The sequence below is a fragment of the Vulpes lagopus genome, chromosome 5, assembly GCF_018345385.1.
Source record: "Vulpes lagopus strain Blue_001 chromosome 5, ASM1834538v1, whole genome shotgun sequence".
Lineage (NCBI taxonomy): Eukaryota > Metazoa > Chordata > Mammalia > Carnivora > Canidae > Vulpes > Vulpes lagopus.
This window is the reverse complement of record NC_054828.1, coordinates 4,551,293-4,612,240: the sequence shown is the minus strand read 5'-3', so window position 1 is coordinate 4,612,240 and position 60,948 is coordinate 4,551,293. Positions and strand designations below refer to the sequence as shown.

The 60,948-nt window shown below is 57.2% G+C and overlaps 1 protein-coding gene and 1 pseudogene across 4 annotated transcripts; both read right to left on the bottom strand.

Moving 5' to 3' along the window:
* Window positions 1-454: 454 nt before the first annotated feature.
* Window positions 455-40,135, bottom strand: KIAA0930 (KIAA0930 ortholog). Of its 4 annotated transcripts, XR_005987788.1 has the most exons (11): window positions 39,992-40,135; window positions 16,272-16,423; window positions 12,155-12,280; window positions 11,971-12,048; window positions 11,325-11,426; window positions 10,294-10,434; window positions 9,575-9,769; window positions 6,711-6,873; window positions 5,401-5,559; window positions 4,016-4,846; window positions 455-3,918 (listed from the first exon to the last, which is right to left on the bottom strand). XR_005987788.1 is itself a non-coding variant. In XM_041754988.1 (10 exons), the coding sequence occupies exons 1-10, from the start codon at window positions 40,053-40,055 to the stop codon at window positions 4,806-4,808; spliced, it is 1,221 nt and encodes a 406-aa protein (XP_041610922.1). In that variant the 5' UTR covers window positions 40,056-40,135; the 3' UTR covers window positions 455-4,805. The 4 variants fall into 4 exon arrangements, 3 of the variants coding, with proteins under 3 accessions (XP_041610922.1, XP_041610924.1, XP_041610923.1); XM_041754988.1 differs by having other exon boundaries at window positions 455-4,846; XM_041754990.1 differs by lacking the exon at window positions 39,992-40,135 and adding an exon at window positions 16,919-16,946 and having other exon boundaries at window positions 455-4,846.
* A 14,919-nt stretch (window positions 40,136-55,054) lies between these two features.
* On the bottom strand, window positions 55,055-55,429 carry LOC121491003 (annotated as a pseudogene).
* Between the last annotated feature and the right edge of the window lie 5,519 nt (window positions 55,430-60,948).

Here is a 60,948-nt window from a genome sequence, read left to right as displayed (position 1 = left end):
GTCTACACTTGATCTCGGGACTCCTGACTCTGATCCTAGGCATTTTCCCATTGCCATGAGGCCTTTTTAGAGGTTTTCCAAAAAAAAGCTTGGGAAATCTGACTGTGACCAGGAGGCTTGTACTGCTTTACGAGGACTGGGAGCTAAACCTGAAATGCGTCCATATTGATCGGATTTTGCAAATACTGCCTCAGACCAAACCCCGGGCCTTGGGCCTCCCGACCCCGTGCCTGACTCCTAGTGTTTCCCTGGAGCCAGGGCCTGGGGTAGTTTCTGTCCATCTCCAGCATTTCTAGAAAGGAACTTGTGTGAAAAGCTCTAAAAACAGTCGAAGAAATCTTTGGGGGCAAATAAAGGTTCAATCACCACATTTATGCATTGCTGTAACATCTGTATTTGCTCTGAAATACCCAGTAAAGAAAAAACAACTAAGTACAGATTCATTAGAGGAAAACACGGAGGAAAAATAAATTTAATATCCAACATGCAAATCAACTTTCAACAGAAATGCAAAACCATAAAGCACAGCTCACAGCCAACCGAACGCTGCTCAGAAATGGTTTCTGTACGTGGAAGACGGTGAACCCAGAAGCTGCTTGTGTTTATGTAAATACCACCGACAATTAGATCTTGACGTGTTCAATTATGCCATCGTGGTGTTTCTGCTAAAATATATTTTGTAGAAATCACTTTAGTTAAGCCTCAAAGTCGTGAAAAATCTCAACAGGCTTTCTTTGCAGTTTGATTGTTCTCCCACGGAGAGTCCACTTGGAACCCGTGAGCGAGCGCTATGTACACCTCACCCACCCGGCCTTCTGACCGGATGCTTCCAGCTGCTCGGCGGGGTGGTTGGAGCGCCACCGTGACCTCTCCTCTCCTGAGCTCAAGGCCTGGGGCCGCAAAAATCAAGGTGCCTGCTTGCGTTGGGGACGGTAGAAAACTGTAAACACAAACTCTCTGCACATCTGCAGCTTCCTCTGCTGCGGGGGGGGGGGGGGGGGGGGGGTGTTTTACCCGTGATGGAGCCCCAAATCCAACACCGGGCCACTCGGTGACTTGGCTCCTGTGGTTGGGCATCCAAGGGGTTCTCCAGGCCCTTCGAGGCAGAGGCTTAGGGAAAGGGCCGTGGGTGCACCCCCTGGTCCTGGGACCTAGAAGCCCGTGCCTCCCCTCCTGCAGGAGCTGCTGCCGCCACTTCTGAAGGCCGCACAGGCTCACTGCCCTCCGGGAACCTGCGTCCTGTCGGGGTGGTGATGTGTCTTTAGAGAATCCTGCTTTCTGGTTACAAAGTGAGAAGCAGCCCGAACAGAAGAAATCCATGTCATGTCAACAGATACTTGGCTTTAGAGACTGGATATGAAACTACACTGTAGCTCAATCACAAAACCGACCAGCGTGCCTGCCAGAGTGAGACCCACCCGGGCTCCTGGAAACCCTGGCCTCTTGCACATGTGACATCTCTATGGGATCTTGGCCAAGGACTTCATGCCTCCACGAGGTGACGGGGTCAGATGCATTCCTCCAAGGCAGTCGTTCGAACTTACCAACCGCACGCGGCCTGCCTCCTGAGATGTCTTAGTGGGAAGGTTGGTTCTTACTGGACTTTTCAAGTCTACTGACTGACACTGTGTGATTCAAACAGCAACTTCCAGTTTACTTCTAGCTCAATTCTTTAAAAAAGCCCTCCCACCAGGCACAGGCCTTCGCGTCGCTGACCGCGTCTCCGAGGAGAATGGATGCCTGATCTGATGATCTGTTCACAGTCCTTGCAGAGTGGGACTCTCCGAAAGCCCAGCCATGGGCTGCCCAGGTGGCTCCGTGGTTGAGTGCCTGCCTTTGGCTCAGGTCATCGTCCTGGGGTGGGTCCTGGGATCGAGTCCCACATCGGGCTCCTTGCATGGAGCCTGCTTCTCCCTCTGCCCATGTCTGCCTCTTTCTGTGTCTCTTATGAATAAATAAATAAAATCTTTAAAAAAAAAAAAAAAAAAAACAGAAAGCCCGGCCATTTCCAGGTCGACTGGGTGGCGGGGTATTTCGTTCCCTGTTGACTCCTTCCCTGTCACTGATACATAGATGCCATTCTTCTGAGCTACTGGGCCTCCAATGTCTCTATAGGCAACTGGAAGTCCCCCGCCCCGCAAGACATCGGTGTGTGAGACCAGATGCCCCGTCAGCCTGCACGCGCTGGGAGGTGGACGAGAGGCCACACACCACCCATCAGACACTGGGACCGTGATGTTTTTCGTAAAAAGGGAGCTTGCTTTCTTATTTGTGTCCTAAAAAGTGACACCGTGGTTTCTTGACAGAAAAATTGTACTTGGATTCCAGTTCCCACTGAAGAAATGTGCGCGTGCTTTGGCCATCCCTGCATTACACGAGAGACAGGCACATTTCCAGAAAAACTGAAGATGGCCCGACGAGAAGAGAATGGTGTAGCAACGGCAGGACCCACCAGGAGCCCAGGGCGCTGTTTTTCTCTTAGTTACTGACGTCCTTTGTTACTCTGGAACAATAAACCTGGGGGGGCGGGGAACAGCTCACCGCCTAGTGACCAGGTGCCTCTCAGAAGAGCACGTTTGCTATTCAGTCTCAGGAGTGCCCTCCGGGAGAGAAAGACCAAGAAGGGTGGACTCCACCGCAGGTGGCCACTTGTCGCAGGGCAGCAGGGTCATGGCCCCTCAGGCAGGACTCCTGCCGTCGCTCGGGGAGGAGGACAGCATCCGTGGGGAGAGCAGAGCCGGCGCACCACTGCTGCCTGTGCGTGCCCCGCAGCCACGCCATCGTGTGCACCTGTTACAACCGGGGCTCATCCCTCAAATACCACCGTTGCACACGTTTCTAAGACCCGCAAAGCACATGCGCACGAGACTGCACCCGGCCCTGTTACCCTGTGACTTGTCATTTGACAGAGGAGGGGTGTGACGTGCACAGGGCACGCGGGGGACCCTCTCACGCTCCCCAGCCTCTGGGAACAGAGGGAGGGCCGCCGTCCTTCTGTGTTTCAACTGCCTCATCCTTCCATGGAAGATACACCGGGACCGTATTTCTCCCAAGACCTGAGTTCCAGAATCTTCAGACCCCAGATGACCAGGGAGAAAGAACACCTGAAGCAGCAGCTGTATTTTAGCCACCCTGGACGCAGGCCGGGCGCCAGCCCTGGGCTGCCCTGCAGGACACCCTTGGACACGGGGCCATGCTCAGGGACCTGAGGCTCTGCTCCATCGCTTTGCGGGGAGGCCGGACTCTGCGCAGTCCTAAAACACTGCTCTGGAAGGTGACCTTGTGCAGACAGCTGGGGTACAGCCGAGCACGAGCTGGGGCTGCCAAAGGACGTGAGAATGCTCCAGCCCAGCCCTCCCGCATGGGTGATGGGGCCGGGGATGCAGCCACAGAGGCCGTCCCCGGCCCGAGCTACGCTCAACGGCTGCCTGACCCAGTCATGCACTGGAGCCCTGGAAACATCGTGAGGTAGGTGGTATCAGCCCCATTTTACAGGTGGGCCAACTGAGGCAGAATGAAATGCAATAGCTTGCTTTAATAACAGCGTACAAAATCTAGAGAAAGCCCCAAAGTAGCCCCCGACCCCGGAGCCTGGCGCAAACCCTCGGAGCGCGCAGGATAAAACAGAAGGGAGAGCGAGCCCCTCCAATCCCCGTCCCCTGCGGAGAGGACCTCCGTGCACCACAGGAGACCCTCAGACAGCACAGGAGACCCTCAGACAGTCCTGGGACTTCTGACAAAACAACGTAGCAACAGAGGCCCAGCTGACAGTTTATTCCCAGGGGGCGGGGGGGCTGCTCCACTCTCGCTCTCAGGAAGGCTCGTGGTTCTGAGCACGATGTGTCCTCTGTCACAGGCGGGACCCTGCGGCCGGAACGAAGCCCCTGGAGGTCAGCGCCTCTGCCTCAGCGAGCTGGTCTGAGAAATGGGACCAGCGCCCCGAGTCAAAGGAAGCCAGCTCCTGGGAACCCCTGTCCCCTCCCCAGAGCCCCCGCGCCGAGAACGGCAGTTCTACCTCAAATCTTCCCCGGCTGAGGCCGGGTCCCCCCCGCCTGCCACCTGTCCCGGGTGGCCGCCAAGCTGTCCCACCCGCTGCAGGGTCCGAGTTCTGGGCTCAGGCCGCCGGGGCGCAGAGCAGGCTGTCTCTGGGTTGCTGTGTGTGTCGGTGGTGCTCTTTGGCTGGAAGCAAAGGCCATTCTGGCGGGATCGGGGCCGGTCTGCCCAGCTCGTGGCCCTTCTGGAGCCGGGCAGGGGTGAGGTATTCCCAGCCCAGGGCCAACCCTCCATCTCCCCACGGCGCCCCATTTGTAACCAAGCAGTAAACAAGGGAGGGCGGACTCGTGGGACCGATGCGGGCGCTGAAGGTCTCCGTTCAGCATTGCCAAGTCTCCAGCCAGCTTGCCTCGGGGAAGGGTTGACAATCGGACATAGGGCGCCACGGCCACGCGGGTCTGCAAGGCGGGTGGGCCTGGGCCCAGCCCGGACGCCCGCTGCTCCTCCATATTCCAGCCTCTGGGCGTCTCGGGGCCCCTCTGGGTGCAGGGGGCTCTCGGGACAGGAGCCGGGGGGGGGGTGCGGGCGGCGGGCAGGAGCGGAGCCAGCGGAGGAGGACAGAGAGGCACTTCAGTTTGGGCTGGTGTTCCTGGGGTCGGCCCTGGCCCGGGAGGGGAGCGGCCCCGCCTGGCTCCGGCTCCGGCTCCGGCGCGGGGCTGTCACAGAAGACGCCGGTAGCGGTGGACGGGTAGGCACTTGGCAGCACGCCAGGGCCGGGCAGGGCTGGGGCTCTGCGCAGGCTCTGCACACGGCTAGGTCATCAGGATGGGCTTCTGCCGCACTTCCAGGATGTCTAGGGCGGCGGGAGGGCAGCGGAGGTGAGGACCTGGCCCCCACAGGGCCTAGTACTGCCCGCGTCTCCACCAAGCCCTGACGCCGTTGTCACCCCCACCTGTGGACGGGGCGGCCCTGCCACTGCTGTCACCCCCACCTGCGGACGGGGAGGCCCTGCTGCTGCTGTCACCCCCACCTGCAGACAGGGTGGCCCTGCTGCTGCTGTCACCCCCACCTGCAGATGGGGGGTGGCCCCAGGGCCACTGCACAGCCCAGCCAAAGCAGGGGAAGTGGAGCTCCAGCGCGGGCTGGCCTGACTCCGGAGCCACTGCCCGGCACTGCATGCACACCCCGGTCAGTGAGAACCCCGAGAGCTTCGCCTCCACGCCCCCCAACCCAAGCCAGGGGTCTGCAGCCCCTCACGTGGACAGGCGGGCCCCTTGAGCTGCGAGATGGGGCCCTGGTTCCCCAGAGCCTCATCCCTGGTCCTGAAGGTGGGGACCAAGAGCCCTCCGCGGGTGTCCGCCAGGCTCCAGCCGGGCGAAAGGGGCTCGTCTCCCTCACCCGCATTACCTGTTAAAATCCGATGCAGCGGCAAAGTGACGTAGGTCAAGTGTGCATAGAGAAGGAAATTTCCATCTGCTCTGTTCAGCTTCAGCCAGGACCCGACAAGGGACCGCCCCGTGCCAGACAGGGACCGAGAGCGCAGGTTGGTGGCGTTGTGCAGATCCGCTGCAAGGGAGAGGACTGGGTCAGGGTGTTCTCCTGGGAGGACCGAGAACACCTCCCACCCCAGACCCCCCATGGGCCCTCTGCTGGCAGCCCCTCCACACCCCTGCCCCATCCCCGGCCTGTGACCCCCCCTCCCTCCTGCCTATCCAGCCCTGCCCCTCCAGCTGTCCCTGCCCCCTCTTCCTTGCCCTGGAGGGTCTCTTCCTTGGGGCCTGGTTGTTGCCACAGTTACTTCTCTGCTCCCTGTAACTCTGTCTCTCACTGGGCACCACGGTGAGCAGGGCCCGGGGCAAGGCAGGGAGGACCCATCACCGTGACCCCCTCTTATGGGTCAGCCAGGGAGCAGGCTGGGGGTTCTCAGCCCCTTCCTACTGGTCTGGAATGGAGCCCCAGTGGGGAAGGCACTCGCCCGAGTGCACACAAGAGCAGGTCAGGGCCAGGGCCGTCTGTCTCTGGGCCCCGGTGCTCAGATGAAGGACGGTGTGTCCTCCGTTCCAGGCCACGGTCCCAGCTCCGGCCAGGGCCTGTCCGTGCTGTCGCCGTCCCCTCAGCCCCGTGGCACACACACGTGGCACCCAGAGCCCAGTGTCCACACCTTGTCTCTGCCGGCAGCCCCCCTCCTACAGTCCCTTCTCCACAGGGACGGCTGAGTGGTATTTACATGCCCAGATCTGATTTTGTCACTCCCTTGCTTAGACGCCCCCCTCCCCCAAGGCTTCCTGCTGCTCAGATGCAGGTGCCTCCCGCCCTCACCACCTCACCAGCTGCAGGGCGGGCACCGTGCAGGGAGGAGCGGTGGGTTTGCTGGGAGGGCCTGCAGGGCAGGTGTGGGCTAGCCTGGGACCCCCAACCCCAGCTCCAGGCCGAGAGGCCCCAGGGACCACCAGCCGGAGGGCGCCCAGCAGGAGCCCAAGCAGCAGCCTCACGTCCTGAAAGGCAGCAATGAACCAGAGAGCTCATCTCCCACCAGGCGAGGATTTCTGGAACCCTCTGCGTGGAGCGGTTGGACCATCAAGGCCGGGAGACGTCTGCAAGCCTCCTATGCTGATAGCTGAGCTCACAGATCAGGGCCCCTCGAGGCCAGGATGTCCGTCTGCCCGACCACGGCTCCACCCTCAGGCCCTGCGGGCACCCAGCACCCAGTGGCTCACCCCCACCGTTGTCCTCGCGGAAGAACTCCTCGCTGTCGTTGGCCGAGTGAGACTTCTTCATCTCGGCGATCCGGTTGCGGGGCACCTTCCTCTTGAGAGAAGGGGAGAAGAAGGCGGGCCGGTTGTTGCGCTCCGGGGTGGGCGGCGTGCTGAAGGAGGTCACCTGCGGACAAGCAGCCGTAGTCACCAGCACAGCCCACCTACGCCGGGACCCCGATGCCACCCACTGGGGGCAGCCTCCCTGGGGCTGGGGGCCAGCAGGGGCCAGTGCCAGCCTGGGGCAGAGGTGATGGGCTTGCCAGCAGGTGCCCTCCGGGGGCCCCAGCTGCGGCCCCACCACAGCCCCCGCGTCCACAGAAGCCTCCCAACCACCGCACCAGACGGGAACTGGTGGGAAGCCCATCGGACCAACAGGGAAGGAACCACAGCTGGGACTGCAACCTTGACCTGCCCAAGGTCGTCACCCACAGGAGGGGGCAAAACCGGGATCCAGCCCAGGTCCTCTGCCTCCCCCGCCATGCTCCTCACCCAGGCTCCCCCCATGGCTGAGATGCCCCTGCCCACCCAGCACCCTCTCAGGGAAGTGCAATGGCGAAGCGGCCCCTCCTCTCTCGTAACCACACTGTTCACCAAAGGTTCTGCACAGCCACGCAGGGTCAGGCAGGAGTAGCACGAGGGACAGACAGGCACACGACACCGCACCCTGCCCTCAAGGAGCTCACAGTCTGCTGTGGGGCGACAGACGCGCAGAGTGACAAGCACAGACTGAAGGCCGGTGGCCAAGACAGAGAAAGGGAAGCACGGGGTACAGGGGAGCACAGAGCCAAAGGGGTCCACAGCCCGGGAACTCAGGGAAGGCTTCCTGGAGGAGATGCCGCTTGAGCTGGGTCTTGAAGGACGAGTAGGAGTTCGCCAGGTGAAGAAGGGGGGGAAGGGCGTTCCAGGCGGAGGGAACTTGGCCCCTCTCCTCCCTCCTCCCCATGCAAACAAGAATCTGAGGACAAGGCGAGCTGGGACTGGACTTCACGAGCCCTGTCAGCCTCCTCGTCACGGCTTCCGACATCCACCAGAGTCCCGGCGGCCGCTGGGCTCCTGACGGTCCTCCCACAAGCCAGGGAAGGTTTTTAGAAGATAGAAAAAAAACAAAACACCAGAAACCACAATACACACAGAGTCTGCATTTGTCATGAGCTGGTGACACGTGACCCCTCTGGAAAAGGGGGGACAAGCGACAGTAAACATGGAGGGGGGGGTGGTGGCGAGGGCCCGAGCAGCCCCGACAGGAGGAGGCCAGGCCCCGACACTGGCAGCTGCGTGACCCCGGCGGGTCCCTTCCCCTGACCCCGGGCCTCCCTGCGCCCTGAGCAGGGCACCCGGCTCCTTCACCCCCAACTCCACCCAGAGAGGGCGGGATGATCACCCCCGCCGGGCAGATGGGAAGAGCCAGCCCAGGCAGGACTGCTCATGTGTCTGCCATCGTTCTGCAGACATCGTTCCCTCCAGCCTGGAGCCCAGGCCACATCTTCACCGGGACTTCCACATACACATTCTGCGGGGCCTCGGTGAGCAACTGAGGCCAGGGAGGAGAAGGAGACTCCCTTCCTCGGAAATCTATAAGCAGCCACGACTTGGAAGACGAGAGAGGCCCCTGCTCGGAACCCTCGCCCACGTCTCTGCAAAAAGGTTGCACTGATCGCTTTTACTCAATCGCATTCATTGCAGAAGGAACAAAACCACAAAGGACATAAAGAAGAGGAAGGAGCGTGCTAGGGGACTACCTGCGGGGAGGCGGGGCTCACAGTTTTACACAACTGAGTCTAGCACACACCTGCTGCCTCGCCTGGGGCACATCAGCACTGCGGCGTGCGCATTACATCGTTCATAGCCTCTCCCCCAGCCCATCACAGCCCAGGGGGGCAAGTGGCCAGGGAAGCACCCTGAGGGGTACACCCACGCCAGGTGCTGGGTGCTAGCAGCCCCCCGGGCCTCCCAACACGGTGCTCCCCGTCTCTGGAGAACACAGGCTGACGCTTGTCCCAGGTCACACAAGCGGCAGCACCCAGACTCCCGCCTGCACGGCCTCACCCCCAGGCTCTTTCCTGTGGACAGATGGCCTGGCCAAGGCTGCTTCCCTGCCCCCAGCGTCCCCGCTCACCTGTCCCCTCCTGAGACCCCCAGGTCTGAGCAGCCCCTGGGCCGAGCCAAGCAGGGCAAAGCAGCCAGCGGGCTAGACACTTCTTCCCCTGGGAATAAAGCTGCCACTGACCTCAGCATCCCACCCCGGGGAAGGATGGTGGCCTAGAAGGAGCAGAGCTCAGAGGCTCGGGGCTGTCACACGACAGCCGTGGGACCTGGGGCAGCGCCGCTGAACCCAGGCAGCTTGGGTTTCCAGGTCAGCACACAGGAACGTCCTAGTCTCCCCATGGGGCTGCTGCGGGGACACCTTGTAAACCAGTGGGCCGGGCAGAGGGAAGAGCCAGGAAGGACCTCGTGTCTTCTCGCTGACCTCACAGGGCAGGAGGGGAGGCTAGCTCGTCGTCATCCCCGGGGCATGCCCAGGGAAGGCCGGACGTGTGTGCACTGTGCTCGGCCTACAGGCCCCCCGAGGAAGGTGCCAGGACCAGTGCGGGCTCCCCTTGGGCTCTGTGCAGCTGCGGCGGCAGCTCTGGGAAGCAGAAAGAGCCCCGGCCCTCGCAGACCTGCTGTGTGACCTTGGGCAAGTCACTGCCCTCTCTGAACCTTAGCCTCTCTCCAGAGGGTGGGGATGACGACACCTACCTCACGGGGGGACTGTAAGGATCAAGGAGGCGGTGGGAGGCGGATCCGAGGGACAGAGGCCCCTCCCCGAGCTGCACAGCCCTTACCCGCTCATGCATGGGTGAGGCCGGGCTGGAATCCTCTTCGGTCCCGCAGGGGGACGTGTCACCAGTAGACACACGGCTGACTGCCATCTCAGCGTGACCCTTGCCCTGCGGCCCCTTCATGCGCACAAACTCCATGTTGTTGTACTTGTAGAAGCCAAACGACATCTTCTGTGCCATGCGGGCGGCCACGCTCACCTGCGGGCAGGTGTCACATGGCCAGGGTCAGCACACGTAGGGCTGGCCTCTGCCTGGGTACATGAGTCGCTAGGGCTGCCCATGTCCCTCGGAGGGAGCAGACCTCGTTGACCGGGGCAGGGGCACCCCCAGGAGGCAGGGTAGTGCTGGGATGCCTAGGGCTCCGGAGGACGCTCCTCCCACTGCCCAATGATCCCCGCCTCCAGGCCCAGCAGCAGGCTGGGGACAGAGCCTGGCCCAGAGGAGCCCGAGGCCACCCCCACCCCTGTCCTCTCCTGGGAGGGGCCAGGGTCAGGAGGGTGCTGGGTGCAGGAGAGCGGTTCCTCCCCCTTCCCACCGCCAGGGTCAGTTTCGGGGGTGCTTGCTCAGGCTGGGGCCTCCTGTCCCTCAGGTCAGGTGTGCCCAGACGAGCGAGATCACATGTAGGGCAGGCCCAGGGGCCGCAGGTGCTCTGGGGATGGGGGGTTGCGGCATGGAGCTGGGCAAGGACAGAGGGGCCGTGGGGGGCCCAGCCTTGCGCTTACTCGGTTGTCGTACACCTTCTTCAGTGCCTCGTAGCGGATGGAGCCCTGAAAAATGACTCCCTGGAACATGTTGGTTTTGTCACTGGCCACCAGCTCCACACAGACCATCTCTCCTTCCCCCACCGTCATGTCGCTGAACACCTGGGAAGGGGAACAAGGGGGAAACGGGGAAAGTGTCAGCGACCCAGCACCCAAATGGCAGCCAGGCTCCCAGGCTCCACGTCCTGCCACCTACCAGGGTCACCTACCAAGTCACCACTCCAGAGCCTGGCGTTCAGACCCAAATACAAGGTCCCGCAGATTTGGGTTCAAATCTCGGCTCTGCCATGACCGGGCTGTGCCAGCCTGGGGATGGCACTCAGTCCCCTGAGCCTAACGTGCTTCGAAGCACCATCAAATCGAGAGGAGACCCTGAAACACAGGCTCCCTTGTTTGTGAGTCTTCCCTGGGGTCGTGACAGCCTCTAGGTGGGGACAAGCACCACTAGGGGGATCTCAGAGAGCAGCCAGGCAGGAGCTGGCAGGGGGTGGGGGGAGGGTGCCCCACGTTGCTGTTGCTGGGGTGAGTCACTTTCTGCGGTGAGTCCCATTTTCCCAGCCTGAAAACAGAAGCTTGGCCAAGAAACTTCCACAGCCCCACCCCCAACACCCCAGCATCCCATGGCGTGGAGGCACTTGTTTGGAGTTTAATGGCCATACTAATGACTCCTCCTGCCCAGGCAGCACTTTTTATAGGAATTTATGACACACTCTCCTGTTCACGAGCTCATGTGATCTTCGACCCGGATGGGTAAGTAGGACACATGATCATGACGCTCGTTTTACAGATGAGAAAACAGGCTCAGAGCTAGGGAACACCATTGGCCCCAGCCCAGCACCAGGAAGAGTGGGAGACACGAGGGTAGGAGTTGGGAGCACCCCATTCCCCCCAGCCCTCGCCAGTCTGCAAGGGTGTGAGGCCAGAGGGGGGCCAGGTTCTCGCACCCCCGAGGAGGGTCCTCGGGAACACACAGCTGGGCACGAGCTGCTCACCTCCTCAAAGCTGTCGATCATGAAGAAGATGTTAGGGTAGCTGATCTTGGACTCTTCCCCCTTGCTGTCCATGGGGTGTTTACTGGGGGACGCAAACACTTGCTGAAAGGAAGATAGATTGGAAAGACTGAATGAGGCCCTACCCTGCACCCAGGCCCACAGCGACTCTAGGGACAGGTCACGGTGCTCCCACTGCTCAGAGCCAGGCCAGAGCCTCAGGGAACCGCTCAGCAAGGAGCTGCTTGGGATGACCTGGTTCAGTGCTCCCTGCAGGCGACACAGGACCCCACGAGTAGGATGGGCTTCTGCTCAGACTGGCACCTCAAGGCAGGGAAGTGAGGAGGAGGAGGGTGGGGAGGAGGAGGGGGATGGGAGGGATTGAGGAGGAGGAGGGGGAAGGAGGAGGAGGAAGAGGCAGGAAGGGGAGGAGGGGGGGAAGAGGCAGGAAGGGAGCGGAGGAGGGAGGGAGGAGGAGGAGGGAAGGAGGAGGAGGAGGGAGGGAGGAGGAGGAGGAAGGAGCGAGGAAGCAGGAGGGAGCGGAGGAAGCAGGAGGGGAGGGGGCAATTGTCTCCCTCACCAAAACTCTGAGCAGCCACACAGGTGGCATTTCTGGGCTGAGCTAGCCGGAAGGAGGACCCACACTTACCTGGGATTTCTTCTTATGGATGTGGATGTCCCCGCCATCAGCGCGCGTGCACACGGCACATGTCACCATGTAATCCAGCTGGAAGAGAGCGCACAGGAGGGGGAGCGTGGAGAGGTCTGCAGTCCCTCGACCCCCCCACAGCCCTCCTCCCAGAGCCCTGCCCCCCACCCCCTTGCCCCTGTACCTTCTGCAGGATGAGATTCAGGCAGACGCTCTCCTCCCAGTCAATGTCAGGGTCACCGAGGCCCGGCAGCTTCTTGGAGTCCCGCCGGTACACCTCGACCTCCACCTCGGGCTCGGCCTCGGCCAGCTGGGAGGCCAGTGAGGGCACAGGTGAGATCCAGCACCAGACCCACCCCACTCCTCCAGGACGAGCAGGCGCTCACAGACATGCCCCAGCCTCACCTCTCCATCCCTGGCTGTGCCCCAAGGTGGTCCCTCGGCTGTAGCAGGCCCTGGGGATCCCACCTCCGCCCCAGTCCCACCCCCCCCAACCAAACTTCCTTTCACCCCGCCTACCCAGAGGCAGAGGCAGGGGGCCCATCCACCCTGTGGGGCCCAGCACAGAAAGCCCTGGGTTGCTATGGTGACCGGGTACCAGCACTGCAGGCTGGGGAGGGGGTAGGCAGGGGAGGGGAGGGCAGGGGAGGGGGCGGAAGCGGCCCTGGCTTGCCGCAGAGAGCCCACAGTGCGCAGGCGCCACAGCCCCCTCCCCCCGCACCTGCTCTGGGCACAGAGGCTGCCGAAGGCTGTCCCCTCGGTCCCTGACAACGTGTCCCTCCCTGCGCACCCTGCACCCATCAGGCCTGTGGGCTCTCCCCACATGGCTGCCCAGCCCCGGCCCCCGCCCCCAGACACACAGACCCCCACAGTCCTCCCAGAGGGGCTGCGTCACAGAGCGCCCTGCACCGCCCCCAGTGGGGATGTCCTGCCACCACAGGGCCCTCCCGCTGTCCTAGAGCATGAGGCCTGCGTCCCAGCTTCCTCTGTGGGGTCTTCCCCACGACCATTACTGAGCTCCTGTGTGTCACGGGCTATGCTGTCTGTCTGTCCGCACAGATGACAGGCTCCCCAGGACAAGGCAGGCTCCCCGAGGACAGGGCAGGCTCCCCAAGGACAGGGCCTGCCCGAGTCATTCCTGCAGGAGGGGAGTCTGCACAGAGCTCACTGCCGTGTTCAGTGGAACATTCTAGTGTGTGAATAGCTGGGCTGCCACACGCTCCTGTGGACTCAGGCTCTCCTGACTGGCCTCAACACCCTGGAACCTTCCAGAAGTCTGCACACAGTCCCAGGACTCCTGCTCCAAATTGCTCAGTTCTGGATCCAGGGAATCTCTCTTCCCACCTGCTCACCTGGCCTCTCCCTTCTCCAGCCTGCCTTCTAGAGAATGTAAGGCTGGGCTGGGCTAAGACCATTCCTAACCGGGGCGGGGGTGGGTCCAGCTCTCCTGGCGCCAAAACTCAAGGTCCAGCTGAGTCTCAGATCCTTATTAGAGCCCCTAGTCTCAGCAGGCTGCCTTTGGGAAAAGATCAAAATTTTGCCCCCCCACCAAAAAAAAGAACCCAATGTCTGCAATGTCATCTCCAGCAGATGTGGACAGGTCAGCATGGTGCAGGCTGCAGGGCAGAAGCCACAGCCCTGCACCCCCTTCCCGACTGCCCCTGGGCAGAAGGGCTCCCAGTTCCAGTCTTCTGGCAGCCGAGCTGTAGCAGTAGAAGCCTGTGCCCTGGGGCCGTGCCGAGGTAGGAGAGAGACCCACAGTGGGGGTCACTGGCGGTGAGGTTCCCTAGGTGCCCACCACCTTCTGTGGGGAGATGCTTGTGGTCACACCATCCCACACATCTGGCCTCCTGGGTGTGTGCAATGGGAGGACCTCAACCTCACTGAGCACCTGCCCAGCCCCCTCCCAGGACAGGCTGAACCCCAGAGAAGGGCTGATTGGCCGGAGTCACCTGGCAAGTCGAGGGAGAGAAAGTTGGAAAAGCTGGTCTCCCAGCTGCACCCCCAGATAGGGAGGGCACGGTCACTCCCAGCTGCACCCCAGACAGGGAGGGCACAGTCACTCCCAGCTGCACCCCAGACAGGGAAGGCACGGTCACTCCCAGCTGCACCCCCAGACAGGGAGGGCACGGTCACTCCCAGCTGCACCCCCAGACAGGGTGGGCACGGTCACTCCCAGCTGCACCCCCAGACAGGGAGGGCACGGTCACTACCAGCTGCATCCCAGACAGGGCGGGCATGGTGACCAGGGACCGAGGAGCTCTGGGCCAGCCTCCCCAGGTGCTCAGCTCAGGGATCTCTCCACCAATACCTGCCCCTGCCCAATTCCACCAACTGGGGCCTTGTCTTCATCCCTCCCAGAGGGCACCCCCTGCCCATACTGAGTGCAGCCTGGGTCTCTGCCCACTGCCGAGGCTGCTCTGCCCAAGCCTCCACAGTCTCTGGTCACAGGTCCCATGGCCTGTCGCCCTTCTCATCCTGCCAGACTTGGCTCCTCAGGTCCCACGTCGTGGGACCTCCTCCTGGCACCCCCGCCGTGCCCCCTCTTCCTGGCACCCCCAACGGGCCAGCTGCTGTGTCTCCCGCTGGTCCCTCCAGGGTGAGGCTAGCTCAGAGTTCTGTCCTAGACTTCTGTCACACTCTGGTCTCCTTCCTCAGGAGCCCCAGGCACCATCCTGGGTCCAACGGTCCTGAAGCTCTGCCTCTGGCCCTGGCTCATCTGCGGAGTTTCAGACAGCAGCTCCACTGCGGAGGACGTCGTCGTCTGGCCGTCCCACAGGCACCTAGGTCTCAGCCCACCCAGCACTGAACTCTGTCCCCCTGTGACGGCCCGTCAGAGACCCGGCTGCGAGCTCAGGCCTTCCCTCTGGCCCGTACTCAGTCACCCGAGCCTGCTTCCTCGGCCTTGCGTGCCGCCCGCAGACCACTCCCCTACACCCTGCCGCCTCCCTTCTGCTCTAACCCCTCCAGTCCTTCCTCCACCGACCACCCGAGGGCTTGCTAAATGGAACTGTGGCCACCTCCCCTTCCTTCCTCACATTATCAGAGCTTCAGGGATCAATCCAAACTCCGAGGCTTGACCTTCAGCATCCACGTGATGTGGCCCATGCCTATCTTGTTTCCGCTCCCCTCCTTTCTACAGCCGGGCCACACGGTACCACCACCAGCCACCTGAATGCACAGGGCATGGGGCTTTTACACTGCTTCAGGCCCATAGTCTGGGCCATGGTCCCTTCGGCTAGGAAAGCCCTTTCTTCCTTAACGACTCACCTCACCCAAGTGGCCTCTGGTGACCACATCTCTCCCTTCCCGTCGCTGGATCTACCCTCCCGTACTGGCATTGCGATGCACTTCAGGGTCCCAGTGACCACACACAGTCCCCCAGCACCAGCTCAATGCCCAAGGACCCAGGCCAACCCTGGGTCTTCCGTGTGAGCTCCAGGCCAGCCGGGGAGCTCTCTGGCTGCCAGCATGCAAGTCACCATGTCTCCTGTGCAGCAGGCACCAGGCCTGTCCATTTGCCCTCCGTGTCAAGCTCCGAGAACAGCGATACAGCAGGGCAAAGGCTCCACGCACTTGAGGCACAGGCCACAGCTCACAAGCTGCGGCCCGGGGGTCAGAGGGCACTGGACTTGGACCAGGTGGCTGCAAGCTCCAGACCTGCCTGCACAGCCTTCCCACTTCTGTGATTAAAGGGAAACAACGCGTTTCCCCGTCTGGCATACAAGTTGCTTGAACATTTTACAAACTAATAGTTTTTCTGAAAAACAGAAGGAAACTCGGGAAGGTTGTTTCATTAACTCCTCCACACACTGAAACGTACTGGTCAAAACAGCTCAGGTGACTCACTTCCTCCCCGAGGGCCTGTCCTCCCCACCTGCCCCGTGGAGCTGCAGCACTGTGTCTGCTGCACGGTTAAGGGCTCAGAACTGCTGGGCTCCTCCTCATCTCTGACCCTGAGCGTCCTGCCCATGGCCCGGAGGACCCTGCACTCTGGGCTCCGTCAATATACTATTAGGAGGGGCTGGCCAACACACCTCCCTCTGGCCCTGTCTCCTCAAGGGGACAACAGTGATGTCATCACAGCCTCTCAAGGTCCTGGGGAGGATCAAGAGGAACGTACATGCCCCACCCCCGGCTGGCATGTGCCACCGTCTCCACACGGCTCCTGGTGCCCAGTAGGTGCGCAGTGAACATCATTCTCCCCTTGGGACGTGCACGAGGACTGCGGGGTGGCCACCTGGCCAGCTAGGTGCAGACCCTGCACGGCCACCTGGCTGGGGCCGGAGGGGGCTGCTCACCTTCCTCCCGTCCACGCTGCCCTCGCCGCCCGGGTAGGCCAGCTTCCGGCGCACATAGAAGAGCATGTCATCCTGCCGCGGTGCCCATTTCTCCATGAAGTAGGTAGAGAACATCCAAGTCCAGAAGACGATGCGGTCATCCTTAAAGCACCCTGCCGAGGGAGGCCAGAGAGGAGTGAGAGAGGACGGGTCACCTGCCCCCCCACCCCCCACCTTGGCCACGCTCGGCCCTCCCCTCCCCCACCCCCACCCGCATGTCTGGTTAGAGGTCTGCTGGGGCTCTGGCATGTTCAGAGCCCCCCATCCCATCCTCCCCCCGCCCCCACGGCCAGCCAGGGGACAGGGCTCAAGGACACGGCCCAGCAGGCCCAACGCCTGCACCAGCAGAGCCTAGAGTCCCAGCGACTCAGGCGTGGATGAATCAGCAGCTTCTGGGGAAGGAGAGCTGGGGCGAGAGGCGGCGTCACCGGCTGTCTGGGCTGGGAGCTGGAGGCTGGCACCACCCTCGGCCAGCATCCCCCACCCCCACCCCCACCCCCGGCTGCGGCAGTTCCCACGGAGAACCCCACTTAAAGGAACAGCCGCGCCAGTGCCAAGCAGCCCAGCTGCCACTGCAGGAAGCGGGGAGGGCGCCCCCCCTCCCTCACCCCTGCCTTTCATCAGCCAGATTTCTTCTCCCCGATCTTCTTCGTGGGGCCTCCTTAGTACAAACACTGTCTTCAGGATCAGTAAATCTCTGTCCTAATCTCTCCCCACAGGAGGAAGGAAAGCCCGCAGGCTTGGGTGGCAAAGACCTGGCTTCTGCTCCAGCCCCACCCTTTGCTGGGTGCCGGCAGGCAAGCAGTGTGGCCTCTCTGGTCCCCAGGCTCCTCACAGCCCCCCAGGGAACCGGCGGGCAGAGCCTGCACCCCGCTCTCCAGGTCAACAAACAAGGGCTTCCTCCCTTTCTGGGCAGAGCCCACGAAATTTCAAGACTGGGGATAGAGCTTTATAAACTCAAAATATTATACTGTTTTGTTTTTGTTTTTGTTTTAAACTAATTAATTTATTTTTTAAGTGTTACACTGTTGCTGGTTTCTCCCTCTCTTCTCCGGAAAATACTTGACCACTGTGACCTGGTCCTCCTACTTGGGTGCCAGGGCCTAATCCTCGCACTTAGAGATGGGGAACCCGACAGCCACGTGTCACGGGCAGGTCAGTGGCCCAACCAGGACTGTCAGGTCCCCCGACTTGCCTCCTTGGGGCTCAGCCATCAGCTCTGGAAGACTGTCGCTCACAGAGAACCCCAGGCTTTGCTCATCTCAGCCACACCTCCACCAAACTGCCCTGCCCTCAGCCGGGCCTGTGGCCACCACACCCCCTTGCCCTGCTTGGCTCCCAGGGGGAGAAGGACAAAGGGGGGTCTTCTGATCCTGCCCGAGGCTCCCAGGTCCCAGGCAGAACCAAGGCCCCTGCCTGTCATCTCACATCATTGGATGACAGACAATGCCCACGCTACAGACGGATCCCCGGCAAAGTGAGCAAAGGCGCCCTGTGAGTCCTGGAAAGCTCCCCAGAAGCAACTCTGGCTACGATGAGCAGAGGCCACCCTGCCACCCGCCCCAGGGACGCAGAGGTTTGCTATCAGTGTCCGTCCTGGGGGCCAGGCCCTGCCTCCCACAAGCGATCCCTTTCATTGTGCTAACAGAAGCAACCCCCTAGTAACCTGGGCGCCCAGTCAGCGTGGATGAGGATGAGCAGAGCATCGGAGGTGATGTATTGACATGCCTGCCACCTGTCGGCCCGGGCAAGAGTGCCACGCGGGTTGTTGCCTTCAGCTGTCTCGGAGCCCTGTCACACTGCCTCCTGCACAGAGCACACCGACCCCCAAGAGGTTCAAGGATGCACTCAAGTTAGCAGTGTTAGAGCCTGCTGAGGCCCTCAGACCCGACAGACCCCACACTCAGGCTCGGCAACCTGGTGACATGAAGGGGCCAGATGCTCAGCACAAACTGCCTGTGAGCAGCTGCCCTGGCCTGGAGCGCAGTGGACGAGACGGCCTCCCGGCTTGGGGACAAGGGGCCTGGGTTCAGGAGTGAAGTTCTGGACGTGGCACAAGATATGCACCGGACTGCTCTCTATTATCCTTCGCGCCCAGCGGGGGCCACTCAAGGTCCCATTTCCCTGCTTTACGGTGCTAAGAAGGATTTCCCCACAGCTCATCCACCCGGGTCCCTGAGGAAAATGTGCAGGCCCAGGACCCTGACCCAGGCCACCCTCCCAGGGTCCCCCACCCTCTCTGGGTGACACCCACACAAGATCTGAGAGGGGCTGCTGCCAGGCCTGGGCTGGTTCCACAACCACTCCCCAGCAGACCTCCCAGTAGCCGGGTGGCCGTCAGCAAGTCTGCGGGGGCCACACGCCAAGTCCTCCCCACCCGCACTGCCAGCCTGGGCCCAAGCCAGTGCCCCTTCGTGGGGACACCTGAGCGGCCCTTCCACTCCCACCCCGCAGCCCACCCTCCACACCACAGCCCCGGGATCTTTATTTAAGGATCTTTTCCTGCCCTCCCCCGCCCCCTTAGAACCTTTCCATGGAATTCAGAAGAAAACCCAGTTCTTGCAAACGCTCCACACCAGCCCCGTCCCTGCTCCACCCGGGTCACCAGTCACCGGCCTGTGCGCTGACCCAAGCACCTGCCGTCCCCTCCCTGGAGCGTTTGTACCTACTGCTCTGCAGCCTACACTTCTTGCCCCGGGACCCCTGCCCAGGCAGCTCCACACAGCTTCCCAGTCACAGCTGAAAAGTCACCTCTTCGAGGAACGTCTCCTGACCCCATACTGAACGTGGCCCCAGGCGTCTGTCACGGCACCTGGTTTTATTGCTGTCACAACCTTCTCCCCCCTGGTGTTTTCAGGGCTCTCTGCTGCCTGTGCCACACAGCATGAAAGCGTCCCAGGAGCCAGGACTGTGTATTGGCCACAGCCAGACCTCAAAGCCCACGAAAGTGCCAGGCACACAGCAGGCACTCCATAAATGCTGGCTAAATGCACATGGCTCATCCCGATGGAACAGGCTCAGGGCGGCAGCTTGCCCAGGTGCCCATAGCAGCGAGGTGGCCCTACCAGGGCCATCCACCTGAAGCCCAGGCCACCTTGCATCAGCCACAGGCTCTGACTTAAGGAAGATCTCGCCAAGAAGCCCTCTGCATCAGCGCCCTCACCGGGCTCTCTGGGGCCCTGAGCAATGACTCCACGGTGGCACCGCAGGGAGCTGCGTGGGGTGGGGGGGCCTACCCATGTGATGGGAGGGAAGAGGAGAGGACGTCCAACCAGGGCCGACCCTCCCCCAGCCTGCACAGCACCTGCTGCCACCAGGCACCTGGTGCATTGAGTTAGGGAGCTCTGAGCAGTACAAGGGGCTTAGAGACCCACCGCCCACTGTGGAACACCACTCTGTCTGGGAAACCCTGCACACATTACTCTAGGACAAGGTGAGGAAGGCCCCATCCCGAGGCAGGAAAGGCGTCCAAGACAAAAGACAACCCCGGGTCAGCCACCAGAAGCAAGAGGCATCACCATGGTGGAACAGGCCCACACACCACTCCACACCGAGGATCCTCAAAGTCCAAAGCAGGCAGGGAAATCACAAAGGTCAAGAGCTGCCCTCCTGAACATTTAAAAGTGCCCTCACGCCCAAGAGAAGCATAACTGAGATCCAAGGGAGCATAAAACCAGGAGAGAGAAAGTAACAGGTGTCTGTTAAGTAACAGGTGTCTGTAACGTATCAAGAACTCAGATCGCAGCCAGTGACGCAAGGAAATGCCGAAAGACCCTAACAGACAAATGGGTAAAGTACCAAAAAGGAAACGTGACTCGTTCACAAAAATGTGGGAAAACACTCATCTCACTAGTAGTCAAAAATTGGTTTCAAAGAGCAAGCTGTTGTTTTGGAGAGGGCAACTTTGGTATTGGCAAAAATCCTGCTTAGGAAAAATGGGCAGATTCCTATAAACATACATTTGCCAATGATGCAGCCACTCCTAGGTACTTGCCTGGGAGAAACGAAGCATGTGTCTCTGTAAACGGTGGCGCACGGACACTTCTAGAAGCTTTATTCATGATAGCCCCAAACCAGAAACCAGGAGGAGGGAGCCAACGTGCCACAGCCACTCAGTAGACGATTACTAGCAGTAAAACCTAACTACTGAGACACATGTACCACGGACAGATCTCCAAACCTGCTGAAGCCACAGAAGCCTACGTAGGGCTTCTGCCCACAGTGACGAAAGGCGGATCGGTGGTCGCCTGCACCCATCCTGTTTCCTGCGCCGGTGGTCTCAGCCAGCACGAGTCACCCAAGTGTTCGCGAGGACGCACTTTGTCTTATATGAATTATGCTCTAATAACAGTGATAAAAAGCTGTAACAGCCACAGCTGGCTAGGGCACACCGCACGGCAACTCTCACGTATTGCTGGAGAACAAGAGCCAGCCTATCCTTGGTGAGAAGCCAAAGGACATCCTCCTACTTCTATGAATCTATTTTATGCATGAGAAATAAAAACAAAAGCAAAAACAAAAATAAAAGCCTTGTGCACAAATCTCTTCCCTATGGTTTTATATGAGGGCAAGGATGGGGCACCTGGGTGGCTCAGGAGTCGAGCGTCTGCCTTCGGCTCTGGGCATGATCCTGGGGTCCTGGGATCGAGTCCCACATCGGGCTCCCTGCAGATTGTCTGCTTCTCCCTCTGCCTGTGTCTCTGCCTGCCTCTCTGTGTCTCTCAGGAATGAATAAATTTAAAAATTTAAAAAAAAAATGAGGGCAGGGAACGTTGACATCAACAATAATAAGGAAGGGGTAAAAGAAAGTAATACTCTGTGCTGACGTTCAATCCAGTAAGTTACGCTGTGTTTGCTAAGCCAAGTCTTCATCCCTCTTCTAGAAAGATGCCTAGGAAGCCCACCAGCGGACCCACGGGCTGTGTGTAAGCTGATGCTGTGGGGAAGAGAGAGCTTGGGCCAGATGCACACAGACACGGGGACACCCAGCCTGGACCACGTAGGAACACCAGGAACAGACACACCCGGGTGACAGCAGCCGCCAAGCCAGCCAGGGAACAGCTTCCCTCTCTTCTTTTTTTTTTTTTTTTTAATTTATTTATTCATGAGAGACACAGAGAGAGAGAGGAGAGGCAGAGACACAGGCAGAGGGAGAAGCAGGCTCCATGCAGGGAGCCCGATGTGGGACCTCATCCCAGATCTCCAGGATCAGGCCCTGGGCTGAAGGCGGCGCTAAACCACTGAGCCACCTGGGCGTCGGTTCTCATCTCTTTTCTTATTCTCTTCTCTTCTCTTATTCTCTTCTCTTCTTCTCAGTACTGTGAACACAGGATACCTCCCCCTCGTCCCCTGAATGTCCAATCTATGTCGTCAAGCTGATTAAAGAGAGAGTGAGGGGGATCCTGAAGGGACTCCCTGTCCTCAGAAACACCTCCCATTCCAAATCCAAAGCGAGGGTCAAGGGTTGAGACCGGGTGAGGATTCAGGCTCCTGGAGGGACAAAGCAGTGGCCGATCTACAGTCAGACACACCTGGGTTCAGGTCCCGACTCTGCTCCGCACCAGCCAGGCAGCCACTGCACGCAACCTTTCTAAATCTCAGTGACTTACCCATCCATAAGATGGGTCTAACCTGCCACCCTCTGAATTGATGGTGAGGACTGGGTGAGAGGCCGACAGGAACAGCCTTTGTGGGCAGTAAGGTTCTATCCACGCGTGGGTTCGCGGGGACCCTCTGCACTGCTGCTTTGTGTGTCTCTGTCTGCCACGTGGCCCTTGCCGAGGCCTGCCCAGCAAGAGATGTCGCAGTCACAAGCCCAGGCAGCTGCGGCTCCGGCACAGAGCTCCCTAACCTCTGTCCCTGTCTCCCTGCCATTGGGCTGCCATGGCAACAGGTCTGCAGGACCCCTGAATCCAGGGGATGGACCTGTGGGGCAGAGGCGCCCCCCACCCATGCTGAGCCGCTCACCTGGGCAACACCACGGACAGCTCCACGCCTTGGGGCCCACAGTCCCCGCCACCGCCCTGGGGTCCTAAGGCAGCAGCAGTATGGTCCCTTCTCATGATACGTGGTGGTTATGTTCTGTAAAGTAGCCACAGATGTGGGATCAGCAGTGTGACACCAGTGCTCCTAGGGGAGTACCGGGGTAGGTTCCTGCAAAGCCTCTGGATATAACTTCTCCACCAACCAATCAGCACATAAGCTTGTTTTACGTGTGTTTGTCTCATGAGACCTTATCTAATATACAGCTGGTGTGTTAACACAAGGCCAGCACTATAGCTTGTGCCTGAACGAAACTTATTTTATTTATTTTATTTTTTAAGATTTTATTTATTCATTTGACAGAGAGAGAACACAAGCAGAGGGAGCGGTAGGCAGATGGAGAGGGAGAAGCAGACTCCCCACTGAGCAGGGAGCCCAAACTCAATCCCAGGACCCCGGGACCATGGCCTGAGCCCAAGGCAGATGCTTAAGCCCCTGGGCCACCCAGGTGCCCCAACTTGGGGCCATTCTAAACAGCAAAATCACCAACACAAAGCACAAAAATGCAAAATATAGGCGTTAACTAGTCCCCAACAGACACTTGTATACAGTATGAGCTGAAACAAGGCAGAGCGTCACCTTGTTTGACCTCGGGGGAATGTACACTCACTGAGCCCCTCAAATTTTTCACCACTTGGTGCATGTCTGCAATGAATCATGAAAGCGCCATAATTTGAAGCTACAAATAAATTTTAGCAAGCAAGTGAATTTGCAAACACAGAGTCCATGAATAATGAGGGTGGGCTGTATCAGAAAAACTGGTATTCAGCTCCAAAGAGGCCATGAGGACCAGCCGCCTCCTCTGCCTGGAGCAAATAATTTTCCATTAACCAGACCTTTGAAAAATTGTGAATTAGATTTGGGAGGACCACCCCAGTCCTCTTTGAGATGATTAAAGCACACGGTTAAGCAAAGTTATGGTAATACCCTAATTAAAATAGTTTACAGGGGCACGGGGGTGGGGGGGGGGGGGGTGGGGGTGGCTCAGTCTGTTAGGCATCTCACTCTTGATCCCAGCTCAGGTTTTGATCTCAGCATCCTTGAGTTCAAGCCCTACGGTGGTCTCCACATGGGGAGCCTACTTAAGAACAAACAAACAGTTTATAGCCATTAAAAATTAGGACCATGTATTACAATAGGGAAAACTGCCCAAGAGCCATTTCTAAAAATGGTACTTTGGACTAATAGGCCAAGAGATGTTTTTGAGAGGGCAGGTCTACGAGATCCTCAAGAAACAGCTCCAATGCTACTCACACATTTTTAAAGCCTAAGAAATTTGCGAAATCTTTTTAACAAGGAAGCATAATGTTGATTCCAAAAATAGAGCACTGCATACACACACATAGGAGGAAAGTACAGGCTAATCTCACTCACGGGTAGCAACATAAAAATCTTAAATACAATGCTAAAAAGAACCCAGCAATCCACTAAAAGTATATCCCATGTCTAAGCAGGATTTAATTCAGGAATACAAAAATGGTCCAATATTAGGAAATCTATTCACATATTCACTATATATTTACAGAGCAAAAGAGAAATAGCATACGATCATTTCCATGATGCTGATAAAACTCACTACCTCTTCCTGATTAAAATTCACTACCTCTTCTTGATTAAAAAAAACAAAATTCTCCATAAAATAAGAATAAAGGGTACTTCCTTAAACAGAATTTACAGCTCATGTAGAAAAAAAAAAGGTTAAATATTATCACCATCCACTACAATTAGCATTGTTCTAAAGGTACTAGACACATTGTACTTATAATGAAGATATTAAGAGTAAAAATTGTGAGGATAAGGTAAAAATTAACATATTTACAGATGATATCATACCAGACTTGGAAAATCAAAAAAACTCAAATGAAAACAACAGAAGTCATAAGTACAAAGTCACCAGCACATCCAGAAACCAACAGCTTTGAGATAAGCCAATATTCCAGTTAGAAAGTATAATTTGGGAAGAAATATTCTCTTCAGAATTTTTAAGAAAGAAAAGGAGAAGACTTGACTGACTAAAGGTTTGCTGAGTCCTCAGCTAGAATATCCAAATCATAGAAGGAGTAGTTCCACTAATTTGATCACTTAACATGAGCCAATACAAAATGCCAAGAATATGTTTCAGAATTAAGGGAGAAAAGCCAGGACAATTCGGAAAGAATGATGTGGGGGCAGGGTTCCTATCAGTATTTTAAAAAACACAACAGAAAGCTAAAACCTCCCGCCACCACCAGCCCAAACCACCTGCCACCCCTTGGTGTGGACCTAAACCCCAGGGCTGTGGGAGACCTCTGGCCTGCCTCGCACAGACCTGTCACCCAAAGACTCCCAGCAAACACCCAACGCTAAAAAAAACAAACCAAAAAGCACCCCTTGACCCTCATCACCTTCCAGCTACCATCTCGACTGGAAGCTGACTCCAAGAGAAACTCTTGATCATGTTCTTGGACAGATTCGTTTCTGTACACATTTCTTAATTTCTACCACTGCTTTTTCTTCCCCCTGCAGAACTGTGACTTTATCTCTGTATCATTTGATTGACTCTCTCTTCTAACAAACCCACAATCCAACCAGCTCTCAGCAACTGCTCTTCCATCCAGAGCCAAGCCACCATCTCCCGCCTGCCTTCCTGGCCCAGCTTTCTAACCGGTCCTCACGTTCCAATCAGTACCTATCAGGTCCCTGCTCAAAATCCTCCGTGAGGCTGGTGAGGCTGACTTCCGTACCTCCAGCTCTTTACTAAAGTATCTACCTTCCCTTTGAGGCCTTTCCAAACCACTCTATTTAAAATTGCAAATCCCAGGATGCCTGGGTGGCTGAGTGGTTGAGACCACCTTTCAGCCCAGGGCATGATCCCGTGATCCTGGGATCAAGTTCCGCATCCGCCTCCCTGCAGGGAGCCAGCCTCTCCCACTGCCTGTCTCTGCCTCTGTGCGTCTCTCATGAATAAATAAAATCATAAAAAAAAAATTGCAAACCCCGCCCCTGCACTCCCTATCCCACTTCCTGCACCTGTCACTACATATCATCTATGTTTTACCTGTATTTTGTTTGCTTTCGGCCTTTTCTTAGGACAGGAGCCAACACACTTCTTCCGGTAAAGGTCCAGACAGAAAATATTTTAGGTTCTGCAGACCATATGGTCCTGTCTCAACTACAAAATCACCCAGAGCAATGCGTAAAGAAATGAGCATGGCTAGGTTCCAACCCAAGTTTATTTACAAAAACAGGCAGCCGCCCAGTATTGGCCTGGGGCCATGGTTTGCCAACACCTGGCCTACTAGAGCTGATCGGGCTTAAACAGAGACAGCCCATGAGAATGTATGCTCCATGAAGGTATGAATCTTTTCCCACTTTGATCATTTTGTTCACTGCTGTATACTCAGGCCCTACATTAGTGTCTGGCCTAGAGGAAGCAATAAATATTGGCCAACTGAGCAAGTAAGTGACATGAACCCAGTGACTGATGAAGCCACGGCGATACTGGTGCATAAACACACAGATCGGGATCCCTGGGTGGCGCAGAGGTTTGGCGCCTGCCTTTGGCCCAGGGCGCAATCCTGGAGACCCGGGATCGAATCCCACGTCGGGCTCCCGGTGCATGGAGCCTGCTTCTCCCTCTGCCTGTGTCTCTGCCTCTCTCTCTCTCTCTCTCTCTCTCTCTGTGTGACTATCATAAATAAATAAAAATTTTAAAAAAATTATTAAAAAAAAAAACACACACAGATCAGTGGACGAGCATGGAAAGTACCAAAATAGAAGACACGCTGTAATTTAGCATATAGAAGGGTGGCACTTCAAATCAGCAGGATGAAGACAATTCTCCAGCCACTCGTCTTGGGATAAATGACTAAGCGATGGGAAAAGACTACGCCTGGGTTCCTGCTCGTGCCAACATACATTCCAAAAGATCAAAACGTTTAATGTTAAAATATCATAGAGGGCAAAAAAAAACTGTGAGAGAATTTTTTTGTTCTCTCAAGTGGCGAACACAAAAGCTTTCAAGGAAAAGATGAATCAAAACCACATAAAAACAAAATTAAAAAAAAAATTCCACATGCACCATAAACAAAGAAAAAAAAACAGTACATCAGAAAAACTACTGGGACTCTTAACTGAGGTCTGATTTCCCTAATAAATAACAAGCCTCAAATCAATCAATCAATCAACAAGCCTCATATAATGCATACAAAATAAGATCAAACAGAAAGCAAAGGGAGACACAGCTCTGCAAACATTAAAACAGGCTCAGCTTCACACAGCCGGAGGAATGTTCTATGAAAACCACCAAATTCCACCTTTCGGGGATCCCTGGGTGGCACAGCGGTTTGGCGCCTGCCTTTGGCCCAGGGCGCGATCCTGGAGACCCGGGATCGAATCCCACGTCGGGCTCCCGGTGCATGGAGCCTGCTTCTCCCTCTGCCTGTGTCTCTGCCTCTCTCCCTCTCTCTCTGTAGGACTATCATAAATAAATAATAAAATAAAAAAAAAAGAGAGATAGAGACCTCTATATAAAAAAAAAAAAAAAAAAAAAAACAAATTCCACCTTTCACCTGTCAGATGTGCAAAAAAAAATCAGAACCCCCGACCACACTCCCGGGCAGAAAAGAATGTGGAGAAACAGGACTTCTCTGGTGGTGGGAAGGGGATCCGGTAAGATCTCCAGGGAGACAGCAGGCAATGAGACCCACACAAGCTCATGCCTGCCACCCAGCAACTCCGCCCCCGAGGGTTTTTTTTTCCCAAAAAATTCTGTAATCATTACAGCAGTGTTTGCAAAATACTGAGATGGTCCCATTCCCGGGGAAGTAGCCAGAGAAATCAGAAATCCCTGGCAGGATGGGCTACTGTGCGGTTGTCCACCAAGAACTGAAAGGGCCCTACCTGTGCCAGGGAGGAAGGTGGACCAGGGCGCAGAACAGCGCTGGAGGATCTGGGTGCTAAAGGGAGCAGCTGGGCATGAGCGCGCTGGCTGGGGGGAGCGGGCGCTGGGCCCATCCGGGCTCCAGCAGTTCCCACCGGTGCTGGGCAAGCCCCAGACACCCTGGGACCTGTTTCCCATTTGCAAAAAGGTAGTTAAGAATGAATCCATCTCTCCGGGTCGCTGGGAGTGTTAATGAGCCGATACATGGGAAGCCTTTTGCACAGTGTGCGCCTTGAGCGGGCACCCAGGTTAGCAAGCCTCATTCACGCCACCAAGGTGTCCCCACAGCCTCCCGACAGAGGCTGCATTGACAGGAGACTTTGTCGCGATGACTCTTCTCACAACCTTTGTTTTTTTTTTTTTAAAGATTTTATTTATTCATTCATGAGAGACAGAGAGAGAGGGAGAGAGAGAGGCAGAGACACAGGCAGAGGGAGAAGCAGGCTCCATGCAGGGAGCCCAATGCAGGACTCGATCCCAGGTCTCCAGGATCACACCTGGGGCTGAAGGTGGCGCTAAACCGCTGAGCCACCTGGACTGCCCACAAAAATATTTCTACTAACAGTGCAGTTACTTGGACAAACGCGTATGCTAGCAAGTTTTAAAAAATGAAACCAAAAAGCAGGCCACAAAATTGAACAGAAATATGTCAAAGAAATTTCTGTAAAAAACAAGGCCTAAGAGTGGAAGAAGTAAAGCAAATGCCCACGGCGGTGAGTGTTCAGGGCGCTGGAATGACTCTTCCTGAAAAACAGGAAATTTTCTCTACAGCAAATCTACAGACGCCCCATGAACTCTGACACCACTAACGGTGTGCCCGGTGTGCCCGGCACTGTGCGAATACGTCCGTTCCCCACGTGGACACCCCGTGCAGCAGGCTGTGTACCAGGGAGGACGCCGCTGCCCAAGGTCGCCAGTGCATCCTCCCGTGCACACCTCACCTGACTGGGAGCAAACGGTGACCAAGGGCCACTCTCAGAGGCTGAGTACTCCGTGCTGGGGTGGGATGGCTCCTGCCCCCCTGCCCTGGAACGTCAGGGGGGCCAATTCATCACCGACTCACCCAGGGGTGCAGGCTGCATGCCCCGAGTCCACACGAGGGGAGCTGCCCTGGGCAGGAGCACGAGCAAAGCCCCCTCACTGAGGAGGGGATCTCATGTAAGGGCCCAAACCTATGGGTTAAGTGGGCGAAGGCAGGGGAAGAGCCTCCAGGGCCCCGCTTGCTGGGGGGTGACGCCCGGTGTGGCCGGGCTAGGGGAAGGCCCAGGGCCCAGGACGCCCAATGGGAGCCAGAGCTGGAGGGGACCCCACCTCACGGGGCAGCCTCACGGTTGGAGGTTTCATGTTTATCCTCCCAGGCCTGGGGACCCCTAAAGGGTCTGGCGGGGAGGAGCTGAGAGGGGGTCTCTCTGCTGCGGTGCCTCCCAAGAGCACGCCTCCCAAGAGCATGCCAGGCTCAGCAGTGGCTTCTGCCCTGCCTGGCCCCCCTCCCAAAGGTGGGGGGGGTCAACTGGCCTCTATGGGGAGAATCCCAGGCATCCTCGGCCCCCAGACACTCCCCACACCCCCGCAGCCAGGGCACAATGAATAGGCTTCTGTGGGGCTCTCAATAGGCCTTTCACCACCTCGTGCCTCTCAGGGCTCCTCGCTGGCTCAAGACCCTCCCATGGGGCACAGAAGACAAGGCAGCTGCCCAGGGCGCACTGCCCTGGCTTCGTGATGAGGCTCTCAGATGGGAAGGACTGGTCAGACGGGTCCCCGAGGGGGCCCTCCCAGGGCCTGGCCATGGCTCTGCTCCAGCCTAAGGGCAGCATGCAGGCTCAGTGAGGCGAGGTGGCCGGACCAGGAGAAGCCCGTGGCCCTGCCTGCTTCCCTGTCTTCTTGAAGGTCGGGGTTCCTTCACCAGATGAGCCAGGCCCCCCGGAGAGCCCCCAAAGTCTGCAGTGTGGTTCCCCGGCCTTTCTTCCCTGACCAGACACCTGTGCACCCTCAGCCTGCCACTCCCCCCACTGTCAGGTCTTTGCCGTGCCCCTCTCAACCCTACCTGTGTGTCACCTCAGCTGTCACCTCCCCCCCAATCACCCCTACACCATGCCTGACCCCCTTGCCACCTGCTCCCAAACACTTGATCCCACCCACCTGGTGCTACTTAACCTCATTCCACCTTCCTGAACATGCTGTGTGGTAAAGCCAGTTTTCACTCAGCCGATGAGGAACTTGAGGCTCACGCCTTGAGTCACTAGTCTGATGTCAACCTGCAAGTCTGCAGCAGAGCCACTCCTGCTGCCTTCCAGGCTGTGCTCATAGCCCCACAGCTCCCCGGCCCCACAGCTCCCCGGCCCCACGTCTGCCCAGCCCCACAGCTCCCTAACCCCATGGCTCCCTAACCCCTCAGCTCCCTGGCCCATGGCTCCCTAACCCCACAGCTCCCCAGCCCCACCATTCCTCAGCCCCACAGCTCCCTGGCCCCATGGCTCCCTCACCCCCTGGCTCCCTAACCCCATGGCTCCTCGGCTCCCTGGCCCCATGGCTCCTTAACCCCATGGCTCCCCAGCCCTCTAACCCCACGGCCCCTGGCCCCATAGCACCCTAACCCGATGGCCCCTTGGCCCCATAGCTCCCTAACCCCAACGGCTCCCAGCCCCATGTCACAGCCTCAGCACGCTGGTTCCAAACACCTAAGTGTCCCTCCCCACCAAGACAGGACATCATGCTGGCAGGGTGACTTGGTACCCAGCGTGGGGCAGGACCCATGACAGCAGGGAGGCAAAGGTCAAACAAATAAATGCTTGACGATGACAAGCCTCTGGTCTTCAGCTCAGAGAACACCCTGGTGCTTTGAGCCTCACTCGAAGCCTCCCATGCAAGGACTTGACTCCTCCCTCCCTTCATGCGAACAGTGTTGTGAAATCCTTCAAGTGCTTTTACAACCCTCGGGGTCACAGCTGGGATCTCCCTACTAACCCGCTTCCCAGGGAGGGAACCGAGCACCCTGACTCAGCTTACCCAGGAGAACCACGAAGGCCTTGGGACTGCAATCCATGCCAGGGTGGATCAGCACCGGCTCCCAGAGCCGCTCTGTGTGAGTTCCTGGGGTGCAGTGACAGACCCTGACCTCGATGTCGCCCTTGTGGGATGGGGCATCTTCCAGAGTGGTCCTTGGCCCGAAGTTTCCAGAAGCCATCCTCTGGACTCTCCCAAACAGCGATGCCTGCAGTGCCCCTGGGGCCCCACAGCCGACACCACTCAACACCCCACCCCGCTACCTGCAGACCCCTCCAGCTTCGACCCTGCCCGGGGCGGGGGGGGGGGGGGATAGGGACCCAAGGAGGAGCTCCACACCAAGCCCCAACTCCCGGGGACTGTGGCCTTATTCAAACTCCTGACTCACTGCTTTGCTGACACATTAAAACAAGGCCTGTAAGACGAGCTGCGGTTCTTCTGAGGAACCTTCTAGACTCCCACAGACACCCACACCAGATGTCCCATCCCAGACTGAGCTGGGACCGGCCACCCTGGCTCCCAGCTCGCCCCATCCCTCCCCTGCTGCCTGGGCTGGCCTTCCCTTGGTCACTGCACAGGGTTCCCCCTCCTCCCGCCTCACCCCAACATGCTACACAGGCCGAGGCAGGTCAGCGTGCCCTAGTGGCCTAGGTCAGCCCCTCCAGATAGATGCTCACGGCCCACCCACTCCAACCACAGTGTCCATGTGGACACTACGACCTGGCAAGAGGACTGGAGGACACGTGAGGGCATCCACTCGCTCGCTTCACTCCTTGCTCACTAGGCCAGGCTCAGAGCTGGGAACCGGACATGCAGCCTGACCAGCCACCCCCAACACCATGCACCGGGGCAGGAGGGACTGTCTGTCCTGCCCACAGCTGGCCCTCGCCCCTGCCCCCACAGGCTCACAGAGCTCACCAAGGCCGCTGAGGTCCCAAGACGCAGCCGCTGACACGCTGCACGGAGCAGGGGTTCACGGGGGCGCCTCAGACAACTGTGCCCCCTCTGGAAACCAGACACACCAACACCCCCACCCCAGCCCCCAGAGGCCCGTTCTCCTTCCCTCATGGTGGGGTCACAGCCCCGTGCAACGCAGCTGCCTCCGCAGAGGGGCCCACTCCCGCAGACGTCTCCGCTTCCTGATCCCCCTCTCCTCTCCCGGCTCCCCTCCTTCACCATGGAAAGCAGGCACCAGGGTGCTGCTGCTGCTGGTGCCAGACCGAGGGGAGGCCACTTGGTGAGGAGGTGCTAAATGCCTCTCCCCAGGTAGACGGGCGTGCCTGAGGCCACAGCCTCGCGTCCCGAGGACTGGGCCCCAAACCCAGAATGCCGGCCCTGGGACTCTACATAAAGTGCCTCACCTCTCTGGGCCTCACTGGGTCCATCCATCAATGGGGCGAACACCTCCTTGGCCACAGGGTCCCTACGGAAAGGACACAACGCGGCTGCTCTGGCTCCCACCTTGCTCAGGGCCACCCGGCCTCACAGGCCTCCAGGGAAGGCTCCTGGGTGCAGCGCCTCCCCCCAGGGAGGACCGCATCCCCGAGCCCTGCCGCAGGGAGCACAGCAATCGCTCAGGACCACGACCACTCCCCACCTGCCCCCCCTCGCCCCCAGGCAGGAGGAATCTGGAATCAGGCAGGTGGCACCATCCTGGTGTCCCCTGAGGAGGTGGGGGACTGGGGGCTCGGTGGCCGTGAAGGCTGCAGCCCGACGTGAGGCTGCAGCTCGGGGTGGTGGGAAGACGGTTCTTGGTTCCCCCTCGTGGGGGGTGGGATGTGCGATTCTTCCTATTTCTGTCTCTTCATGTTTTGCTTGTCATCCTGGGCTGACACACACGAGTGGCTGTGGGGTCATCGGCCCTGCTTGGCACCGGTGGCTCGGTTTAGGCAGCACAGTGTGGACTGGCGAATGCATCCCAGCACCACGCTGACAGCTGTGCTCCAGGTCTACCTGCCTTCCCTCATTTTATACAGGAGGAAACAGAGCCAGAGGGAAGGGCCTTGCCCGCGGTCACCCCCACAGGCCCCCTGGATTCGACCCCGGGCCCTGTCACCTGTCCCGGGCAGCCTCCGTGACACGCTCCCCTGCCCTGCGTGGAGGCGGACCAGTCGTCGGTCTTACCCTCCCAGGAGAGCAGACACGCAGAGAGCTGCAGTGATTTCCCCAAAGCAGCGCAGCAAGCAGGGGAAAATTAGATTCTGAACCTTCTCTGCCCTCTCCCCCACTGTGTCTGCAGGCAGGACCCTCCGTGAGGACTGCCCCACTTAAGGGCCACCCACCAAAATGATCACCTCTTCAGGACGTGGATGCCTGTCCAGTGACCCATCACCTGCACGACCCCCAGGGCAAGCTGCCCTTGTGATTCAGCCCACCCTGAGCTGGCACAGCATCGGCCCTGGAGGAGAGCCCGGGGGTGAGGGAGAGGAAGCCGTGCACGGTGGGGCCCTATGTAGCGTCACAGGACTGGGGCAGAAACATGCATTGGAGCCGTCAGGAGCAAAGGCAGGGGCACCGATTCTTTCAAGGGCTCAGGACACGGCCAGAGAGGGGAGGCTCCCCAGCACACAGGCTGGAGGGCAAACCCAGGCAAGGGGGGGCCCTCCCTACTTAGCGAGGGAACACGCTCTTTCTCAGAGTACTCGGCTTTCCTCGTTCTCTCTGTCCTAAGAATCATTAGTATAAAAAGCCTTTTTCAAAAGTCAAAGCACCTCCAAAAGCAAAGGAGTTTTGCCTTAAAGATAAACAGTAACAAGGGGACCCCCAGGTGGCTCAGTGGGTGAAGCGTCTGCTTTCAGCTCAGGTCATGGTCTCAGGGTCCCAGGATCGAGTTCCGCATCGGGATCCCCGCAGGGAGCCTGCTTCTCCCTCTGCCTGTGGGACCTCAGCCTCTCTCTGTGTCTCTCATGAATCAATAAATAAAATATTTAAAATAAATAGATAGGGGGATCCCTGGATGGCTCAGAGATTTAGTGCCTACCTTCGGCCCAGGGCGTGATCCTGGAGACCCGAGATGGAGTCCCACATCGGGCTCCCTGCATGGAGTCTGCCTCTCTCTCTCTCTCTCTCTCATGAATAAAGTAATAAAATCTTTAAAAATAAATAAATAAATAAATAAATAATAAATACTTTTAAAAAAACAAAGATAAACAGTAACAACCAACTCAACCTATAAGACAAAGAGTTCAAATACCAAGCCCCCTCTTCCTCCTTTTGTCAACAGACATTCCTCAAGTATTCACTGGTCATTCGGGGGAGGTAAAGAACAGATATTTTAAAAACACAAGCTAGCTGGGTGCTTGTGTCAGGTCACATGAGACACCGGATTCCCTTTTTCAAAGGGGGGTCCCCCTCAGACTGAGCCAAGGCTCCTGCTGCCCAGTCTGGCCCAGGCAAAGGCTCCTCCCCAGGCTGGGTGCCCCTGACCTCGGCCCCCACCCTCAGGGGCTCAACTCTGGATGCGCCAACCCCGCATCTGCAGGTCCAAAAGCAACGTCCCAGCCCCCATCTGTGGCCAACAGGACCCTGGGAGGAGGGTGCTTGAGCCCTCTCCCCTCCACACGCCCCGGCCCTCCCACTGGTGGCCTCCAGCTGTCACCCATGCAGGGCTGTGCGGGGAGGGCCCAGTCAGGCATTCACTCTGGCCCTTGTGACCCACCTGTGTCTGCATCCTCTCTGAGCCTCACCCAGCTGTCTGTGCAGCCACGGGGTGAGGCTGGTGAACTTCTAGAGCCTTCCTGACCATCCCAGCTCCCCAGGATGGGCTGTGACCCAGAAGACATGCTGCTGCCTGAACCCCAACAGGGGGACCCAGCCAGTTGCTGGGCTGCAGAATGAGACCCAAGTCGCCCTCGAGATGTAAGACCAGTTCAGGAAATGATGGCACATCTGCTCCACTCTCTCGTCGTCATTTAAATGACGTTTAGAGTTAAATAGCCAGAGAGCACGTTGGGAGTTTTAAGTAAGAAAGTGTGACTAAGAAACTTTATGGACAGAACATCAAGCATTCTTTCAAAAGACTGGAAAATAAGACCTTGCAAAGTTAATAGTTGTCTCTCCGTGATTGGAATTGTGAGTTATTTTTTCCCACTCTCTTAAATTTTCCAGTTTCTATAATGTGCATGGAACATTTTTAATTAGGACAAAATTTGGTTTGGGGATTCTAAGGCTGATTTGTTTTTTAAGATTTTACTTATTCATGAGAGACAGAGAGAGAGAGAGAGAGAGAGAGGCAGAGACACAGGCAGAGGGAGAAGCTGGCTCCATGCAGGGAGCCCAGCGTGGGACTCCAGGATCACACCCTGGGCTGAAGGTGGGTGCCAAACTGCTGAGCCACCCAGGCTGCCCCTGAGACTGACTTTTTTTTTTTTTAAGATTTTATTTATTTATTCATGATAGAGAGAGGCAGATATACAGAGGGAGAAGCAGGCTCCACAACGGGAGCCCGACGCGGGACTTGATCCGGAGACTCCAGGATCGCGCCCTGGGCCAAAGGCAGGAGCTAAACCACTGAGCCACCCACAGGGATCCCCTCTGAGGCTGACTTTTAACGAGGACCCCGTGTGGGCCTTCTCCGGTGGGGCCTCACGGCTCAGCTGGGATCCCTGAGCCTTCCTGGCTCAGTGTAGGAGAAAAGCATACATAAGGCCAGCAAACACCACAAGGAGGGGACACAGTGGGGCCAGCAGCCCTCCTGTGCAGGCCCGGGGGAGCCACACAACCCGGTGCACTCTGGCCTTGCAGAGACATCCCTGCAGTTGTGACCCCAGATCTCTCATCCTGGGGTTTCCCTCAAAGGACGCAGAGCCCCGCCCTCAGGAGAGCCACACCAAAGCCTCGCAGGCTGCTCCAGTCCCAGGGGCAACAGAGGCCGGAACCCACAGGCCTTAAAAATAGGCCCAGGAACCGAAAGAGGCACCGCTCCACTCCAAACGGTCACACTTCCTCTCCGAGGCACGGGCCCAAAAGCAGCTCAACTTTGCCGTAGTTGGGTTGGAGGGAACCCCGGGAAACTGTCCGCAGAGAGTACAAAGCAGGCTGTGCCCCAGAACGTGCATGCAACCCCAATTCCATGTGTGGGCCCCAGGCCAGATGCTCTGCGCCCTTCATAATAAGAGCCACAGCAAGGATCGGGCCTGTTGTACCTGCCGAGTCTCATGTGCTCCTTCCTCGTGCTGCCCCGTGAAGCTGTCACTTCTCGCACAATTCCCATAACCCTAAGGACTTTGTCATCTCCACCTCACAGATGCTCCAGTCTTCCCTCCCAGCCACATCTCCCACTAAAATCCCCACCACCCACCTCACCCCAGTGATGCCCAGCTGCACTGCACCCAGCAACATGGTGGAGGGCCAGGCCAAGGTGCAGTCCTGTTTCCAGCTCACAGACTGGTATCGGTGCCTGGCACAAGGCAGGTGTTGAGCCAGGAGGAGAGGCTCACTGGAAGGCAGCTGCCCCCTTCATTCCTTCTGGCTCATTCCATGAACACCCTGCAGGATGGTTACTGGCATTCAGCAGGTCTCAGCTGGAGCTCTACGTGCCCTTGGGTGAATCCATTTGCTTTCTGAAGCTTGCTTTTCTCATCTGCAAAATGGGGTGCCAACAGAAGCTCCGTCTATAGGCACTGCTGTGGTTCCCGTGCGCCTGGCACATCAGGCGTGCCGGGTCTGATGCAAGCCACCCCACAAGTCAATAGCCACAAAACTCCCCGAGGCCGAGCCAAGGAGCCAGCCACTTCTGCAGCCTCAACTCCCACGCAGCTTCCCTTCCGGCCGGCCCAGCCTCTTGTCCTCTGCCCAGGCAAGCCTTGCCCTGCCATGGCCCCCTCAGAGGCCACATGCTGCATGCACAATCCCCCAGATCCCTGTGGTGGCTCCCTCCTCTGCGCCCCTTAGGGAGCTTCTCAGACCACAACCTGGGCCCTTCCTCCAACCACCTGTGCCAGGTAGCTCTGCATGCCTGTGATGACCAAGCTTCCAGCACTCCGAGGACAGGTGTGGGTGGCATCCACCTCTGCTAAGCACTTAGGATTAAATATATCCTGCCACTTCCCAGCCATGTGACTGGGGACGGGTCACTTCACCTCTACACTTGCATTTGCTCATCAGGTAGCAATACCTACCTTACAGGCCTAATTCAAGAATAAAAGCAAAGAGTGAACAAAACCCTCCTATGGCCCCACAGCTCTGCAGCCAGAGTGAGAATGCCCCAGGCCACCTAGAAGGTGGCCAGAGTCCAGGCAACAGCAGCTCCACAAAGTGTGCAGCCTACGCAGGGCCCATCGGCATGATGGAGGCCCCACCCCCCTAGCGCCTGCCTGTCCGTGACTCACATCAGGTCTCCGGGCCAGGTCAAGTCCACACGGCCTCGCTGAATGTCAGTGGCCTGATAGGAGGTCTTTCTGCTCGGCAAGCTTCAGCTGATATCCGGGCCCATGAGAAAGCCCAAGCCCTGGGAGGAAGTGTCAGGCTACATCTACTTTTGATCCAGATGTGTGCATCACACAACATCTGGGCAGTGGACCTCCTGACTCTCCCCAGCTCAGAGAACCTGGAGCCCCAAAGAGCTGGCTCAGCCAGCCAGCTTGGTTCACCTGTTCCCTGGGATCGCAAGCAGTCTCTTGCACATAAAACCCCCAAATGGTGCTCGGAGCTGCCACGGCCCTGGCTGCTTCCAGCAGGGTCTTCACTTGGGCTGTCACCTGTGCACCTGGCGGCTCTCCCCTACTCATCTGCCACAAGGCAGGATGAGGCCCGACCCTCCTTCCCCCACCCCCAACCCTGGCAATCAAAAAATGCTTCCAACACAGACGCTGCTGAAGAAAAGCCTCAACAGTCAGGTTCGGATCTACAAGGTGCCTTTCATCGCAACAGCCGAGTGACAATCCCTGTGTGGGGGGACCAGTCGCTCTCTCCCATCTTAGACACTGTGACTCAGAAGTGACAACAGTGTGTCTGGGGTCAAGCATCTCCAGCAGAGGCTCCCTGACACCTTCAAAACAACCTCAGAGAACATGGCATGCTTCTGAATGACCTCAGCTTTAATTACACGACAGCGACAATCTGAGAGGTTTAAATTCCTAAATCTAACAGGTTGTCACAGCTGTCAAGCAGAGAAGAAAGGGTGAAGGGTTCCGCTGCCCATGTAAAAGCTCTGGCTTTTTCTGGGTCTCGGGCCAACCACTGGGCCCTAACTCTACTTTGGCATAAGGTCACATTTCTCACCTGATAAACGCAAGATGGACCAAGTGAGCCCTGCTAAGAGGCTGAGATTTCACTCTCCATTGACACCCTTGGTCTTAATTTACTAGTCCAGAAATTCTCCCATTTGTCTGCTAAGTGGTCCCTGGGCACCTGCTTTGCACAGGCACTGTGCTGGGCACTGGGGAGACATGGACTGGCCATGCCCTGGAGGGGCTCACTTGCTGACTGGGGAGACAGTCACACAGACCATCACGATGCCAGGACCAGCCTGACCAACCAGCAGACATGCACCGGGTACAAAGAGCCCAGGTAGCGAGACAGGAAGTAGCAGCACTGGAGCTGAGGCTTGAAGGGACACCTGTAGGTAGGTATGTGTGTGGAGCAGAGTAGTAGGGGTGGCTTTCCAGGAAGAGAAGACGAGAGGCCCAAAACACAGGGCATCAGAGCACTGCAGGGGCTGAGGTCAGGGGGATATGGGACGGGGGTGGGCGGGTAAGACAGGAGACCTTGTGTGGGAGCCAGGAGAGGACACGGTAACTACGGGAGGACACGGTAACTACGGGGCATTTCTCTTCCCCCAGATGCAGCACAACAGGCAAAGCGAGGCCTAGTGGGGGACATCTATGGGGCAGGGGAGGGACGGGGCAGGCTCTGGGGTCAGACTGGCCAAAGGTCCATGCCAGCTGTGCCACTTCTTCACTGACCAGCTCCAGGCAAGTCTCTCCGCTCCCTGAACCTCCAGCTTATCTGTGACATGGGGATGATAGTCCTCTCTGGCAAAGTCAGAATCAAATTAACAGAGCACACGTAAAAGCACCTGGCACATAGAAAGTGCTCTGCAAACGTCAGGTCATTACTGTCCTTAGGGAATGGCCCTGCAGACTCCTTGGGACAGGGCGTAACAAGGAAGAGAAGGTGCTCAGAGGTCAGACTACAGTGGGAGCACGCTAACCAGGGAAGTGGGGAGGGGCTGCCTGGAGCTCCTGAGCAAGCAGGGCCCAGGGGCCTGGAGCAGATGGTCCCTCAGACCCCTCCCATTTCAGACATCCTGTGCCAGGTGGCACGTGCGCCTGCCAGGCTGGCACACGGCCTGGCACACAGTAGGTGCTTAGTGAACGTTTGCTGAATGAACTAATGAGGATCCTTCAATGTCTGCTCACAACTAAGCCCTGACACCTTTTCAGAAAAAGGCACCAGAGAAACACATTTCCTGGTCCATCCTTACTGGGCAGGCACCCCCACCCCTCACTGCAATGCCTGCTCAGGAGGAAATTCCTGGGGCAGGCGGGGCTGGGATCTGCACCCTGAGGACACAGGGTGTTAGGCTAAGGTTAGTGTACCTCCTACAAAAAGGATGATTCAAAGTTATTTTCTCCAGGGCGTGGCCTGCTCAGGGCTCTGGAACCCCAGGGCTGCCACTTCCCTGCTGTTGTGTGACCTCAGAGGGGGATCTGGTGGCCCTTGGGGACTCCCCAACGGTGAATGATGGGGGGACAAGTAGAATCTCTAAAGCTGACATTCCCTCCTTCACAATGCTGTCACCCCCTCAGAAATCCCCTGCTCAGACTGGGGTGAGGGTGGGGCGGGGGGTGGGGGGTGGCTGACAATGTGGCATGAAATCATTCCCGCACCAAGAAGGGAGGGGTCCTTCCAACCATGGATAAAATGATAAACCCACACTACAGGGGAGGGGGCTCCTGGGCTTCAGTCTGGGCAGGATGCATCCGCAGCCATTACCTCACACCCAGCCAAGCAGGGAGACCCCACCCACACCTAAGAGTCCCAGGCTTTTCCAAACAATACCAGGTACCCCCACCCCGCCCCACCACACCCCACCCCACAGCAGAGGTATGACTTAGGGCCTCAGCTGAGCGGGAGGCAGCAGGCCTTGCTCCGGGTGCTAAGTGGGTGGATTCAGGGGGCCAAGGCCCAACAGGTCCCCAGTTAGAGCTAACGGGGAGGAGGAAATGGCAGTGCGGAGAGGTGCGGGAAGACAAAGGCTTCAGGAAGCTGGGGACCGTGGCCACCGCACGCTTGCAGGGAGGTCTGGCCAGGGCGCCCTGGGGGCCTGCCCCCACCCCGGCCGCGGGCTCGGGGTCTCCCCAGATCCCACGAGCACACTCCCTGCAGCGGCACTGAAGCCCCCGGGAGGGACCTGGCACAAACACGGCGGAAGGTGAAGGATGAACAGACGTACTCGAAAGGACAGACAGAGGGAGACGCCGAGTGACCCGGGAGAGAGGGAGAGACCCAGGAACATGAGTGTGCGGAGCCGCTCTTGGGACCAAAAGCAGAGACCAGGACACAGGGACACAGGAAAAACCTGTACGTGGAGAGCTGGGGGCGCATGGAGGAGGCTACGGCGCGCAGGGAGAGAGACACGCACAGAGACACGCAGAGACAGAGAGAGACGCACACGGAGAGACGCGCAGAGACGCGCAGGGACCGAGACGGCGCAGGGACCCCCGAGGCGCGCCCCCGGCGCCGGCGGCCCGACCCGGCCCGCCCCACTCACCGAGGCCGCAGACCTCCCGGCGCAGGCTCAGGCGGCCGCGCTCCTCCGCTATGGCGCGCAGCATGCGCTGCAGCGAGCGCTCCTCGGCCTCGGCGCCGCCCGCAGGCTCGGGGGAGGCGGCGGCAGCGGCGGGGAGGGCGGGCGGCCCGGCCCGGAGCCCCGCGGGCGCGGGCGCCGAGGCGCAGGCCCGGCCCGGCGGCCGCGCAGAAGCCATGCCGGGCCCCGGCTCATCGCCCGCGCCGCGCCCGCCGGGGCCCCCGCGCCCCGCCGCCCCCGCCCCCGCCCCCGCCCCGGCGCCGCCCGCCGCGAGCACCAGTGAAGCCACAATCCGCCTTTGTGCGCGTCGCCGCCGCCGCCGCCGCCGCCGTCCGTCGCCGCCGCCGCCGCCGCCTGCCGAGCCCGGCGAGAGAAGCGCAGCTCCGCGCCGCCGCCGCCGCCTCCCGGCCACCGCCCGCCCCGCCCGCCCGGCACGCCCCGGCCCCGCCCACCGGCCCCGGCCCCGCCCCCTGCCGCCGCCCGGCCGCGTCCCGACTCACCCCCGGACCGCCCCCTGCTCGCCGGGCCCCGCCCCCGACGTTGCCCGCCCCGCCCCCTAATCGCCGGGCCCCGCCCCCTGCTCGCCGGCCCCGCCCCCGACGCTGCTCGCCCCGCCTCCTGCCTGCCCCGAGGCGCCTGGCCCCGCCCCCTCCCCCTCCAGCGGCGGGCGGCGGGATCCCGTCCCCACCCCCACTGGACCGGGCCACTCTGGCTCCGCCCCCCTCCGACACCAGCCACGTTCTTCCTCAAACGGCTGTCGGGCCGCCCCCTCGGCCTCCCGCGCGGTGCCTCCTGACCCTCCGTGGCCCTGCCCCTACCTCCTGGAGGCCCCAGCCCCGCAGCCGTCCCGAGACCGATCCCCGCCCGCAAGCACCGTGCAGCGGCTCTGCGGCTCTGAGCCCCTCCCATCGCCCCTTCCGGGCCTATTCCCCGCCCCCTCTGCCCTCCTGCACCCCCCACACCCCGGCCCCCTCCGGTCCCGCACGAGAACACGTTGTCACCTGCTCCCCACATTGCTACACTCCTGGTCCGGGGGCAGGGGCCGGTTTCCGCGGGGAACATCCTCCGCAGAACCCAGGGAGAGCTCACCCCCTCCCCGCAAAGAAGTGTCAGAGGGGACGCGATGCAAAGCCTGCCTCCCGCACGCGGTCCTTGACCCAGCGCAGGACAGGGTGTTGAGAAAGGCTCTGAGCCTCAGTGTCTCGGCGGTGCAGCGGGGGTGTGTCCCTGAGTGTGGGCTACTAGGAGCGCCCCAGGGGTAGGGAGGTATGAGGTCGGCTGGGCATGTGATCCTGAGGAAGGCGAAGGTCCAGCAGGGCGCCCTTCCGGCGCCCACCTCTGCTGATAGGGGCAGGCCCTGGGGGAGGAGCAGCCTGAGGCCTTCCTGGGACCCACACCTGCTAGCTCACTTCTGGAGCAGGTGACAATGGAGAGTCAGTGTCTGCGGGGGTGGGTGCTCAACTCTGACCCATCTGGAAAGGTCCTGCCTCCAGCCCTCCCCCAACCCAGGGCCCTTGACCCTTGAACATCCCTGGCAGGAACTGTGGTGGTCCACCAATCTGCAGGGTTTTTTTTCCCAGAAATACAGTACAGTACTCTAAATGTATTTTCCTTATGATTTTCTTGACAACATTTTCTGTCCTCTGGCTTACTTTACCAAGAATACAGCATGTGATACACACGCAAACACAACACAAAATATGTGCTTATCGTCTGCATCATGAATGAGGCTCCAAGCCAAGAGCAGGCTGTTAGTAGTTAAGTTTTGGGGGAGTCAGAAGTTATACGGGGGCTCCTAGAGTCTTGTTCAAGGGTCACGGTACTCTTTTCCCCCATCCTTGTAAAACATGTTCCCTGATTTCCCACGGGTCCCAGTGTCACCTCCTCGCAGGGCCTTTCTGACCATCTCACCTGCAGGCACCCCCCCCCAACCTGCCCCCGGCCCTCCCTCACCTACCCTGCTTAATTTTCCCTCAGCGCACAGCACTCCCCTCCTCTGACCCCACACTGCACAGCTGTGTATTTTGTCTGGTCTGATTCCTGCACACGCAGCTGAGTTCCTGGCATCTAGAACACTGTCGAGCGCGCAATGGACATCCAGTAAATGAATGTGGGGTGAGCAGAGGAATGGATGAGAGAGCTGGGGCCATGGGGCAGGAGAAGAGCGCAGAGGAGGAAATGGGTGGTCTGGACCCGGCTTCAGGCCTCACTGCCAGTTTTGTGCACTAGGGTGGAGCATCTCCGGACAGGGCCCGGGTCTGGCCCCTCTGTGCCCTCAGCGCTAGGCATGATGGGTGGGCGTGGGGGGAAGTAATGAAGCAAGTGGCTGGCCATGGGCTTGTCTCCCTCTCCTCTGAGCCTGTGTCCCCATATGTAAAATGAGGTCGCTGGCCTCCAGTTCGGAGCCTGAACACCGGGGCTTCTGGCTGGCAGAAATGGGAAATGAGACTTGCTGAGGGCTCGGAGACTGGCCAGTCCAATGGCCATGTCCCTGTCTGTCTCCCCAAACTCCTCAAAACCCCCTGCCTGCCCCCCACTGCCTGTCCTTTGCTCATGCTGTTGCCCATGCCTGAAATCCTCTCGTCTCTGCCAGGCTCAGGCCCGCGTTGCCAGGAGGCCTCCTGGTTAGGCTTGGCCGGGGCGTTTGTGTTCTCATCTGCTTCAGAATCTCCACCCGCACACACGGCCGCCTCCGCAGACTCTGTGCCATAGAACCACCGTCGCAACAACTTGTGCTATTCTCCCCGCTATCCAGCCCAGGATAGGTGCCAGAAAATGTTTGTTGAATGAAAAAATGAACATCACTTGGCCCCCCCCAGTGATGAACCACTCAGATCCCCAACATAGGGAACTCTTTAACGTCAACAAATGTTGCATTATATTTTGCACTTGAAGTGGGCATGGGGCAGGTTCTGTTTCTTGATCTGGGTGCAGATTATATGGTCAGTGTACAAAAAAATCAAGTTATAGACTTTTCTGCATATAAATATTCAGAATATAAGATAGAATTAAAAATAGAAGATTTAAAATTCTTGAAAAATGTTTGGTTTAAGCCTCATTTCTTATGACAATGAAAATGTTCTTTTCTGCGAATAAAATGAACTGCACTTTCAGAGAGGCCACTGAGGGAGAAAAAAAATGTGTGTAGGCAAAATAAGGTCCCCCAACGATGTCCAATCCGAATCCCTGGAGCCTGTGACTATATGTTACATAGCAAAATGGACTTTGCAGATGGGATTAAGGGCATGGACTTTGAGATGAAGAGATTCTCATGGATGATCCACGGGGGTTCAATCTAATCACTTAAGTGCTTAAAATTGGGGATTTCCTGGCCACAGTCAGAAAGACGTGACAGAAGAAAGATCAGACAAATGCATTGTTTGTTGCTAGCCTTGAAGGCGGAGGAAGGGGCGACAAGTCAAGGAATGCAGGAAGCTTCTAGAAGCTGGAAGAGGCCAGGAAACAGATTGCCCCCCCTAGAACCTCCAGAAAAGGAACACAGACAGCCCTGGCTGCATGTTGATTTTAGCCCAAAGTGAGACCCCCATCATACTTCTATGGAACTGTAAGGTAATAAGACTCTTATGCGGTTTTATTTGGGGCACTTACGTCGTTAGTCATGGCAGCGATGGAAAAACAATGAGCGACCCCGAGATGCAGGGAATCCCGAAAGCCCATGACCAAAGCACCTCTTTTCCTGAGTTCATTTTTGCAGACGTCTAGCGCTGGAGCATCAATAAGGCAGAGGTTGGCAAAGGGAGAAAAATCAACCACAACCCATTTGCTTTAACAGACAAGTTGCCTCACGTTCCTGCGTCCCTGGCTCCGTGCGCGTGGACACAACTCTTGTCTCTGGCTCTGGTGTTTGGGGCTGAGCTGGTTCAGAGGGCCGATCGGTGCTAACAACAAATACTCCCAGAGGACTGCTCTCCTGGTTCTTATGTGGCCAAGAGCCCCTGGCCACCAACCTTCTTTTCTCGAAGCTTCTGTTGACTGTGTAGTGGTGTGTGGATGGGCCCAGGGTGATGGCTGATATATTCCCTCCTGCCCTTAATGTTCCACGAACCTGGGACACCTGGGGGGCTCAGCGCTTGAGCGTCTGCCTTCGGCTCAGGGCATGATCCCAGGGTCCTGGGATTGAGTCCCCCATTGGGCTCCCCTCAGGGAGCCTGCTTCTCCCTTGGCCTGTGTCTCCGCCTCTCTCCCTGCATCTCTCATGAATAAATAAATAAAATCAGAGGGAAAAAAATGTTCCATGGACCTGTAGCTGGACTCCCGATGGCTCATCTTTTCTCTGGGGCTAGGTCAGGCCGGCACAGCCCCCCACCCCGTGGATGGATAAGCACAAGATCGGCAAGGGGCAGGTTCACTCCAGAGAACCCGTTGAGATACCTCTCACAGTCATGTGCTTCCCGGCCCCACTTCTCCCTCCTAACCACTCACAGTTTTCCTTTTGCCGCAATCCCTTGTCCTAGGCCTTTTGTTTCTCTGGAAAATTAAACCCAACCACTCCCAGATCCAGATTGCAACATCTCCAGCCACAGTGGGGTTCTTCCCAGCTTTTCTCACCTGCTACACCACCCCCTAGGAGGTTGGCACACCACTCGAGGGGTTCACCGCCCCCTTTCTTTCCACCATCCGCCCGGTACCCACAAAATATTTTCTCATCCTCGCTGTTGTCAGAAATTCCACCTTTAGCACTCCACTTCTTTAAAACAGATCCCTGCTAAAATTCCCCTGGAGGGGGTAACCTTAAAGTTATTTTAGGCAGCAGCACTGTAGCAGGAAGAAAGGATTCAGAGAGTTTGAAAGAGGACATGCCTGATGGGACTGGGGGTGGGGGCCGTCCTCACATTTCTCGAGGAATTGCTTTAGGCAGGAAGCTTCCCGATTGTGGACAAGTATCGTGTTGCCTTCACGTGTGAGCTCAGACAAGTATAACCTAGAGAGGCTGAGGAATGCTCGAAATCCCCCCGCATGTCTGTGAGATTTGAACCCTCACGAAGCAGGGGACAGCTACACACACACCATCGAGTATCAACGCATCCCTTTCCTGGTTTCAGGAAGGAAGGCCCACTGGAGAGCGGACTCAGGGTGATGAGCTTTGAAGGAAGACCCACTTCGTGGAAGTGCAAGGCCATGGGGTGCTGCTGGGAAGTACAATTGCACAATTGCAGGCCACCCAGGGACAAGGGGGCAGGCTGTGCTCGGTGTGGGCAGGGACGAAATAGGGAAAGAAATTTCACCATCCGGAGGGAGACCTGGGACCGACAGTTTGAACTTAGTCTAGTCCCTTCTGCTGCAGCGCCCTGGGCCTCCTGTCTGTCCATAAGGACGCGGAACCAGATGCCCTCCTGGGCCTCTCCAGGTGGGGTAGGTCAGGGGGCAGAGCTGGAGACCCTGTCCCCCCTTCCCGATTCCCCCGGGTTCCTGCTCCCAGAGCTCCTGCTCCCCAGAAGCTGCTTCCCCCGTGTGTGAACACATGGTCCCTGCCCCCTCAGGCCAATGGAAACTACATTAACAACCAACATTATGTACTACTCAGAAACACAAAAATAAAATGGCAAAATGCAAATTAAGAGATGCTTCATTAAATACCTATGAGATGTATAACCTCAGGTCATCTCTATTTTTCTGAAGATTTTCCTTCTTTCTTTCTTTATTGGGGGAGGGGATTGAATTGACAAGCAGACTCCACGCTGAGAGTGGAGACCGACCTGGGACTCGACCTCACCACCTCGAGATCACGACCTGAGCCGAAATCAAGAGTCAGTTACTCAACTGATTGAGCCACCCAGGTGCCCCTCTTCTTTCTGTTTGGTTTGATGATATTTATAAAAGTTCCACTACATTTGAGAACACTAGGGGGTGGGGGTGGGGGTTAGATTTTTCTCCGCTCACAAGGACTCTGAGAATGCCGAGGGGTCGATGGGAAATCAGAAATTAAAGATACTGATATATTTTATCTTATTTAACAAACGTGAATGCAGGACCTACACCTACCGTGGGCTGGGCACTGTTTTCTGATTTTGCAAACATGGAAGTTGAATTTTGTGCCTTGGGGACATCATTATTCCCCTTTTGCAGAGGAGCCAGCGGGGGACAGAGAGGTTTCGTCAAAGATTCAGGTAGCCAAGTAAATTCAAAAGCAAAACTCTAAAAATCCTTTCAGACTTTGTGGGGGGGGGCATGGGAGGGCATTTGATAAAGGCACATTCGTGTTTGAGATGATGTGGGCAGAACCTCCAACAGCGAGGGTGCCTTGGCCACCAAAGGCCTGAAGATGGCTCTGTCCTCTGAGGCCCAGTGTGAGGCCTGCACACAGAAGGTGATGCTCAGGGGCCCCTGGGGCTCCGTCGGTGAAGAGTCTGCCTTCGGCTCAGGCCCTGACCCCGGGGTCCTGGGATCGAGTCCTGCATCGGGCTCCCTGTTCAGGAGGGAGTCTGCTTCTCCCTCTCCCTCTACTCCTCCCCTTGCTCATGCTTTCTCTCTCTCTCTCTCTCTCTAGTAAATAAATCTTTTTTTTTTTTTTTAAAGGAAGGTGATGCTCAGTGAAAGAAAGAGCACTGGCCGCTCGCTGTCCGCTGCGGGGTGGGGGGCAGTGGAGAACAGACTTGTAGACGCCTGGCACCGGGCGGAATTCATTGCATCCAGCTCGTCTTACCCACACATTAATGGGGGGGCCTGTCCTGACAGCATCCCCGTTTTATAGGATAGTAAACTGAGGCTCGGAGACGCCAAGTAGCTTGTTCACAGGGCCAGGGTGCGGCATGGCTGGGCTTTGAGCCCACGAGCGTGAAGGAGAATGCCGTGACTGTATCTGCATATTTTGGTCTCACTTCGGTCGTATGGATGTATTTATTGATACCTACCTAGAGGCCAGAAGTACGGAATCAAGGTGTTGGCAGGGCTGAGATCCCTCCAGAGGCTCTCGAGGGGGACCCTTCCTGCCTCTCCAACCGCCGTACCTCGTGGTGCTCTGTGGCTTGGGGCCACATCCCCGTCTCTGCTTCTGTCATCACATGGCCTCTCTCCTCTCTGTCTCTGGGGCTCCCCCCCCTCACTGTCTCTTATGAGGACAGGTGACCGTGGACTCCGTCCACCTTAAACCCCAGGATGCTCTCATCTCAAGAGCCTTAACTTAATTACATCTGCAAAGATGTTTTCTAAATAAGGTCACTCACCTTCACAGGTCCCAGGTAGACATATCTGGGGGGGTGGGTCAGGGGGCAGTAGGGTCCTGCTACCTTTGCAGGGGAAGCATGAACTCCATCTTCTGAATTTTTCCTCTGGGACCCCCCCCCGGCCCCCATTCCAGGGCACCTGCGGTGAGCACTTGAGCCAGCACTGGCCCGTCAGAGCAAAGCCTCTCTACGGCACAGGGACGGGTCCAGCCAGGGCCATGTGGGACTCTGGTTGTCTTTGCAGTGGGACCGTTACAGGGACAGGTGCTGGTAGTCACCCCGACAGCAGGGGGTGGCTCTGCGGAGCCTGGAGACCACACGGGGGAGAGCGGGGCTGAGATTTGGAATGTGATGTCCAGGCTTTCAGGTACAGGGGCCAAATCACTGCCCTTCCCGCTCAAGCCAACTCAAAGGGGTTTTGTCCCTTGCTCATCTGCAGGCTGCGACTGAGACAGAAGCACACCCGGAGCGAGCCTTCACTTCACCAAGGGACAAATTTTGGTGGCACTCAGGACCCTCTTTGCCAGGGAAGAAAATGAGGTGCCAGCTGTCAGCTGAGAGCAAGCAGGTGGTAGGGCCTGAGGAGGCTGCTCTTGCACAGAGGGAGGACCAAGGCCCAGAGACGTGCTTCTGTCTCTCGTGAGTAAATAAATAAAATCTTTAAAAAAATAAATAAAGAAAGAATTGCTGATATCTCACCTTATTCTCTTCCTTTATCATTTTTCCTGAATATCTGGAAGTCAGTTTCAGATATGATGAGTGTCCACTCCTAAATACTTCAATATGTGCATCAAATTTTTTTTAAAAGATGTATTTATTTAGGAGAGACACAGAGAGAAAGAGGCAGAGACCAGGCAGAGGGAGAAGCAGGCTCCATGTAGGGAGCCCGATACGGGACTCGATCCCAGGACTCCAGGATCACACCCTGGGCTGAAGGCAGGTGCCAAACCGCTTGAGCCACCCGGGTGTCCTCTGTGCATCAAATTTTTTAAATGGATGTTTTTCTCCATCACCACAATATCCTCATCCCTGTCATAAAATTAAACCTTTCTTTAGGGCGCCTTGGAGGTCTCAATCAGTGAAGCGTCTGCCCTTCGGCTTAGGTCATGATCTCAGGGTCCTGATATCGAGTTCCATGCGGGGCTCCTTGCTGAGCCAGGAGTCAGCTTCTCCCTCTCCTTCCCGCCCCCTGCTTGACCTCTTTCTCCCTTGCTCTCTTGTTCTCAAATACATTTTTAAAAATCTTTTAAAAAAAATTAAATTAACCCTTTCTAAACCCCAGTCGCACTCACATTTCTCTTCCTGTCCCCCAAACATCCTTCACCAGCTGCTCTGAGCCAGGATCACGGTGATCCTCCCAACACACAGTCTGAAGGCGTCACTTCCCCACTTAGCACCCCCTGGTTTCCCTTGCTCAGCAGAAAGCTGGTGGCGCCCCCCTCCCCATGTGCCCTCCTGCCCCCTGCCTGCTGGTCTCCTTTCTGCTTCTCCCAGGACCATGTCCTCCCAGATGCCATACCTCCCTGTCCGTGCTTCCTTCCACCTGGAACTTCCCCTATCCTTCTTGGTCAGCCCAGCTGTCCTTCCCTCCCACCCCCACACCACCCAGGGCCCAGGAATCCCTGAATGTGTTCAACTCCTATCTCCTCGGACCTCTGGGAACCCTGTTTCTGCTCTGAACCCACTCCTGTTGTTCAGAGCACCCACCTTGGTCCAGGGGGACCCACTCTGGGCACGATTCCTTCTACCCCAACCAGCCTGCGACCCCTGAGAGCAAACACATGTGTTTGCTCATCATTATACCCCCTCCACCTGATCCTCAGCCGGGTGCTCATAACACACACTGAGTCAGGAAATGAGTGAGCCAACCGAGGTGTGGGTGAGGTCTGCACCGTCCTTGCAGGAGCCTGGGAGCCCCTGCTGGCCAGAGGGGAGGTGGTGACAGAGGGACATGGCCCCCCAAGGACAGGGCCAGCCGTGGAAATGCTGCTGCCCCAGGGTTCGTTACGAGGCACAGATTGCCCAGCGTGGCCACCGGGACACCTCACCTCCCTCACCCCTACCTCTCCTGACTCCTCCTTCCCGAGGCCCCGGAGAGAGGCCGCCCGGACCTACCCTTCCTTCTCTCTGCTGCTGCCCTCGAAGGGAGGGTTGGCTTTGATGATGGGGTGCAGGCAGGGCGAGTGGCTGCCAGGGTCCCTGTGCTGACCTGGGGCCTCCCTGCTGCTCCCCTTCAGCAGCCTGAGGGACACTCCAAACCCTGTCAGTCCTGCCCCCCCTTTCAATCTCCACGGAATGAAAGTCCAATTCCTCACCTACACCTGCCCGGCCCTGCGTGCAATCCAGTGCCTGCCTCCCTTACCCAGCTCTCTCAGAACCAAACGCCACAGAGAGCAGGGGCTGCCCTCCCAGAGGAGGAGGTGCTGACCGGAGGCCGTCTCGGGGCAGAGGGTTCGGGCCCAGCTTGGAGCTGGTGCTGAGGCCTGGAGGCAGGAGGTTCCGGGGAGACAAAGTCGGGGACAGGCAGGATCCAGAACAGGTGGCTCAAAGATGGGTTTCTTTTTGGTCCGCACGGCACGTTAAAAATACTTGAGTTCATTGGAACAGAACTGACAGTCCAGAAATAAACCTACACATATATGGTTTAGTGGGGGAAAGAAAAGGCTTTTTCAACAAACAATGTCCAGGTGCAAAAAAAAAAAAAAAAAAAAAAAAACCCAAAATCAAATTTTCACTCTGACCTCCACTACATACCAAAACAAATTTTTTGCATCTATGAAATGGATCATAGACCTAAATAGAATCATTAAAATGAGAAACAAGAACACATAAGGGGAAAAATCTTGGTGGCCCAGGAAGCTGTGTCCAGAAAGCACAGCCTATAAAAGGAATGATTGATACATTGGCCTTGGTCCAAATTTTACATTTTGCTTTTAGTGAAACGTATATCTAACAAAGGACCTACATCTGAAACCGTGTTTCCCAGCTTTTTCTCGTCCCCCGAGGAGCCCTGCTCAACATTTTTCTCCTAATTGCCCCCATGAATGTTTAATCCCACAGATGTCTGTTTCCATCCTGTATGTATGCCTGTGCCCTCCACATGAAAAGAGGATGCATTTTCCCCTCCTCCAGGAGCAATTTTCACCTCTGTGGGGGCACACATTGAAAATGTGTAATCGAGAACACAGAAAGAACTCTGACAAGGAGACAAAACATAGACAAAAACCCAACGTTTTTTTTTTTTTAAGATTTTTATTTTTAAGTAATCCCTACACCCAACACAGCTTGAACTCACAGCCCTGAGATCCAGAGTCCCATGCTCCACCCACTGAGCCAGCCAGGCATCGCCCCAACCCCACTTTCTTTTTTAAATAAATCTTTCACCAAAGAAGAGATTGGGATGACAGACAAGCCCATGATAAGAAGTGTGATGTCATTCATCGTTAGGGAATCAGATAGGAGACATCACTATAGGCACATCAGAATGGTCCAAATTGAAAAGATGGACCATTCCAAGCATCAGCAGGGATAGGGCAAAACCGGGACTCTCATACTCTGCTGCTGGGGAGTAAATGTGCATCCACATTTGGCAGTTTCTTTCTTTTTTTTTTTTTAAAGATTTTTTTAAAGATTTTATTTTTTATCTACTTATTCATGAGAGACACAGAGAGAGCGAGAGAGAGACAGAGATACAGGCAGAGGGAGAAGCAGGCTCCATGCGGGGAGCCCGATGCGGGACTCGATCCCGGGACTCCAGGATCTGGGCTGAAGGCGGTGCTAAACCGCTAGAGCCACCTGGGCTGCCCTCTTTTTTTTTTTTTTTTTTAAGATTTTATCCATTTGTTCATGAGAGAATGAGAGACACGGAAAGGGAGGCAGAGACATTGGCAGAGGGAGAAGCAGGCTCCCTCCGAGGAGCTTGATGTGAGACTCGATCCTGGGACCCTGGGATCATGCCCTGAGCCGAAGGCAGATGCTCAACCACTGAGCCACGTAGGGGTCCCACATCGGCGGTTTCTTAAAAGTTAAGCATTTGCCATGACCCAGCCGTTTCCCTCCTAGGATTTCCCCCAAGAGAAACGACAGTTCACAGTCATATAGAAACTTGTACTGGGAAATTTGCAGTAGCTGCATTGGGAATAGCTAAAAGAGAAAAAGTGGAAACAGCTCAGTGTCCCCCACCAGTGAACCGATCAACAAGTTGTACATCCTTACAATGGACCACCACTCAGCAATAAAAAGGGATGAACTATTAATACTGGCAACCACTTGGATGAAGTCATTATACTTGTAATTACATATATATATGTATATATATATTATATGTATATATATATTACATACCCAAAATAATTATACTGAGTGAAAGTAGTCAGAACATATTACATAGTTCCATTTATAAGAAATTCTAAAAAATGTAGGCATGCCTGGGTGGCTCAGGGGTTGAGCATCTGCCTTTGGCTCAGGGCGTGATCCCAGAGTCGTGGGATCGAGTCCTGTACTGGGCACCCTGCATGGAGCCTGCTTCTCCCTCTGCCTGTGTCTCTGCCTCTCTCTTTGTGTCTCTCATGAATAAATAAATAATATTTTTTTAAAAAGAAATTCTAAAAAACTCAAGCAAATCTTATAGAAGAAGCACCAGGAAATCTTAGGGGGTGATGGAAATCACTATCCTGATTACAGTGATGGGTTTAAGGATCTATAAACATACATGTCAAACTTCATATATATGTCAAAACTCATCAAATCATACATTTTAAACAAATATGGTTCATTCTATGTTAATTATTTCTCAAAACTCTGTAAATTAGCTGCCAATCCTAAAAATGGGGTGATTTCAGTTTTTAAAAAAATCTATATTGCTGATTGTTCTTGAAAACTGTGACCAGCTGGGGTGCCTGGCGGCTCAGTCGGTTGAGCATCCAACTCTTGGCTTCTCCTCAGGTCACGATCGCAGGGTCATGGGATCCAGCCCATGTCCGGTTCCATGTGCAGTGTGGACTCTGCTTGAGAGTCTCCCTCTCCCTCTGCTCCTCTTGCTCACTCACACGTACATGCACGTGAAAGAAAGAAAGAAAGAAAGAAAGAAAGAAAGAAAGAAAGAAAGAAAGAAAGAAAGAAAGAAAGAAAGAAAGAAAGAAAGAAAGAAAGAAAGAAAGAAAGAAAATTTAAAAATCCGTTTTTAAATTTAAAAAAGAAAGAAAGAAAAGCGTGACTGGCTGCATGCCACTTTCTGCGTGGGCAAGAGGCAGGTGGTGGGAGGGCCCCAGGCCCCTCTGGCCCCAGCACCGGCTCCCCGCTTGCCTGGGCCCAACTCTCCTGGTTTCTCTGCACTCGGGCATCAGCATCTTGGCTCCTCAGGCAGCTGAGTTTGTGGCCAGGGGGGCAAGGGAGCGGGGGGGGGGGGGGGGGGGGGGGGGGGGGGGGTTTGAGCAGGTGTGACAGGTGCAGATGGGACCTGCAGACCCTTGTCAGGGGACCCAACAAAGCCCCTCTCCGTTTGGTTTCACCAGAGTTGCCAGGGGTGGGTAAGAAGAACTTTAAACACCAGGCTTTGGGCTTAATCTGAGAAGAGGGACAGCTCGGTCAATTCAATTCACGACAGAGACCGCAGAGACGGTGGGATGTAGGGCCACTGTCCTGTTCTACAGAGGAGCCCAGGGGACCACCTGGCCTGGGAGGGGGTGAGGAGGGCCGCAGAAATTGGGCCAGGACTCCTTTGTACACTCTTCCTGCGCTGGGTGGTTGAGTCTGGCTGGCCTGGAGCTCTCTGCCCTCAGGCCCCACCCCCACCCCGTCTCCCCCAGGAGCTGGCTTCAGGAGGTCTGCAGCCCCCGTCAGCCCAGCCCATTGCAAATATCCGCAGCCTGACCCCGGGACATTAGCACCTCCCTGCCTCTCTCCCCTCCCCCGCCTGCCTCCCCCCACTCCGCCCCTGCCTCCCCTCTCCCCGCTGCCCTGCCTCTCTCCCCTCCCCCTCCCGACCCCCATGCCCCTGCCTCTCTTCCCTCCCCCCGCCCCTCTCCCCTCTCCTCCCTTCCTCTCTCCTCTCCCCCCGTGCCCCTACCCCCCTCCCGTGCTCCCGCCTCTCCTCCCCCCCCCCCCCGTGCCCCTGCCTCTCCCCCCTTGTCCCGTCCCTCCTGCGGGGAGGCGGGCGTGCTTCCCTGCGGATACTCCCTCGCCCCTCAGCGTGACCCTCCTCCCAGCTGCTAATTACCAAGATCACTTAGCTCTGGAGGCTCTAGAAGCCGGTTCCATCCTGCACCCGGGATCTGCCCAGAGTACCGAGCCCTTGAGGCTCCCCCGAGTCTGGGGGAGCTGCCCACACCCCGGGGGGCGGACGAACCCTTAAAGCCCCGACGCCTCTCCCTTCTCGGGCACCGAACGGGCAAGAGCAGCAGCCGGAGCTCGCAGGCACCGCGACCTCAGCAGTGGTGGCACCCGCAGCCCTTCCCCCAGGCAGGGCCCGAGGCAGGGGGACTGTGGGCGTTGATGGGACAGCCCAGGAGAGAGCAGCAGAAGGGGGGCGGCACATGCCGGGGTGGGGGCCGCAGGGCCTGCTGGCTGGGCTCGCTGTTTCCACTGTCAGGCCAGCCCGCCCCCCGCCCCGCAGCCAGACAGGGTCTTCCACCGGCCAGGCTACACCCCGCCCTCGGGGCCCCTTCCTGGAAGCGGAGGACGAGCCCGAGTCTCCCCCGCCCCCGCCCCCCTGCAAGCACCTGCGAGCCTCGGGTCCGACCTGCCAGCCGGGCCGCCGCCAGGGGGCGCCCGCCACCAGAGGAGGAGGAGGCCGACCTTCCCCAGGCTAAGTCCTGCTCTGGGGGGCGGCGGGGGCGGGGGGGGGGGCGGGGCTCCGGCCTCGGCCTGCCGTCCCTGCTGCACCACAAGCACACTGTGCACCTCAGTCACCTCTCTTCCCCCTTAAAGACTCAGTTGAGGTACCACTGCCTCCAGGAAGCCCTCCTGGGCCTCAGGCCGGGCCAGGCTGCTCGCCCAGGCTGCCCCACCCCAGCCCCCGGGGCCCTGTCCACACTGTCAATCACTGCTCCAGGCTCCCAGGGGAGTGGACAGTGAGCCTCCGGGGGCAGGGATGGGCCTGGGTCACCCAGGAACCCAGGATGGCCACTCTGGCAATAGTATTCAGGAGAATAAATCTGAGAGCTGGGAGCCCCACACAGCCTTCCTGGGTGCTCAGTGCTGGAAGTCCTGCCCTCCCCACCCCCACCCCCACTCCTCTGTTGCTTAGGGGCTGAGTGGCTACGGATGCTCCCTAATGGGCTCCCTGGCTCCCACCCTGTCCCAGCTCGTATCTGTAGTCCCTGACCACGTGTGCTCCTCACCTACAGGCTGACCCCTGCCTCAGTTTCCTCACCTCTACAGGGCATTCCAGCTCCCAACCCCTGGCCTTTGCATTAGCTCCAGGCCACCCTCCTCGCCACCATGCGTCTCTGCCTGCTGTCTCCTACTTGAGAGGAGGGTCCAGCTGGGGTGGGGGATTGTTTATGAGACTCACCTCCAATTCGTGAGTGATAATAAAGGACTCACAGATGTTTGGAAATTATTTTCTCACCACGTATAAGTTAGGGAGGCTTCCCGTTGTCTCTGTAATGATCTGTTTCACTGTGTGATTTGACCCTACAGGGCTGGCCGGCCTGGCAGGCAACACGGCTCTAGCAAGGCTGGGGTGGAATGCTCTAGAACACTCAGAGCCCCACTGCCCAGGATCCCTGCTAGCCTCTGGCTCACACACACCGTGTAGGTGATGCATGACACAAACTGAAGGGCTGTGGCCTGGGCTCAAGCCCCAGCTCCAACTCTGGCTAGCTGTGTGACCTCAGGGAAGCTACTGAACTGCTCTGTGCTTGAATTTATTTTTGAAAGTGGTGACAGGTACGTAGGTAACCAGCGTGTAGAGCTTGTTTGGTGAATCTTCATCCTCGTTTCATTTTCTGGACAACCGCACATGGATACGGTATGGAACATTCCTTATTTCTTTGGCCCAGACAGCTTTGTTGAGCCTGGTGTCAATGTGCACATCTGGAGTTCCCATCTCCTTCATGGCAAATTTCCAGATCTCTTTGAGTGTCCGAGGGGCACGCTTCTTGAAACCCACTCCATGGATACGTTTGTGAATGTTGATGGTGTATTCTCTGGTCACTACCTCGTTAACGGCAGAATGGCCCTTCTTCTTCTCGCCACCCTTCTTTGCGGGAGCCATTCTGCCGGGCCCTAGTTAGAAAGCTGTGCTTGAATTTCTTCATTTGTCAGATGGGATGGTGGTATCAGAGCTAGCCCCAACCCCGACCTCCGGAAGAGTAATGAGACAAGGCCTGCAGAGCGCACGGGAAAGCCCAGCACAGAGGAGACCCTAGGGCCCTGCTGTTTTTGTTTTTTAAGATTTTTTATTTATTTGTTCATGAGAGAAACACAGAGAGAGAGAGAGGCAGAGACACAGGCAGAGGGAGAAGCAGGCTCCGTGCAGGGAGCCCGATGTGGGACTCGATCCTGGGATTCCAGGATCATGCCCTGGGCTGAAGGCGGCGCTAAACCGCTGGGCCACCGGGGCTGCCCATAAGCCCTGCTGTTAATAAGCTCAGGGTCTATAAAAAATAGTGAAAGGGAATAAAGGGGAAAGGAGAGAAAATGAGTGAAAATACCAGTGAGAGTGACAAAACATGAGACACACCTAACTCTGGGAAACAAACAAGGAGTAGTGGAAGGGAGTTGGGCGGGGAGATGCAGTGACTGGGTGACAGGCACTGAGGGGGACACTTGGCGGGATGAGCACTGGGTGTTATGCTATATATTGGCAAATTGAACTCCAACAATTAATAAATAAATAAATAAATAAGCAAGCAAGCTCAGGGTCTGCGATTCACCTGCTCGGGCCTTGTCAGAGGAAGGCGGAGGCTGGCCTTGCCCAAGAGCCTCTCTCCTCCCGCCGCCACCCCCCCCCCCCCCCCACCACACACGGAAACACACCCGTGCCCTTAGCTGGCAGCTCCTGGAGAAGGGGGGGTGGGTGGCAGAGTAATGATCCCTGGGGGCGGGGGCAGGGAGCATTACTGTCTTTTCCTGGGCAAGGACTCTGCACCCTGTGGCCCTGATTTAAGGAAGCAGGAGTTCCGTGTGTGGGCTTAGTGAGGAAGGAAGGAAGGAAGGAAGGAAGGAAGGAAGGAAGGAAGGAAGGAAGGAATGAGTGAGTCTGGGCAGTGCCAGCAGCTGCTGCCCGCGTGGAGGCTTTGGCTTCCAGGAGCCTTGGATTCAAATTCCAGCTCGCCTGCCCCCCAGCCGCGTGGCCCTGGGCTCTAAGCCGCAGCCCTGAGCTGCCCAGCCCTGGCCCAGCCTCTTGGAGGGACGGAGTGCTTCTCTGCTAAACGACTGTGCCCCTAAGTCCTAAATCCTAAATCCCTAGGCCTCTAGTGTGGCCGTATTTGGGGAGGGGGCCTCTGAGGAGGTAATCCATCAGAGCGGGGCATAAGGGTGGGGCCAAGACCCCTGAGGATTTGGGTCCTGGTAAGAAGAGACACCAGAGAGCTGGCATCCTTCTGATGCACAAGAAGGAAAGGATGTTCAAGAACACAGAGAGAAGACCACCGTTGGCAGGCCAGGAAGAGAGCTCTCCCTGGGGGCGGAACCAGCCGGGTCCTCCACGGTGGACAGGCCATCTGGCCTCCAGGCCTGTGAGACGAATGTCTGTTGTTTCGGCGTCAGTGGTACTTTTTTGTGGCAGCCGGAGCTGGCTGGGGCGTCCGGGCTCCATGCTCTCTGCTGGTGAAGAGCACCAGCCTTCTCCCCGTCGCCTTCCCCCTCCTGGCTTGCCTGGGCCCTGCAGAGGGAGCTCGCACTCCCTTCTCCACCCGTCCCGGATCAGAAGCTGGGCTCCTGGCCCGTCAGGGTTCCCAAGGGAAGAGTCCCCACCTAGGAAGGGCGGATGGTGGGACCCACTGCCCCAAATGGCCTGAGGGTCAGCCACTTGCACCAGGGCTCTCCAAGCACCTGTGGGCCAGGCACCACTCAGGGACGCCAAGACTGCCGTTGGGGAGGTTACGTTTGAGACAAGGACTCAGGCAACAAACAGAGACGCCTCGAATAACCCGCAATGGGTCAGTCCTGGAAAGCTCTAGCAGGGCACTGCATACGGCGGGGGTGAGAGGGGCACGTAGTGATGCCCTCTGGGGTAATTCATCCATCTGGGTGCCTGCAGCTCCGAGATGTGGGGTTCCTGGGCCTGAGCGAGGCAGGTGCTCTGAGCTCAGACACACTTTCCCCCAGGCCAGAGCAGCCACAGGCCCTTTCCCTTGGGTGAGGTTGGTCCCTTGCCCCCTGGGAGGCAAGCGGGCCCCAGGGAGACATGAGCTTAGGAGCCACGCTACAGAACTCCTGGCCCTACTCAGCCACCCAGCGCCGTGGCCCATGGCGGGCTGAAGGATGGGTGTCCTCCCAAAAGAGATGTCCACCTCCTGATTCCAGAAGCTGGGAACAGTACCTCAGTGGACAAAGAGGATTAATGAGAAGGAGTTTATACGGGGTGATCTGAGTGAGCCCTAAATGCAACCACGTGTCTCCTTGTAAGAGAGAAGCAGATGGAGTTCAGAGGCCGGGAAGGAGGCCACACGGCCCACCACGGAGCAGAGGTTGGAGGCCTGTGGCCGCCAGCCAAGCAACCACCAGAACCTGGAAGTGGTGAGGAACAGACTCTCACTAGGGCATAAGGGTGGGCCAAGATCCCTTAGGATTTGGGTCCTCGTAAGAAGAGACACCAGAGAGCTGGCGTCCCTCTGATGCACATGAAGGAAAGGATGTTTGAGAACATAGAGAGAAGACCACCGTCGGACTCTTACTGGAACCTCCAGAGGGAGCACGGCCCTGCCACACCTGGATTTCAGATATTGGCCCCAGAACCACAAAAGAATAAATTTCTGTTGTTTGAAGCCACCCATTTGAGGTGATTTTTTTTTTTAACAGCAGCCCCAGGACCACTAACACTAGCACCTTTAAAATGGGCATCATAAGAACTCCTACCACAGGACACGGTCAGGACTGGATAGGAGGTATAACATTCTTTGAACAGCACCTGGGGTTAGCGAGGCCAGAGGCTGAGGGAGGCCTGGCTGCAGGGCCGGAGCAGGCGAGAGGTGGGGAGGATTTTCCCCTAGGAGGCACCTCCGCTCCTGGTGACATCATCCTGCACTAGCAGCTCTCTGTACTCTGTACTTTCTTCGTTTAAGGCCCCGTCCCAGGCTCTGGGGACACGGGGAGCCCAATAAAAATGGTTTCAGCTGCAGGCAGGGGTGGGGTGGGGGGAGCAGAGATATGAACAAGTGATGATTCCAATGCAGCCTTCTGAAGGCAGCAGAACAGCAGCCTGGGATGCTGGAGCCTGTGGATGGGGGTCGGGAACCGGTCCCCTGTGGGAGGAAGGACATGTCAACTTGGGTTGTCAAAGGAGAAGAGGAGTCGGCCAAGGAAACGGGGAAGGGCCAGGCGGGAGCCCGTGAGCTGTTGCAGGCAGAGGACAGCAGGCCCGAGGAGGAGGAGGGCCGGGACTCAGCAGCGAGGCCAGTGTGGTGCAGGAGGGGCGCCCAGGAGCCGTGTCCCCGGCCGCAGGGCCTGTGCGTGCTGGGCTTGGAGAGTCAGGGGAGGATTCTGGACTTTTTCCTGAGATTAACAAGAAGCCACTGAAATATTCCAAAGCAAACAATGCAATCACCAGAGTTTTTATTTTTGAAAACCTCTCTGCGTAATGAGATACTGTTTCATGTCTACTAGGCTGTCGGGAACAGGAAAGACAGACACGGGACAAGTGTCGGTGAGACGTGGGGAGAGCCGAGCCCTTGTACCCTGCTGGGGGGAACGGAGAGTGGTGCGGCCGCCGTGGAAAACAGTCCGCAGCTCCTCGAAGGGTCGAATAGAGGGTTACCACACGTCCCAGCAGTTCTACCCCAGGGGTCTACCCTGGAGAGACGCACACCTGTCCACGCAAAAATGTACACATGGAAGGTCACAGCAGCATGATCTGTAATGGTCCCAAAGTGAGAACAGCCCAAGTGTCCATCAATGGATGGATGGATGGATGGATGGGGCACCTGGGGGACTCAGCAGGTGAGCATCTGCTTTCAGCTCAGGGTGTGATCCCAGGGTCCTGGGATGGAGTCCCGCATCGGGCTCCGTGCATGGAGCCTGCTTTTCCCTCTGCCTGTGTCTCTGCCTCTCTCTCTGTGCATCTCATGAATAAATAAATAAAATCTTTTTAAAAAATGGATGAATGGATAAGGACAATGTGGGCTGTCCACACACTGGAATAAGATAAAAAGGACAGAGTCCTGATACACGCTATGACATTGATGGATCCTGGGGTGCCCGGGTGGCTCTGTCGGTTGAGTGTCCGACTCTTGATTGCAGCTCAGGTCGTGATCTCAGGGTCGTGAGATCGAGCCCTGTGTCGGCCCCTGTGCTCAGAGTCTGCCTGAGATTCTCTCTCCCCCCTCCTCCGCCCACTCGCTTGCTCTCTCTTTCTCTCTCTGTCTCAAATAAATAAATATAAAAGGAAAGGGATGTGGATAAATCTTGAAAACATCGTGCTCAGTGAGAGAGGACAGCCACAAAAAGCCTCATATTATGTGATGCCAATGATATGAAACTCCCAGAATAGGCCAATCCCTAGAAACGGGAGCAAGACTAGTGGTTGCCAGGGAGAGCAGGAGCAGAGAGTGCCTGCTAGTGGGTATGGGACTCCTTTCTGGCGTGAGGAAGACATCTGGCTGTGCTGAGGATTGTACACCCTGCAAAGGAAGGCCACCGAATTGTGCACTTTATTTGTCACTTATTTGTTTTTAAGATTTTATTTTTTGGGACGCTTGGGTGGCTCAGCGGTTGAGTGTCTGCCTTCGGCTCAGGGTGTGACCCCGGGTCCTGGGATCGAGTCCTGCATCGGACTTCCCGCAGGGAGCCTGCTTCTCCCTCTGCCTGTGTCTCTGTGTCTCTCATGAATAAATAAATAAAATCTTTTAAAAAAATAAAATAAATATTTTAAAAATAAAAGAAACGTCTACACCCCACATGGGGCTTGAACTCATGACCCCGAGATCAAGAGTCGCGTGCACCACCGACTGAGCCGGCCAGGCACCCCGAATTGTGACCTTAAAGATGAGTGAGTTCTGTGGATTAGGACAAAGAGAGACCTTTGGGACACTGCTATCTAGCCCACCTGCTTTATCTTTTCTCAGGCGGTGCGTGGCTGTGGCTTGTTTTTCCTGGAGTTGGGATCACGGTTCTACTCTGTTTCCACGGTGATTAGCAGCTGAGGTTGCTTTGCCATTCCGAGCTCGGACCTTGAACCCGCAAGCTGGAAGACATGGGTGTCCCCTCGCGTGGGGGCCTTCGCACGCTTAGACCCTCCCTCGCCCCCCGATTCCAGCCCGTCCCACACGGTTCCTGCATCCCTCACCCACTGCCTGCCCTTCTGCCGTCGCCCCAGCACAGACCCCGTGACCTGGTCTCCCTTGGGTGCCAGCACTGTTGGCTCCTCGCGCCCTCCAGCACCCTCACTCCTACTCTCTCACTCCTTCCACGGCCATCCTTTGTGAAAGCTCTCCTTCATTTCTTGTCTTTCCCCCATCTCCTCTCGTGCTGGCATGAGCCCCCCAGTCCCGGAGCCCCCGGGCCCCTGGGTCACTGACTCCAGTAGACACTGGTCAGCCTGAGCCATGTGGCCTCTGGCAGCACCGGACACTG

Excerpts from the sequence above, each read along its gene's own strand:
- KIAA0930 (XM_041754989.1), bottom strand. The coding sequence starts at position 16,580 with ATGGGATGGGGGGCTCTGAACATGCCAGAGCCCCAGCAGACCTCTAAC. Across the intron at positions 11,427-11,970 it reads TCCATAAGAAGAAATCCCAG|CAAGTGTTTGCGTCCCCCAG; the intron begins GTAAGTGTGGGT and ends TCTTCCTTTCAG. Across the intron at positions 6,874-9,574 it reads CCTCACCCATGCATGAGCGG|GTGACCTCCTTCAGCACGCC; the intron begins GTAAGGGCTGTG and ends GCTTGTCCGCAG.